At 41.0% G+C, this 69,797-nt stretch overlaps 6 protein-coding genes across 7 annotated transcripts in view; 4 read left to right on the top strand and 2 right to left on the bottom strand.

Annotated features, from left to right (window-relative positions):
- arhgef18a (rho/rac guanine nucleotide exchange factor (GEF) 18a) overlaps positions 1-7,617 on the top strand; it is a 13,441-nt gene extending 5,824 nt beyond the window's left edge. Inside the window, exons 3-20 of the mRNA XM_030773913.1 lie at positions 15-118; positions 339-479; positions 727-977; positions 1,726-1,851; positions 1,998-2,115; positions 2,472-2,726; positions 3,148-3,224; positions 3,329-3,504; positions 3,629-3,714; positions 4,143-4,328; positions 4,672-4,812; positions 4,942-5,045; positions 5,138-5,206; positions 5,359-5,406; positions 5,697-6,158; positions 6,370-6,694; positions 7,173-7,271; positions 7,375-7,617. Of these exons, the coding sequence (XP_030629773.1) occupies positions 31-118; positions 339-479; positions 727-977; positions 1,726-1,851; positions 1,998-2,115; positions 2,472-2,726; positions 3,148-3,224; positions 3,329-3,504; positions 3,629-3,714; positions 4,143-4,328; positions 4,672-4,812; positions 4,942-5,045; positions 5,138-5,206; positions 5,359-5,406; positions 5,697-6,158; positions 6,370-6,694; positions 7,173-7,271; positions 7,375-7,523 (2,901 nt within the window). The 5' untranslated portion in view covers positions 15-30 and the 3' untranslated portion in view covers positions 7,524-7,617. The remainder of the gene's footprint in view (positions 1-14; positions 119-338; positions 480-726; positions 978-1,725; positions 1,852-1,997; positions 2,116-2,471; positions 2,727-3,147; positions 3,225-3,328; positions 3,505-3,628; positions 3,715-4,142; positions 4,329-4,671; positions 4,813-4,941; positions 5,046-5,137; positions 5,207-5,358; positions 5,407-5,696; positions 6,159-6,369; positions 6,695-7,172; positions 7,272-7,374) is intronic.
- A 2,865-nt stretch (positions 7,618-10,482) lies between these two features.
- On the bottom strand, positions 10,483-17,501 carry sppl2 (signal peptide peptidase-like 2). Its single transcript, XM_030773923.1, has 15 exons — positions 17,432-17,501; positions 16,453-16,569; positions 15,832-16,014; positions 15,574-15,663; positions 15,319-15,458; positions 14,976-15,118; positions 14,707-14,803; positions 14,484-14,600; positions 14,203-14,284; positions 13,984-14,058; positions 13,818-13,880; positions 13,491-13,590; positions 13,252-13,329; positions 12,962-13,122; positions 10,483-12,177 (listed from the first exon to the last, which is right to left on the bottom strand). The coding sequence occupies exons 1-15, from the start codon at positions 17,477-17,479 to the stop codon at positions 11,992-11,994; spliced, it is 1,680 nt and encodes a 559-aa protein (XP_030629783.1). The 5' UTR covers positions 17,480-17,501; the 3' UTR covers positions 10,483-11,991.
- A 1,357-nt stretch (positions 17,502-18,858) lies between these two features.
- On the top strand, positions 18,859-24,312 carry dapk3 (death-associated protein kinase 3). Its single transcript, XM_030774024.1, has 9 exons — positions 18,859-18,937; positions 19,942-20,046; positions 20,956-21,316; positions 21,590-21,719; positions 21,813-21,861; positions 21,993-22,019; positions 22,369-22,521; positions 22,701-22,746; positions 22,869-24,312. The coding sequence occupies exons 2-9, from the start codon at positions 19,985-19,987 to the stop codon at positions 23,400-23,402; spliced, it is 1,362 nt and encodes a 453-aa protein (XP_030629884.1). The 5' UTR covers positions 18,859-18,937; positions 19,942-19,984; the 3' UTR covers positions 23,403-24,312.
- A 4,483-nt stretch (positions 24,313-28,795) lies between these two features.
- Positions 28,796-34,195, top strand: LOC115812129 (PWWP domain-containing DNA repair factor 3A). Its single transcript, XM_030774618.1, has 12 exons — positions 28,796-29,707; positions 30,004-30,250; positions 30,431-30,583; positions 31,481-31,551; positions 31,661-31,746; positions 31,903-31,963; positions 32,146-32,221; positions 32,600-32,650; positions 32,823-33,079; positions 33,265-33,474; positions 33,696-33,784; positions 33,879-34,195. Exons 1-12 carry the CDS (start codon positions 28,796-28,798, stop codon positions 33,952-33,954), a joined length of 2,289 nt encoding a protein of 762 aa, XP_030630478.1. The 3' UTR covers positions 33,955-34,195.
- A 1,686-nt stretch (positions 34,196-35,881) lies between these two features.
- Positions 35,882-43,167, bottom strand: LOC115812127 (polyhomeotic homolog 3 (Drosophila)). The gene is made up of 14 exons (XM_030774617.1): positions 43,021-43,167; positions 42,499-42,660; positions 42,343-42,417; positions 41,749-41,907; positions 41,180-41,277; positions 40,904-41,067; positions 39,967-40,628; positions 39,636-39,801; positions 39,282-39,526; positions 38,828-38,990; positions 38,407-38,521; positions 37,372-37,510; positions 36,942-37,206; positions 35,882-36,596 (listed from the first exon to the last, which is right to left on the bottom strand). The coding sequence occupies exons 1-14, from the start codon at positions 43,165-43,167 to the stop codon at positions 36,442-36,444; spliced, it is 2,715 nt and encodes a 904-aa protein (XP_030630477.1). The 3' UTR covers positions 35,882-36,441.
- A 4,140-nt stretch (positions 43,168-47,307) lies between these two features.
- prkci (protein kinase C, iota) lies at positions 47,308-63,013 on the top strand. 2 transcript variants are annotated; one of them, XM_030773423.1, is made up of 18 exons: positions 47,308-47,536; positions 52,043-52,164; positions 53,202-53,291; positions 54,600-54,650; positions 55,214-55,299; positions 55,753-55,890; positions 56,151-56,208; positions 57,066-57,121; positions 58,084-58,260; positions 58,724-58,821; positions 59,146-59,232; positions 59,521-59,656; positions 60,480-60,567; positions 60,675-60,800; positions 60,882-60,961; positions 61,146-61,235; positions 62,196-62,311; positions 62,711-63,013. In XM_030773423.1, the coding sequence occupies exons 1-18, from the start codon at positions 47,454-47,456 to the stop codon at positions 62,796-62,798; spliced, it is 1,770 nt and encodes a 589-aa protein (XP_030629283.1). In that variant the 5' UTR covers positions 47,308-47,453; the 3' UTR covers positions 62,799-63,013. The 2 variants fall into 2 exon arrangements, with proteins under 2 accessions (XP_030629283.1, XP_030629285.1); XM_030773425.1 differs by having other exon boundaries at positions 56,151-56,231; positions 57,080-57,121.
- Positions 63,014-69,797: the final 6,784 nt, after the last annotated feature.

The raw sequence follows: 69,797 nt of genomic DNA, 5'->3' as shown, positions 1-69,797 counted from the left end.
ATTTTGTATTTCAGCTCACTTCCGGCCAGGATGGAAGAAACTGATGGAAACAGATACAGGACTTTGACAGACGAAAATTTTCCCCCACCACCAAACGCTGATACCATCAACATTGACGGTTAGTATACCTAATCACTGAATGATTTCATCTGTTGAAGTGACTTGACAAACACTGCCTGACCGCTGACTCCCCTGCCATATCATCAGCTTTCACACTGGTAAAGTTACACAGTGGATTTGCTAAAGCATTGTATGGCATCCAGATGCTACTTTGGCCAGGCTCATGCCTTGCTGGTTGCTGTTATATGCATTGACAGTTTCTGTCATCTGAATTCTAGATGCCCGTTACAGTGCATTGAGGGAAGATTTAGAGAAAGACGTTCAGGATTTTGAGGCACAAACCTGGAGTTTAGCTGTTGACCAGCACTTTTTAAAACCATATTCCAAGGATGCCATCAAGAGACAAGATGTGATACATGGTAAGTGCGCTTATCTCTTCTCCAGCCAAGGAGAAGATACCTAACGTCTGCTGTTATACTGCATTCTGAATTAGCAGTTCTTAAGTAGGTACACCTAACATAGATGACTATTGTAAACGTACACTGCAGTTGCATTGATGAGGAAGAGTATTTTGTGGCTGATGAAGATGATGGTGGCGATGATGTCAGTGATGACAGAGATAATGCCGTTTTAATGTTGTTTACGTTGACTGTTTTTGTCCGACAGAACTGGTTCAGACGGAGATAAACCATGTGCGGGCCTTGAAGATAATGTTGAGAGTGTACATGCACGAGACGCGGGAATGTATGCAAATGGACGAGGCCAGACTGGAGCGTCTCTTCCCTCAGTTGGAAACACTGCTCCAGGTTCACCAGGACTTCCTCAACCAGCTCAAACAGCGGCGAATAGAATCCATGGAACCAGGCAGTGACCGCAACTACTACATCCAGAGGGTGGGAGACATCTTAATCTCACAGGTACATCCAGACTTCCCAAACTCAATCTCTGCCAGAAATATTTTAAGCTTTGTGTTCACTTGGTACATCCAGCCTCTTCAGCACATCTGACCAGACAAATGTGGTTAGTCAGGTTTGACGTCCATCTCCGCTGTAAATTGAAAACTTACAAAACAATTGAAACCTGGCTATTGGAGATGTTTTAGGTACACCCTCACTCCTGTGCACTTCTCAACCCACTTGGAACTTTCTCATCTCGGATATTTTTACCTGTTTCTAGTGTGTCCCAATCTTTTAGTTACTGCTTCACACCTCAGATAAACATTGACACTTTGGGTACATGCTAGCTTCTACGAGAGCGCCTTTACCTTATAGATGAACACTAACCTCTCAGTTAACCTGACAGATGCATCTTAACCACTCAGATACATGCAGCCCTTTCAGACAAACCTTAACCTGCCCCATTCTTCAGGGTCTTCGGATCTTGGCCTAATGCAGTAAACGCTGCAAGACGTCACGTTTTCTTGAGATTGCGATGCATCATAAAAAGGATTCGCTTATTTTCTCTTGTGTTACTAGCAAGATGGATGTTTAAGGTCAATGCAGTATCTATGAAACTGTTCGTTAGTTAATCAAATACGCTAAATTGTTAGTCACGGAGGTGTCCTTCAAAAAAATGTTTAATGTATCTCTGGTAAAAATGACTTTGTGCTCTCAGCTGTGACGGTCCTCTTAACAATTGTCTTATTGATTAGAATTATGTGTGTAGTTCTCAGGAGAGAAGAGAGACAAATTGCGAGACAGCTATGGAATTTTCTGCAGTCACCATGTTGAGGCAGTGAACCTCTACAAGGATCTGTTTCAGAACAACCGAAAGTTTCAAAATCTGATGAAGGTAAAACACATTGCCCTGTAAAACTTAAATATTTTTTGTTGTTGTTGTTGACTAAATGCTGTTTATGCAGACTTTTTTTTTTTTTAAATAAAAGGATTCAAAATGAAATCAGATATGTTACCGTTATACATGTTCTCTTCTCTCAGAAAATTGGGCAGTTGTCCGTCGTGAGAAGATTAGGGGTGTCAGAAGGTGTTCTCCTCATAACCCAACGTATAACGAAATATCCTGTCCTGGTGGAACGGATTCTTCGCAATTCCGAACGTAATCAAATGCTCAGGATTATCGGTTAATCCTGCAAACGACTATGCACACCTCACGCTATGCCTGAGAAATTTGCTTTGTAATTTAGTTTGTTTGTATGTTTGAAGACTTATCTTTGCTGAGTTTAATCAAACAGAGTGTGTGAAGTAGAAAGCCCAAGACTCTGCTGTACCAGCTATGTGTATGGAGGTTTTTGGGGGGTTTTTTGGATCACTGCCTAACATTTTTTTTTTGACTGAATTTAAAAAAAACTTAAAGCTGTTTAAGTCATTTTAAAGAAAGGTCTAGGGAGTTTTCATCCTCCTTCAGTTCTAGATAAAATGGTCTGAACAGCACATTCTTTTCTCTTCTTCCAGAAAACACAGAGGAGTATGAGGACCTAACCCGTGCCTTGGAGCTTATCAAAGAGACAATTACTCAGGTGGATAAACTGGTGGATGAGTATGAAAAGGCAGCCAGGCTGAGAGACATAAGTAATAAAATGGAGCCCAAGTCCCAGGCCAAGGTGACCAGTGGCCGAATATTACACCGAGAGGACATGATAAAGAAAGGCCGTAAGCTTATGTATGAGGGCACGCTCAACATTAAAATGCCCTCTGGAAAACTGAAAGGTAACTTCCCTGTCACAAACGGCTAAATGGACTCTCTCACAAACACCATAGAATCTCCTACGTTTGGGGGGGGGGAGGGGAGCATGATCCTCTTTGTGCCCTCACAGCACATTTTATTCACATCTATTTACTAGGGGAAAAAAATGCAAGTTGCTCCTGTCCAAATACAGTGAAAAGTTGAATTCAAGTTTTAGGGTCCACATGATTGCATGTTTTTGCCGAACACACCTTATCTAAGTGTAGGTCAGAAGATGAAGGTTCTCTGGCTTATCAGGCCTCGAGCTTTAATGTGCTTTCCTTACGTCTCCCTCAGCGGGAGAGGAGTCTGTAAATATTCACTTCAGTTGTTTTCTGTCATCGTGAAGCTCATGGTGATATTTATTTACATAAATATCTTTTACTTTTTTTTTTTTCCTCCCAGAAGTCCTTGTGCTGTTGTTGTCGGACGTGCTGGTATTTTTACAGGAGAAAGATCAAAAAGTTGCTTTTGCTTCGCTGGTGAGCCGTTGTAATTTTTTCCTATTTTCTCCTTTTTGATTAAGAATGAAAAATGATGAAGTGATTTTTGATCATTCCCGTGTGTGTCTTCTCTGCTGTCTCAGGAGGCCAAATCTCCAGTGATTTCTCTGCCAAAGCTGATAGTCAGGGAGGTGGCTCACGATGAGATGGCAATGTTTCTTATCTACGCCTCCACCAAAGCCCAGATGTACGAGCTCTACACCGGCTCCAAAGAGGAGCGCGACAGGTGGAGGGAGCGCATTTGGGAGGTCATGGAGAGGTTAGCCCACTCCCCAACTCCCCCCCAACCCCCACCCCCGCCTCATCCGCAGCTTCTTACCTTTTCTACTCTTCACTGTCCTCATGATCAGAACGGGGCTTTGTTATTCTTTTGTGCTCTTCAGTTGTCCAGCTGAGGAAGAGGAGGGCGACGATGAACAGGACGATGAGCCCGAAGATACTTTGTTAGAAAAGATCAGGAATTATCAAGGTATCCATTACAGAAGGAGACAGGAAATTACAGTAACAGTGTCTCTGCAGCCCTGATTTAGTTACTCTTGTTTACTGACTTACTCACACACAAAGATTAATCAACTACGGTGTATTTTACACGAATGTCTAATAATATGGATACTCCATACGTTTATAATGAGCTTATTGAGAGTTAGTAATGTATTAGTATCTATGCCCCCTTTTCTACTTTAAATGATACTGAATAATTGTATAATTCTGATACAAATGTTACAAAAATCTTTTTTATGTCGGCTTCTTTACCCCAGTAAGACAAAAGCTATTTGTGTCTGGAAATCGTTTCATTATCTGAATGTTCTTTTTCGTGCCTTGCTAATGTTGTGTCATATGAAACGGGTTGTCAGGTAGATTAAACTGCAGCCTCTCTCTGATTTGTTCTCGGGACAGAGCGACTGTACTTTCAGGATGCCCAGATTGTACAGCACCTTACAGAGAAGCTCGGCCTGTTCGCTGAGCTCATGAAGAATGTCACAGGCACAGAGATCACGCCACCTCAGGCTCGTCTGCTGTTGCACAACAGTTCCTCTGACCTCCAGCAGGGGGAGCAGCTGCTTAGTAGGGCCATATCTGATGGTGAGGTATTTTGTGGGGGGTTTTTTTTGGTTGGTTGGTTGGTTGGTTGTGCACTTTGTTTTGACTTACACAGGGCCTTTAGACCAACAAGAAGGCGATATCCTACTTTAAAAGACGTATTCTTAATTTAAAACTGGTATGTTGACATTTACCAGTCTGTACTTTGCTGAATGTTCATATGTATTCCATGTGTAGGGTACATGCCTTTAACCGCTGTTATTACTAACATGTTGAAACTTTGCCTTGAGGAGGACGTGCTTTATGAAAACACATGCCATGAACACAGGTTTATGAATCAGCTCACCTGCTTTGAATATGGTCTCTGTGTCTGTTTTCCTTGCAGTGGAGGGCTTACAGCACTCTCTGCTGGCACTTGGGATAAAGCCAAGTGACTCTTCAGTGGAAAGTGCTGGTCCAGGGGCCCAACCGAGAAGAGCTGACACGTTTGGCGGCTTTGACCGTAGCCCACTCCTCACCTCCAGAAGTAATGCTGAATATAATTGCGAACAAGTTGTAAAAAATTTCAACATTAGTGTAAAAATGTCTTCAAAAAAAAAAAATAATCGAAGTTGTTTGTGTTTTAAGTCTGATTTTGGTGTGATCCGGTTTGCAGACGGTGGCGTTCATTTGGAGGACCGGCTCAGAGACTTGAACCAGCGTCCCAGCTCAGAGCCCCAGTCAAAGGACCTGGATTTCACAGAGAGTATAGAGCTATCGGTGAGCAAAAAGCTATACCTGTGTATCTACCAGCAAATTCATGTTTGCGAAGTGAAATTTCTGTTTTACTCCCTCCTTTTCCTGCCCATTAGGCTGATGATGATGTAGCAGTGCCCCCTGACTGGAATCGTAATGACATAGAAGCCACCCTCAACACAAAGGTGAGACTTTTACCTTTTCTCCAGGTAACTTTTCTCAGTGGCGTAGGGACATGTCCAGGTTTGACGTTGTTGCACTGCATGATTATTGAATATAATTTTTGTAACTATGTTTAAATGTTAATATTTATCAAGTTTATGTGTTGTTTTCTCAGTTTTTTGACAGAGTTCTGAAACTGTCACAGACACTTTACAGCCTTCAGGTAACGCAATATCATTCGATATCAATCACAGTATCATTCGATATCGAGCAGTGTTTCAATTTGATCTGTATGCAACCTCGTCGAACATGTTTTATCCACATTCACACTTGTATTAGTATGACTCAGAAGTTGTGTCAATATGATTTTAAAACATGACCATCTGTTTACTTCTTGAAAAGGAGGACATCTGTTTGAACTCACGCCTATGAATCTGAATCAGGCTATACTTTCCTGTATATGCCTGGCCTTTGATGAGGTCCTGTATGTCTATGCGTGTGTTCTTTCTGTAGGCTATCATCTCACAGTACAACAGCTTCACTGGGATACAGAAAGCCAATCTGACCGAGCGACCCGGCCGGCAGCGGGCCAACATGTTACTGGAGCAAGAGAAACAGCGTAACCTGAAGAAGCAGCGTGAAGAGATCGCCCTGTTCCACCGTCAACGGAGCCAACACCAGCAGGAGCAGGCACGCTGGGAGCGGGAGAGGGAGCAGCACAGGCTGCAGACCCTAGACAAGGAGACGCAGCTGCAGGAGCGCGAGGAGGAGTGTCGCAGGCTGGAGGCACAGCTGGCCAAGGAGCGCGAGGAGCTGGCCCGTAACAGGGAGGACTACCAGCAGGACCTGGAACGGCTGCGGGAGTCCACGCGCGCTGTGGAGAAGGAGAAGGAGCGTCTGGAGCAGCAGCAGCAGAAATTCAAGAAGAACAAGACCATCGCCAATCCAGGGGTCTTCGCCCGAGAGAATGCAGAGGTACTAACTGGGAGACATGGTATCGTGGAAATTCCCAACGTGAAGGCCAGATACTGAAGCCGAATTCACTCTCTTGAGTTGCTGTTTTCCTGTACTTTTCCATAGACTTAATACTCCGTATTGTTTACCGTGAGGTGAAAAATTTGATTTGGTGAATATAAGTAAAGTTATTCAATGCACTCACCTGTGTTCTCGACATTTTGTCACTCAGGCACTGTCCCAGTACGCTCCTAATGACTGGGCTCTGATCAGCAGTTCAGGAGGAGACCTGCTCATCAACCCTAAGGTCCACGTTCGTCCCAGTCTGTCTCAAGCCACCGCTGGTTTTAAGGAGAAGCCCCCAGAGGTCCCGGTCCGGCGTGAGAGCATGATTGCTCCACCCAAAACTGAAGTTCCCATCCACCTCATCAGCACCACCAACCAGGCCAGCAAGCTTAGTGCCGTCCAACAGAAGATACCCACCAAACTGGCCGCCACCAAGGGCAAAGAAAAGAGCAGCAAGAGAAAGGGCTCCCACCAGCGCACCAATAGTGCAGGTGAGAAAGGAGCACATGCAAGTTAGGCCTAAGTTAGACTTCCTTGTTACTACAGTTTATTACTACAGACAATGTTACAGATAATGTTCTGATGAAACATACAGGTATAGAGCAATGATAGTGTTGTAGCAGTGTTGTTTGTAGAACACCGGAACTGTTTGTTACTTTGATATTCATTGCATGCTGACTGAATAAACAAGTTATTATTTACTGTTCTATCATATCCAAATCACATTGGGTTCATTTGTATTTTATGTCTAATAAATGTCATGTCTAATTGTTATGTGTTAATAAAAGTGACACAGTTGATTCATTTTTTTCTTTGTGACATACAGGATATTTCTCATAGCTGAGACGCAATGTTTTAAATTTAGTGGGCATGAGGAAAATCTTTTTTAAAAATACATGTTTAATTTTTTGAACATACTTTTTTTTTTTAACATCCGTAATGTATTTGTCGTCTTCCTCTCCCCCTCAGCGTCAATTGAGGTGTCACAACTGATACCCATCAAAGTCACAGGAAAAGAAGGTGGTAGTCTGAGGTCAGAGAGGTCGAGGGATAACCGACTCCATCCTGGTAACGCTCTCGTTTTTTACTCGCCAAAATATTGCCTGAAAATGCTGACTGACGATAAAATGAAAAGAAAATGCATTCGCTGAATGTTTTTACCTTTCTGCAGATTTATTTGCCCATCCAGAGAGGAGCTCTGTGAGGTCCTCTCACTCAGAAAACACTATTAGGAGGTCCAGTCAGGGATCGCCGCATTACATTCCAACACCCACTAAAGTGAAGGATAAGTCTTCCAAAGAAGACATTATATTCTTTTGATCTGCCAGGACCTGCCGTATCCTTGAATGTCCAAATAAGAACCTCAGTGACTGCTCCAAACTGGAATTTTCCTGACTGTCAAACACTGTCTTAACTTAGAAACTTAGACAGTTTTAATCCTTTTTTTTTTTTTTTTTACAATAAGTAGATTTTAGTTTGCTTGTTCTTTTATATTTTTAAAATATTTACATAGTTTTTGTTATTTTGGTAACACTTATTTAACATGTAAAGAATGATGCGCCAATGATGTCATTTACATGATGTAATGCTTCTTATAGGGAAGTACATCATAGTGCAATTAGCATGAAAGATCCCAGCTGTGTGTTACAACACAGATGACAGAACACCTTCCATGGCAACATTCAATTTGCTTTACACAGATCTCTTCATATGGTCATAGCATGGTGTTACTTTACTTCCATGTTCATAAATAGATATGATTCATCATATCAAACTATTTTAATACCATGCAGTTACATGTCATGCAAACCAAAACTGTAGAGTTGTTATGGGCACCTGTACTGTGCATTCACTTCAGTGGGAGATCTTACAAAAGATTGAAAATCCTTTCATGTGATGGTATGATGCGACATGTTGTTTTTATGATCAGGAAGTTTCATGGGTATTTACATCTTTATGACATTTTCACATCTTATCGCCACGCTGCTGCTGAACTGTAATCATGGAACTTATGTCAAAAAAATTCTTGATCCCATAAAATGCAAAAAAAAAAGAAAATCCTGGTAATGATTTGCAAGAATGAAGTGTCATATAATGGGTTTTTTTTTTAAATAGTCATTTAATTTTTTGTTTGCAAGTCTGTTTGCAAGTGGAGGGCTAGGGTCTATGCTGCTTTTGACCTGGCCACGTTTCTGCCTGCTAAGCAGGTGTGCACATGCCCTCAGCAACACGAGAGTCAGAGATATGTTGTAGAATAAGAACCCAGCTGAACTTCTACCCTCAGGGGCCTGAGATGTGCACCTCTTGCTTTAAGTGATCGCATTGTATAAAGCTTTTGTTTGGGCTTTATTTTGTCAGATTTACTGAACAGTCTTGATTGGTTCAGGGTTCCCATTTGTGGAGAATTTCTTGGAATACTGTGTATTTTTCCACCTTGGTATTTGATCATTTCTCCCTCACACTTGATTTAATATCTCCGTCGAATTTTTCCATATAAAGGAAGAATACACTTTGCGTTGGGTGCACATGCATGGGATTTGTGTATTAGGATCCTGGTTGGGTTTGGTCATTTCTTACTCGTTTGGTTTCTACATTGAGGCACTGGTTTGAGACTGCAAGCCGTTGTGTAGCCCTAAGCCAGCAAAAAGATAAGCAATAATGGGGTTTTTGGCCAAAATCTTTCTACTCTGATGAAATGACCATTGCTTGTACATAGCAGTTTCGTGTTGTATTGTTATTTATTGTCGGTTTTATTCAGGGATCCACAAGACAGTTGCCATGGTAATGCAGGTGGTGTTGCTGTTAGGTGTTCTTAAATGCTAAATCATGCAACTAAGCTGCTTCTAGACTGTGGCCTTTTAAGACTAGAAACAGTTTGCATAGCAGAATGTATTGGATTTTATCTAACACAGTATTTTTACGGACTGGTTTTGTCTTATGTGACATCCCCCCTCACTTTAATGAGTTAGCCGAGTCATATACTATAGATTTGATGAGGGGGGAACATTTGCCTTGTACCCATGTGTTTATAAAATGTACTCAACGAAAATCAGTGATAGTTGTTTTTTTTTTTTAGGTACACTTATTATGTCTTTAACCCTTACTGACATGTTGCTAAGCAGATATCCTTTGAGGATATATATATATATATATCCTTGACAGTCGCATATGCCTCGTCAAGATTTTATGTAGCCAATACAAGGCGTAATCCTGTAGTAGAATAATTATGTACATAGTGTTTTGAATTATGTCACTGTTGTTCATATGAATGCAGTCTTGTTAAAAAAAGAAAAAAAAAAGGGACAAACACAACCCTGTTAAATAGTGATGTCTGTTGGGTTCATTGAGCCTTCTTCCTAAACTGCCCTAGTGACTCATCTAATTTAATTTTTAATACAAAATCTAGTCTCCCAAAAGCCTTTGTTTTGTGTTTATAAAATAAAACAGGTTATGGTCATATTTTTCCGTGTGTTATTTTGGTGTTCAGTCCTTTTCTATATTTTGAACCAATCAAATTCATTTCACATGAGGTTTAATCATCGTGTCCTAAAAACGCAGACTCTACAAAACAAGACTGAAAGCGTGTCCTCAGCTTCACTGAACTCCCCTGTGTGACGTTCCGTTTGATTCTCATCTTCATTCATTAAATGAAGGCTCTGTTTTAAGGCAGGAAGTGCTGTCCCTTGAGCATTCATCCAAGTGACACCGTATAAAAACCTACGTCTGGCACCCAGAGCAGGAGTGTGGCTCGTGTGCCAGTTCACTGCACCCAACCCACTGATGATCAGAGACAGAGACAGTGGAGCTCATTGTCACAGCAATCCCTGTGGTTCTAATGTGACACAGCTTAAGTCTGTCCTGCTCCGCTCTCACACAGATAGGACCCATACATAGCAATTCAACACATCTCATGAGCTGTAGCTTTCAGACACTGTCCTTTAAGATTCTCCTGTTTCGCTAGCTTCAGCTGATTTTATATATATATATATATATATATATAATGTGAGTGTGTATGTATATATGTGTATATATACATGTGTGTGTGCGTGCACTCAGAGGCTTTATCTAAAGTTGGTTATTTCAAACCAGCCATCTTAAACAGAATTACTCCAGTACCTCCCCATAATTACCTGAGGTCTGCTCTTCCCTTCAGTTCACATTTTAAATCAGATTCTGATGCCATGTGAGAAAAACAATCAGCCTTTAAACAAGTATCCTTTAGAAAGTTACAAAATACACCAGAACACAACCGAGATTCTTAAATGCATATGTTCCTTTATTGTATGAAATCCTCAACAGATTTCAAAAACTGCTTTTTTAACAGTTCATCTAGAGTGATTTCTGTAGACATGGCTTTGAAAGGGCAACCCATTTAAAAAGTAGTAGCTAAAAAGAAAACATCCTGATTCCAGCCAAAGGTTTACATCTTTTGCTTTCACTGATCCACGTTTTTCAGTGTGATAAAAGTGCTGTATACCAAAAGAATGCTGGATGTCATGTTCCTAACGGTGAAATTCATTAAAACATCTCTTCCGTCCCTTACGACGCAAAGGCCATCAAGAGGACCTTCAGCTGCAGACAGTGATTAGTGACTAAGGTGATGTCTGTCTTAAATTGTATGGTAAACAAAAGGCAGAAAAGCCCTAAAAAAAAATATTTCAGATGCGTCCTGCCGCTTGTGCAATACAATATAAATGAATAACACTCCTAAGAATTGTACCACATTTTTACCAACTATCAAAACATCAAGTAGATGAAACATAATTTAAAATAAAAGTAAACAGAGATTAAAGTATCATTAGTAACTTGTTTCTTTTGTAAAAGTATGCACTTGCATTGACAATTTTGAGACTTATGGTATCAGATAAACCCTAAACAAACATACAGGCGATGGCTGTCAGCAGCACATCTGAAGATGGCACTCAGTTCCCACTGAGCCGTATCCACATCCAACCCAAACCCATACATAAGGCCAGAACAACATTTACACCATAACGTAAGGAGCTGATTGGCTAATTAAATTAGGGAGGAGCAATGTCCCTGTTATACAGTCAGTGTGTATCAAACTACAACCCATTTACTGTCTTCTCAATAGTTCCAATAGTTAATCCACGGCATGCAAAACGCAGAACCCAGAGGTAACCCAAATGAATGAAACAGAGACATGTCATTGTTATCATCATCATCATCATCATCATGAGTATCATCACTATCTGATACCTTTGGTTCATTCAGTCCTTGATAGCACCATATTTTTAAAGGGTGTGATACTTTAGCCATGTTATGAAAAGGTGGGAAGAATTGATCTAATGAATATAGTGTTCTAGTGTTATTCTGGTAGGAATAAAAAGTGGAGATAAATGTAGGACATACATAAAAATCATTTTGACTTTGAATGACTAGCTGCACTTGAGTTCCAACAAACAGATAGATTATGACCACTTTTAGGCCAAAAAGATCACTGTTGAGATGCAGGACTGTATGATTAATGAACCAAAGCCGTCCTCCCTTCTATTCCATCCGCTGTGTGACTGCAATGTGATAGTACATACAGAGGAGGCAAAAAAAAGCACCCTAGGCCTCACCGTAACCTTTAATCTCATCTCAGCGGTGCGACTGTTTAATCTGTTCCAACAAAGGTTAAAAATGTGTCCTTCTCTTGACAACAAAGCACACCATGATGCTCACTACGTTAGGTCCGTCATATAGTTTGTCATATTTATCTTTGATGTTTTATAAAAAAAAAAAAAAAAGAAGATGAATAAGGAATTAGTCTCCTCAGAGTCCTTTACTCAGACTTGTTGGCTTCATCTTTAAACTGAGCCACTTCTTCAGTTGGTGATGCAGGAGAAGGTCCCTCGAGCTGATTGGTGGTTTCAGAGGCCTGTGGCTCAGGATTGGTTAACGGCTCAGCGGTGGGAGGTCCTGAAGTCTGAGTGCAGTTGATAGGTGCCATGACAACGGGAGGCTGAGGCTAAATGTGAGACAAAATGTAAAACAGATTATTGGCTGAGGAAAAACAGACAAATTAGACCCCCCAAACAACTTCCATCCCTTGAAGAGTATAACAGAGCATGACCTCTATTGTAATAAAAGAGATTTATGCAGTAATACTTCTGAAACATTACATAAAAAAATATTGCTTGAATAAAGAGACTGGAGGTAGTTGCTTAAGTCACTGGAGGAGTCAATCATTAAAGACAGGATGAGATACCAGCCACATTAAATTGAGGGTTGTGTTTCACAACTGTCACTGTCATGTCTAAGAGTCATTCAATCTACAGAGGTATTACTGCATATAAAATTCAAACCCACTACCCAGTAAGCAGATGCGATATCAAGTGACAAAAAAAAGAAAGGAAAGCTCCCCTTGCACTACAGCTGACAGACTAAATCGAACATTTCCACACGAATCAGCGCAATTTAGATAAAGACAGGTACTCGATTTCAAACTAAGATGAAAGCGAAATCATGTCATTCTTACAGAAAATACTCATCAGGGGAAAAAAAAAATAGAAAATAAAAAATTAAGGCAAGCGAGAGTTATGATTTCCCAAAGGAGTTGAAGAATACAATGGGAATCGTAAGCACTCTTACAGCAGCGTAGGCACCCACATTAAGATGAAGTAACAGCAACAGGGACAGCAAACAAAGAGTAATTGAGTATGTGGGTGATCTTACTCAACTTTAATTCTAGTTACTGTAAACAACACTAGAAACTTTCCAACCGAAGGCACTCATATCAAACTGGTATTCACCACAAATCCACTTCCTGTCCAGAACAAAGGCAACTCCTTGCGCCACAGCGCCACCGCCAGGCTGGTGAGGAGAGTGCAAGGCACCAGATATAACAAAGCAGGCTGACCCATTTGCATCAGGGCCAAAGCCACGAACGTAATGAGGAGGCCGATGCCATAACCTACAAGCAGAGTAACAGACCAAGGTCAGGAATCAGTGACATGTGTCAAGCCATATGTACTCCATCTACTACATTTTAACCTCTACGTTTGGCCATATATGATTCATAAGACTACAGGACATCCCTTACCAATGGTGCAAGCCAGAAAATAGATCCGTGAAGACTGCATAAGAATATCAAATCTATGACAGTATGCCACAAGCAGACCTTTTAAAGAGCAGAAAGACAAAGGGTTACCTTAGCCATATAGCACAAACAACGTCCATGTGGCAAAATAATATTCAGTCATTTCTGCAATACTTGTTAGGGAATGAAACACTTAAAAGGGGGTTTTGTCTAAAGCTGGGCAGCAGTAGCGGTGGAATTACCTGGTACCATGATATCCCCGAAGCCTAGGAGTGAGAACGGCCGGTCACACAGTGACACTGGAGAGAAGTTTAGTCTGGGCACTTTCAGAACCATAGGAAGCTGTCAATCACACAAACAACATGTCTCAGTGTCAAACAAATATTGCAAACAATCAAAATGTGAATGAACAATAGAAGACGAGCTTCTAACAGTATGACTAAAATACGGGCAGAACACACACAAACACTAAACCACGAGAAAAGACTTGCGGTGGTGAGCTCTCAAACACTTTAATATGATTTCTTATAACGCATCTAGGTCAAAATACCAAATAGAGAGAACTGTACCTTCTCATGAGTGAAGGAATCAGAGGGACCAGCCGCTACCTCTACCATTATACTTTCCCCACTCTATTGGAACACAAGTGAAGTCATCAGTTTCTCACATTCAGACGAGCATAATGGTATATATTCAGTTCTGGTAGTAATAAGAGGTGCCAGTTAATCTACATACCTTGGTGAAGAATGGTGTTATAAACACAAAGAAAACATCATAAACAAACAGGACCACCAAAAGTAAAGTGCAGGCCTGCAAAGAGACAATGACAATACGTTTAATTCAACATGCTTCGACGATGCAATCTCTTACGTTCTTTGAGATGGTGACTTGTGCAGAAGTGTGAATAGTTTTCAGTTTTAAAAAAACCAAAAAACCAATACAAAATGAACTCGCCTTAAAAGTGGGCAGTCTGATTGTTTTCAGCATGTAGAGGCAGAATGCAATTCCAAGCGCATCCTGGAGCACCCACGCCCACCTGGAAGATATTAACTTATCACGTTCAGCTTGACCCAAATCTCATGCACGGATTAACTTGGAACGGCGCTTTCGAATCCCGTGACCTACCTGATCATTTTCGAGAGCACAATATTACTATTATCCCTATAAAAATGACTTTGCTGATAAGATAACACGCTTATTGTTCTGTCAAAACCAATACATAAATCTATACTTACTGGTCCTCATTTCGAAACACTCCCCACGTAACACTGACTGCTATGCAGAACGCTGAGAGCAGCAGTGAGCGTATCTGAGGCCTCTTGTGAAAATATAGCAGGTTATTCTCAGGTATCCTGTAACCAAAACATACACAGGTACACACACTCATTAATACACATTACGATGCACTGGAATGGATACAACAGGCTGGGTTTATGGTTTCCTCAGATAAAGCCTCACCTGCACTTCCCAAAGGGAATTCTACGAACAAAAGGCCAGAGACAACTGTACAGGCCCACAGAGGACGCCAGGCAGAATATCACAATAATCATGTACACTGTGAAGAAAAACAAAGCATGAAAACAACCAAAACATTAACGAAAACGACAATAACTCACAACAAGAACTGTGCACTCCTATGAGCAAAGCATCATGACGAATTTTCACTTGGTTTTATGGAAGAACACTGGATTTTGGGTGGGATAACGGGAACTGAGTGAAGCACTTACCTAAATAATCATAAAAGTAGTACAGAAGCACCAGCATGGAGCAACACATGACCACAAACACACAGATCATTATGGGCGTCACGTCCACTGTCTCTTCGTCCTGTTTCTCTGCGCTGTCATCTCTTTTGTGCTTCATGTAGCGCCTATAGACAAACACAACCATCTCTATCACTCTCCTGTCTCAAAAACCACACGATCACATACTTAATGACCACATTTCCCCCATCACTGAAGCTTATATGACATCCATTCAGAGAATTTGTTCAATCCAATCGCACGACCCTTTTTGGTTTAACACACGAGTTCACTGTTCAATCTCTCAAGTTCCCCTCAAAATACTCACTTTTTGATGTCTCTGCTGCCGGCCCAGTATCCTCCTATAGCCACGGTGCCTACTGCCATTAGGAAGATGATCACCATGTTATAGTCCACTACCGGCTCGTTGGGTGCATACATGGCCACCACTCTGCTTTCTCCAAAGGTCTGTGCACACACGCAGAGAGAGAGAGAGAGATAAAGACCAGAGGCAGCATGAAATCTCTTGAGGGGTGAACCGTGTGACATGCAAAGCCCGTGGTTTTGTTCAGTGAGTGCTCACCTTGCTGATGTCCAGCATATCTGCATAGCTGAGCAGGGCGACGGGAATGTCGATCTCCTCATACTGTGACTTGTTACCAACAGGTGGGGTCTGATGTGCGTTTTTTTTTAAACATTAAACAGAAGAAAAAAAATATCCATGAACAACTTTTACAAACAGCACAAAAAAAAAAAATTCTTAAACATATTAATGTTACTTCTACCTTGGCTTAAAATTTCAAAGAGGAATTGTACATAGCATATTTAACTGAAGTCTTACCAATCTGCTTCTGCTGACAATAAGAAGGCCTTTAGCACCATTGATCTGAGCTAGTCTCACTTTCTCATAGAACGTGCAGTTGCCTCTGAGCACCATGGGAATGCGGTTTAGGAAGCCTCCTTCAGGTACATCAGACGGGGAGCACAGCACAGAGGCGGTGAGATCATAGGTCTGTAGTCGAGACTGAAATTGATAACAAAAGTGAAATCGATCAAAATGAGAGTCCAAATACTACGCAAACATGAGTGATTTGTTGTTGTTTGGGTTTTTTTTGGACAGACATTATGCTGTGGCCTCATTTGAAAACTGCGATACTTAGAGACTTAAACCATTCAAAATCTGAATAATCCTCACTACGTGGGAGTCTGGTCTTACAAAGAGGAGGGCTGACTTCAGGCTTCCGCATTCATACATAAAACACTGCTTTTATGATTCACAGGATGTACGGATATGAAAACCTTCATCTCAGACAGGATTTAATCTAAGGCAGGCTCGTATAATTGAAGCATCCTGTTTTTGTCAGTACCACTGGCACCGTGACAACATTGTAGAAGAAGACGCTTATTCTTATGTCAACATCTGATGCTTATGCCGGTATAAACTTTAGGGGATGTCACTTACTGCTTTATTGAGATCCTGAGGTAGATGTGCCCACTGAGAGTTGAAGAATATGCAATAGTCCTTGCCTTTGCTCTTTCCTGGGTCACTGAAATGTGCCATTCCATATTCTCCGAGAACCTTTTGCCAAAAAAAAAAAATAATAATACTAATAATAATCGTATAAGGTCCTTGGATCTATTTACCAACTTAACAATACACCTCAAGGACAGGCTAAAACTCTTAGAAGATTTGAGACGAAAGTCAGTGAAACTTCAACCCATGTTTGTTAGAGATGAAGCACGCGCTTGACTACCCACAACACACAGATCAAGAGATTTGATACTTAGTATTGCAAACCGGAGAAACCTCAGTGACATACTGCATTACTACCATCGTTATAATTATCAACTGTCAAGCTATGACACGAAAATAAACGGATGTTGACCTGCACAAGTCCGTAATCTAATATGCCACTTCAGATCCACACTATTGTTACTCCTATAACCATCAATGATGCCGCGGATTTCGTTATGCCTGTATGTGTCAAGATCTCAACCAGCCGAAACACTAGCACAAAACTATTCAACGCTGCTCTGTATCGCCTGCATATTAAATGGCTTTTAAATAATAAGCTAACTAACATTTCATGGCACGATGTTGCAATATTCCTTCTTAACTCTCACCTTCACTTCGGACGTTTTCGCTGATATTATTCCCTAGCTGACTAGCTGTAAATAACGCGCGAAATTAGGATAAAACAATAGGCACAATGTTGATGTGTAAGGGGCAGTGCTCCACAAGGCCTGTAGAAATGCACGATCATGTCCTCATCTCTGCGCTCTCAATTGGCAACAGGGCTCTCCGCAAGCTAACAGACAGGTAGCACGTAAGCTAATCACAAACAAAACATAAAAGATGCGTGGATCATCCAGAGACGAAGTAAGTCTTCAAAGACTGATCGAACAAAAATGTGTGTTTTCCTCGAAAATGTAAAGCTCACCTTTTCGAGACAAAGTGCTGTCCAAAGAACGCTGAGAGAGACCCTCATTATGCTTCAATGTTGTTATTACCCCCATCCACCGTAGCTGTTAAAACCTTAGACACCAGCTGTTTTGTCATTTCCCGCCCACATTCTGCAGTATATCTCTGGTTGGTTCTTTCTGGTGCGTCACAAGAACAAGCGTATGATATGTGGCTTACAGATCCATCAATCAGAGACTATATTACCGCCCAAGTTTTAATGCCGTTAAAATTTCTCATTAGGAAAACGTCACAAATGTCTACATTGGCAGTTAACAGTATCCCAAAAAGTCAAACAAACAGAGCATGAGACATTACTGATTATGAACGTTATGGGGTCAAAGTTGGAAGGGGGAGGAGGTACTGTGCTCTTACGCCAAGCCATAGCCAAATATGGTTACATGTACTAAAGCCATATTTTCCTTCCCCCCCTCCCCCTTTTTCTTTGGAGGTACTTCCTTTCTATGAGTGACTGAACTGACTAGCCTGTGATATTAATTTATACATTTTTACGCCGTACTTCTCTTTTCCAAAGAAATCACATACTGCAATTTGCTTTGTAGACGATCATATATGGTGTCGCAATACAGGCTCAAAATACCTCTCATATTTGTCATAATCTTAACTGTCATAAGTTAATCACGAAGAAGTATCAATCACAGGAGATTTTAAAGCAGTGGCAAACTGTTTTTCCCAACAGGAAAATAACTGATACTTTCGTGGCTGAAAAATCTCTCCTGTGTTATGCTTAACAAGGCCATTTATGATGTGCCATGGAGAGTTAGTACTCTTCTACCCACTCTTTAGTTCACTTCTCGAAGGACTTGTTCCCCGCTTTTGGTTTCTTTACTGCACTATTCTTTGTAACTGGGTCATTTAGAGGTCTTTGTAAACAACATTGTCTCCCTCATAGAATGCACGTTCTTCTAACACGGACACGAGAGGGTGCTATATGTGCTCTTTCGGAGACTGACCACGAATTCCCCACCAGTTAATTGTGTGTTCGTCTTGCACACCTGGCTAAGAGGGGAGCTCAGGACGGCCTCTTCTGTGCGTGTTGGTCACGCAGTCGAAACGTTTGTCATACAATGGTGTGTACTGCGGGAATATCAAAAATCACTTACAAATGTAAACCATCAGCAGAGGACAATTAGTATTTGTTGAAATATTTAAGTAATTTAAAAAGTTATAGTACGAGTGAAACTTGTGATTTCACTCGTACTATAAACTGGTTGCAATCTGTGAAAATGTATGAATAGTTGCAGAGATAGATACAGTTTTTTCCCCCAGCAGAGATGAGTGAAACTGTAAAGAAATACGTGATGACAAATCAATTCTTTCTGAGATCTGACTGTCATTCAGGACACAAACCTGTTGGTATCATAATGCAGAATCGATGATGTCACTCTGAAGTCCAGCCTCCTGAAAGCGCCGCAACCGGAAAAAAGCTGGAATACTCACATAGGAATGCGGGGATCCTGGAAATGTAAGTAATGTTATACTCTGAAGTGTCTCATTAACCGGCAGAAAACTGGTTTGATAGTGGTCTGAGTTTGTCGAATTAGCATTTTGACAAATGTTGTGAAAGAAACCATTTGTAGTAATCAAACGTCGGCGCGCTTGATTATAGCTAACCTAGCTATTTCTTTAACCATCACCCTGAGGAACGGCTGGCTAGCTATGTTAGCTAGCTTAATAACTAGCTGTAACCAGAGAACGTGACCCATTGCTGGTATAAATGTTCCGGTGTTTAACAGGTCGCCAATTTATATATTTCGATTGAGAAGACATCAGTGAAAAGCGCTTATACAGGAGCTGCACTGCAGTTAAAAGTAATTAATAAAGTCGACCTCCCGTTCGAGTTTTTTAAACTGATTTGGTGCCAGCCATGTAAGGAAAGAGAGAGCGGGTATCTCTAAAGATAATATTTTGTTTATTACATAAATCGCGTTTAGATAAAGGAGGACCGAGGGTCCAAAATGTATGAGGTCGAGTTGTTGATAGTAAGAGATGACGCAAGTAGGAATGGTATGTCCACTTCGCATGTGAATGAGGCTCTCACGAAACCTCTCGAGCTCGTGTCAGCTGGTTATCCAGCTTCTAAGATACATACTACGAGGTATGTTTTTCCAGTTGCCAGGATAACATTTAGCCAACGTCAAAGCTGTGCAATGTTCCTTCTATTACGAAAGGTAGGAACGGGCAGTCTTGACTTAAAGCATACTCTTATACAGCAAACTGAGAAATCTTGTTTCATGTAGGTTATTTCCCTGGGTGATGTCAAATAAAGCTTTTATATGTAGACATGATTTCTATTGCCCAGGAGCGAGAGAATGAAATCAGGGATTCTTGATGGTTCTTTTTCAGACAATAATTTTAACTAATTTTAATACATCACACAGCTGATTGGCATGGATGATCAGAAAGGTGAATTCAAATGTTCTTGTCTCCTGTGAGGCAAATATCAATGTGTGTCTCCCTTTAAATTAGAAAACTTGGCTGAACCTTTGACTGACTTCTCGGGCAGTTCAACATGGCTGTCTTCAGACAAGAAGATGTTGAAGTCTATTATGAAATGGGAGAGGAGTTGGGAAGGTAAGATGTTTAATATCACACAAACATGTATTTCAGCTCTGTGAAAATTTAATAAACATTTCTCTTTGTTACACCAGACTGTCCACTTTATTAAACCAAATTCCTCCTCTCTAATTTAAAACCATATTGATGATGAGGCGCTGAGACAACTTGTTTTTCGTCCAGTAAACAAAATGTGCCGAAAAGTTCTACAATTCCAGTTCACATGCAATTGTTATGTGTTTTTTTTTATTGTTTGTTTGTTTGTCAGGTTTTTGTTGTTGTTGTTGTTTTTGTTGATACCCATGGTGATCCACCTCAGTTCCATTCTGTTTGTTGACGTGGGCTTGGAAACGATAGAAACATCCATTAATTACCCTTCTGTAAGAACTTTAAACAAGCCCTTAGAATTTAAATTGTGCAGACACAAAGAATGAGTCACTGTGTATCAAGACCAGTCTGCTTACCTATATAAGGCAGTGTTTTGTGCGCCATCTTACTGCTGGAATGACATCACTGCTTTACAATGCATGTGTTCTCTTGTTCAGGAGAGCCATAGAGAAAAAGAAGAGCACAGTTCTCTCTGAGAAGGAATGATGGTTTAAAACCCAGAACATTCCGTTCTTTTCTTAAACCTTGCCTGATAATATATCCATCCTTCAGTGTACAGCTTAAAAAAAACGCCTCTTATAAGCCTGCAAAGCGAATGCAGAATGCTTGTTCCTAAATTTTTGTTGTGTTTTGCTGTTCTATGAAAACAAGTAAATCAAGTCACCGCAGTGCTCATAATCAACAAACACTGTCATTGTGTGTTTTATTGTGGCCCCCAGTGAGAGAACACTTTATCTTTTACACTTTTTTTTTTTTTTTTACTGAAAGTTATCTATTCTCTTTGTCATGTTTTTATTTCTTGACATGACAACCTTCCAGTGGGCAGTTTGCCATTGTGCGAAAATGCAAAGAGAAAAGCACAGGCCATGAATACGCCGCCAAGTTCATCAAGAAGCGTCGTCTGTCCTCCAGTCGGCGGGGAGTGAGTCGTGAAGAGATTGAACGTGAGGTGAACATCCTGCGAGAGATCCAGCACAGTAACATCATCACGCTCCACGACATCTTTGAAAATAAGACCGACGTGATCCTGATCCTGGAGCTCGTCTCTGGAGGGGAGCTCTTTGACTTCTTGGCCGAGAAAGAGTCTCTTACAGAGGAGGAGGCCACGCAGTTCCTTAAGCAGATCCTGGATGGTGTGCATTACCTTCACTCCAAACAAATTGCACACTTTGACCTGAAGGTGAGAGTTGGGGATTGGAACGGTAATTACTTGTACCGTCTTAATTCGGTGTACTCATAGGCTCGTCTAGTTTTTGTTTGTTTGTTTGGATTAAATTCAGGAGCATCATGTCCACTTCTGTATTCTCGCAGACCACAATATTAGAGTCTTGTGAAATTGGAACTTTTGAGATAAGATTTGCCCCAATTTGAACTGCGTCAATAAACCTGCTTATATTCATGTGGATTCATTCAGTACAGAGTATCCAAAAGATGTACCAATTTTGTCTTGTAGCCAGAAAACATAATGCTGCTGGACAAGAATGTTCCAAACCCCAGAATCAAGCTGATTGATTTTGGGATTGCACATCAGATAAAGGCTGGAAATGAGTTTAAGAACATATTTGGAACCCCAGAGTTTGTTGGTATGAGCCCTTCTTTTTCATACAAAAACAGTGGTCACTTCAGAACACAGCTCAGTGTTGATTGAAATTGTCCTTGTTATCTTTCATTTGCAGCTCCAGAAATAGTGAATTATGAGCCTCTTGGTCTAGAAGCAGACATGTGGTAAGCCAACACATTCTTTCACCCATGTGAATATAAAAAGTATGTAAAAGTGTTTTTAATATCAGTGTTTTTTGACAATGGGCATATGTGCTTGGATCGCTATAATATATATTTTTTTTTTTATCTCTCAGGAGTATTGGTGTGATCACATATATACTGTAAGTATTGCTCCAGAGAACAACAAATATGTCCTTACTTGTTAAGAAATAGTTGGGACAGTTTAAACAGTCGTTTAACTGTGATCAGCCGCGAGTGTAAATTTATTGGTAGAATTTAATCACTGTTTGGCTAATTTTACCTGAAACATTGGCTTCTACAAAATTATTTCACTGTTATGTTCTAGAATTCGAAGTGATACTGTGTTAATAATGTTAATGTTGTGTTGTTAATAAGCAGATATTTAAATTAATATGGGTCAGAAATGTCCGTGTATTTTGAGGTTTTTAATTAAGTAACTAGTCAAAATCTCTCTGGTTTATGACTGGACACAATGTGAATATTCCACAGGCTAAGTGGAGCCTCTCCATTCCTTGGTGAGACCAAACAAGAAACGCTGACTAATATTTCAGCCGTCAATTATGACTTCGATGAAGAGTATTTCAGCAATACAAGTGAGCTTGCCAAAGACTTCATTCGCCGATTACTGGTGAAAGATCCCAAGTGAGTGTCATTTGTTGATCCATGAATGAGCTTCTCAGACTTCTTGTCATGCTAAAATTGTTATCAGTCAAGCATGTGGCCTGGCCTTATTCTTCCAGCTGTTGAACATTGCATAAACCCAGATTATGCAAAAATACCGTTGGTTTGCATTCCATTTGATTCCTCCGTGCCTTTTCTAGGAAGAGAATGACAATTCAGGACAGTTTGGAGCACCCTTGGATCAAGGTAAGAATATCAGTTATCTTTCCGGATCCTCCATGACGGCATTCATCCAACAGAATTACGCTGGCTCCTATTCTTGAGCGTATTCTAGCGTCCCACTCACTGTTTCCTCCGTCCACCCCCAGGTTATCAAAAGGCGAAACGTGCGGCAGGAGGACAGTGGCCGAAAGCCTGAGCGTCGGCGCCTGAAGACCACCCGTCTCAAGGAGTACACCATCAAGTCTCACTCGAGCATGCCGCCCAACAACACCTACATCAACTTTGAGCGATTCTCACGGGTGATGGAGGAGATCGCGGCGGCAGAGGAAGGACTTCGGGAGCTGGAGCGGAACCAGCGTTCCTGTCGCGAAGACGTGGCGGCCTTGCTCTCCATCTTCGAAGAGAAAGAGGGCTGGTACAAGGAGGAGAACGAGAGCATCGAGAACGAACTGGCCCACGTCCGACAGGAGCTTCAGCGCTCTCAGGCCCAGCGTCGGCAGAGCCAGGAAGAGGCCCGTTCCGCCACGCTGTCTGCCAACGCCCTCAAACGCAAGTTTGGCCGTCTGGAAAACCGCTACGACGTCCTGGCCGAGCAGGTGGCATCCGAGGTGCGCTGGGTGGAGGAGTTGATAAGGTCCATCTCCAGTGAGAAAGACACCCAGAGTATCAGCATACCTTGATTCGGTTCAGTTGTTTGACATTACCAAATACTATGTCAAATATCATACAAGACAGCTGATTAGCCATGTATACGGCGTTCCCTATGGCTATAACGTTTCACAGTGACTATGTTATGTTCTTATATGCATATCTATCTTAATAAGACAACCAGCAATGCAAAGAATATTTATCACTCGACCAGGGATTGAATGTTTAGCTTGCGCATTGAGTCACAGTCTTAAAGGTCTCTATGGTGCTTGTGTCAGCATTTCAGCTGGCTTCAGGAGCACCTTGAGTTCACTGGGGTCTGATGGTTGATTGGCTATCAGACAATTAACCTTTTTCTACTGCCTTAGCTTTGCTGAAAACATATTTATCAGAATGGCAATCAAGTGTAGCAGAAGATAATTTACAGGCCATGTTGAGATGTCCCCAGAAGCACTTCATCTTATAGAAAGCTTGTCCACTATATCTATATGGAATTTGAGGTATGGATTCAGGGGTAAACCAATAATGCAAACTGCTATGTGCTTGAAAGATGAAGCACCACTTTGCCTATGCAAGACTATAATTAATGTTGTAATGTTAAAGAGAAGGCCATAATTTGGCTACTTATTTACCCACGATAAACTAAGATTGTATGTCCATGTTACACAAATCAAAAATGTCAGCATGACAGTAATATTGTTAGTTAGTATTATATAAATACATGATTTTAGTTTTTTTTACACACCATCTCACACACTTCTCAGACATTCCATTTGATAGTCTTATTTTAATGCATGGCATTCCACATAAAAAAAAAACAAACAAAAAAGCAGATAGACAGTGCATACATTACTTATGCTTTAGTTGCACTTAGAGATTTAACGATTTTCTGACCTGTATAACATTCCATTGTTTTGCCTTAGTCTTATTTATGCTGTGTTCTGTTTTATTCATATGAAAAGCACCAGAGGCGTTTGTTTAAATAAACATTTGCCATCATGTACTGAGTTTCTAATCCGTCTTTTGGTTTCCGCTGCGGAAGGACAGTGACTTACGAGAGAAAATATGCGTCTCTAAATATGCATGGTCAAAATAGCAATGGGGAGGGAAAAAAAAAATCCCCATTTGCAGAACCTGTCTGAACATCAACAAGACACTTATTAAGTTTATATGAGGAGCATCTGCAGCTCATCTTAGACCAATTGTTTGGAAAGTAGTGAAGAGGAATAGGCTGCACTGAGTGTGGATGGCAGTGCTGTGTTCCTCCTTGACATCAGCATTAACATAAAGAGCCCAAGCATACCATGTTTCCCCTGAGTCTAATTAAAAAGAAAGAACAGCAGTGATGATTGTGATACCATGCACTTTTTTTTAATGTAACACCATACCCTCTGTGCTTGATGACAACAGAAAAAAGTATCTCTCTTTTTTTTCTTCTTTATAAATAAATCTCATGGTGCAACGGGACATAAGAGTCTTTGCCAACCAGTGCTGATTGTTAGCTAGAGTACAAATGTCTCTATGTTGCTCGTGTTTACCCAGCTGATATTACACTGGAGGCTCACTCTAGTGGTTCGACGGGGCAAGTTATCTCAAAGAGTGTTGGCCCCTCTTACCTCACCTGAAGTCGCCGCCCAGTTCCATTCTCTGCGCGAAAGAGGCTGTGCCAACAACATAACACATACAGCTGGATTCAGACGCCCTGAATACAGCGTCTGGAAATCCTCTCTGGCACACAGGCCATCACCAGCTCTCTCTCTTGCTCTTTTTTTTTTTTTAAACAAAGAGTCCATTTTGTGTTTTTTTTTTCTGAGCATGGCCAGGTCCAAGTCATCCCAGAACACATGCAACATTTTTATGGCAATTCTTACACTGTGGTCCATGATTTCCCTCATAGTCATAGTGGTATGGACAACCTGGCCACATGCAAAGAATCAAGCCCTCTGCACTGTAGAAAAGCAGGCCCTGGCTAAGGAGATGGAAGATGCCAAGGTGCTTTGGGAAAAGGATAAGGAATCCTTACTGGCTACGCTGAAGTTGAGCTACGACAACCAAACCAGACTAAAAGGAGAGGTGGATGTGACCATGGAGCTCTTGAAGGATGTTAACACATCTTTGAATGATAATTTGCGAGAGCAAGTGAGTAATATCCTTATCTTACACAATGTTTTCATATCAGAAAATCAGATGTATTTGTAAGCAAATTTGTTGGAATTTAATTTTGAGTTAAGAGATATTCACAGTATCTCCTCAGAAACCTGTGAAGTGATGGTGCTGATTTCAATTTCATTGGCTTCATAACAGAGTATTTTGAAGGAAAATCTCACGGCTTTGGAAAATGACATTGACTTCCATGAGAATGAGCAGGAAAGACTGTTCTCTGAGATAACACTACAAGCAGGTAACACTACTGGTTTATAATCATGTCATACTCATAGATAAAAAGGCAGGAAATTCTCTGGCTTTCCATGAGCTACTCAATGACCATGTTTTTAACATCATGAGTTGAAAACAATAGATTGCATTGCTAGAAAATAATAACATAATAATAGTATAATAACATAAAATAATAATATAACATAATAATAGTAATTTAGTCAAGCTTCCCAGATGTAATGACTGAGGGAAAAATGAATATGCAGGGACATAAGCCAGTGTGATTGCTCATGTCTCGTAAACAGGAGGAAATGGTGATGTGGGGTGCCTCTCTATAAGAGTGTTCTTTATCTTGCTAAATGGCCATCCTATATATCAAAATAGCCAATGAATGTCATATCAACATGCTTGGATGAGGTATAAAAGGATAATTGAATGGTACTCCATTGTAACAAAACCAGTACAGAGACAAAAAATATTTGTACTGATCACTTTGAAAATTCAGTGCTGAAAATAATTAAAACAGTGACGATATGCACATGTTAAATGAAAAGAAAAAAATATATATGTTTGTTTGGGTAGCTCACATTGATGCACTGCAGATTAACTGGACCAGTGCGCTTCATCAAGTCGATTCTTGCACAGCTCTAAGTAGTGCTGCAACAAGCCAAAAGATGGCAGCAAACAGTGAGCGAAAAGCCTGTGAATCAGACAAGCAATATCTGCAGAAACAACTGTGAGTAGTCATGTGGAATACAGCTATCTTTATTTGTATGTACTCACCCGCTATATTGGTTTGGTAAGCATAATGCATCTCTTCATTTTTCTTCCAGACACAGCTGTAGCACTGAAGGATAGCTGGGATACGTCTCACAATATCAAGAGGGCACGCCCCCGACAGGCATGTGGCGAACACCTGCAGCCTACACCCAGTTTAATCTGAATCTCTTTCTCTGTCGAGCAGTGTTTTAACAGACTTCAGCGAGTTTGGTGCATAATGTCCCGACGACAACCTATGCAACAGCACTCAATCATGTTTTCATACTCACTGCGATATTACGTGTTTACTTTCGATGCATGAAGTTTACTAGAAAAAATGTCGATGTGTCTATACAAAAGATTTTTCGTAGAATTTGGGATTACGTTTCTGTTGTTGTCCTTTTCATTATGTACTTAAGGTCCTTCGAAAATAAATTGTAAAATGTTCAGTCTTTCACAATCTACCCCATTTCACGGCTTTGTTGTAATTCAGTAACACAATCAAAAGCTGTTTTATTTATCTGAGATTAAATGTATTTACAACATTTTGCACTGTACTCTGACACTGAATTATGAGTGTATGTTAATTTGTCATTTTCCCATAACCTATCCTGATTGTGGGCACACGTTAGACAAAACTCACTGAGAAATTAACTAAACACTTTATGAATTTCCTATAGTCAGAGCGTAACCGGAAATAGAACTGAACTTCGTGTTGTTGAGACGAAAGGAGCAAACTTCCAAGTTGACCTAAATTTTAACAGCGTCTATCAATTTAATACGTTGATCATTTTCGTATTTGAATGAGTTACCCGAACGTTTAATGCAAACTGCAGAAAACCAAACTTAGTTGCCTTGGCAGATCATTTTGTAGTCGCTAAGCTTGCTTAATATTTGTCTCGACTAACACGAAGCTAATGCTAGTCAAGTGTCATTCAATACAAATAGCTATCTAGCTACAAGCTAGCCTACTTTCACTAATCGTCAACGTCGGGTAAGTGAAATGTAATGAAACGTTATAAATATATCAGCCTGCAGATTCACTCAACGCAGATTTGCCGCTGACTGACTAGTTTGCAAATATCCGTATGCACATTGCTTTCTCTTGCCTCCTTGACACAAACTTTAATAATGTCTGTGCAATCTTAGCTAGCTATTTAACGGACAACACTCAGCACTGACTCGATGACAGCTACATTTGCCTGATTTTCAGTGTTTCGTACCCTGCACGTTTTACAAACTCTTAAATCTGTCTTCGAATGCTTGCGATTAATAAGTGAGACAGCCGTTAGCTCCTGACCAAGTTTCTTTACTTCGTCAGTAGAATTCTCTCAGGGTGTTAACTGTTGATATGCTAGCAAACAAACCGTAAGAGCTCTTTCATTTATTTATCAGTTACTCAGCTGACTTACACAAACAATTTCTTTATATTAAAACTGCACTTCGTCAGTAAGCTAATGGACATTAGCTACATGATGGAAATTTCAGTGAACTGGAATTAAGTGATCTTTGCACTTGCACTTCCACAGAGAAATGGCTAACTTGCATATCATATTGCTATTTGACACAGACATTGCTGTCTTTTTCTAACGTTTCGGCATTCATCGTTTGAATGCTTTGCACTATCAACGAAATAAATATTTTAGATAACAGTTGGACCTTTCTATCGATGATGGTAACCAGATGCTACTCTATGAAAGCCATGTTTTGCACCCTGCATAGGTCGACTTAAGTGTTTACATCGAGTTTCAAGAGATTGCTTCCCTCCGTGTCAAATAGTCGTCCACGCCTCTATAGCAAATTGTATGTTGTGCTCTTCCCCAGAGGTGCACAACTGACCCCCTTGGATCGATAAATCCATGTGGATTTTGTTTATACCAGCAATTACAAGCCCCTGATTGGCTGGGAATATACACATATACATGTGTCCATTTGGCAGACGCTTTTTTGCCCCAAAGGCAGCAGAACTTCAGCCCTGACTACCACTGTATTAAACGCTGCACATCCATTTGCATGTGAGTTTGATCATGTAAATTGTGACAAACATTTTTAGTGTCATGTGGCCAATCCATCCATGAGTGTTGTGTCTGCATTTCACAGTTCATTCAGAAAATCAGACAGTGCTTCCATATGTGCAAGATATTTTACACAGCTCTGAATATTGCAGAGAATTTTGATTTAGTGTTGAATTCACACTCTCTGTCTTCTCTCAGTGATTCTACTACAGCTCAGCATACTACGGACAAAAATGTTCCCGCTGAAAAGCCGAGGAATCGGACAATGCTAGAATATGAGTTCGCCGGATGACTCCTCCCTATCTCCTGCACGGAAGAATCCTAGAAGAGCTTGCCAATCTTTTTATGCATCACTGGCAAATAAAGCAGTAAGAAACCCAAAAACCATCACTAAGCCAGAGGATTCCAGTCTTGCTGGTGAGCACTTCACTCAAGCACCACCCGAGCAGCAGAGGGAAGGGGATTTGCTGAAGAAACAGTCAGAAAAGAATCATGGACGAAAGGTAGCAAAACATTTTGAGCAACAACAAGAGCCTCACTCAGATGTACCTGCAGTCCCACTTGCCTCTACACGGAGATCTAAGGCTCAAGGCTTAACTGCTTCAAATGGACTCCTGCGTCCATTGGCACCTGAACCTAATTTATCAGTGCCTCAAAGGACTTCCTCAGCTCAGGAAAAGAATGGGTCTACACGACTTACGAGGGTATCAAAGGAACCTAGCAAAGGAAGAAAAAAGAAAGTAACTCTAACGTCCAGCATTTCAAAGAAAGTAGAAGATGCCAACCCGGATGTTGTTTCCAATGGGACACACTCTGAGAAACTGGACTGTGGGCTGGACAACACTGACCCCGCTAAGCCTCAAAAAGGTTTATATAAAAGGGCAAGTGTGAGGTCTAGCAAGAGAAATCAAAATCACCAGCCCTCCTCAGAACTATTCTCTGACCTTAAACCTACTCCTCCTCCTGAAAAGGACCCAACCTCAGCGGTTAGTGACTTTAATCTTACCTCTGCGCCAAGAACACCAAAGCGGAGCCAATCGCAGCTCCAACCGAATCCTTGTCTCAGCTCAACACCTACTGAAAAGCTCACCACTCAGTGCTTGTCTACACAAGGATCAGAGACTGCTGGTCCACAAAGCATCAAACCAAGAAGACAACAGTCCATACTTGACCTGAGTCCTGTAAAGGTATAAGCAATATTGTAACACGGGCCCTTAAGTCCATAAGACCTGTTGGATATTGTTTTTGCCAACCACTAGATACGTCTTGCCTAATGGATGTGCACACGTGTCGTGTCATAGGCGGTGCCACTGATTATGTGATGAGGTCGAAAAGCAAGGACTCAGCACCCAGATTTGATTCTAACACGCAGATGCAGATTTTTAGATATGTTTTTGTTGTAATGCAGATTGACCTTTTGTAAAGTATGCTAAGCTGGCATCATATACATTTTGAGGATTCTAGTGGGGTTTTCTCATGTCAGGCTCCCAAGACAGAGGTTGCGCTGAAAAGCAGGGGCCAGCTACCGAAGTCTCTTGCCGCATCAAAACCTGAGGTTCGCAGAAAGAGGAAGGGTCGGGAAGACCCAGGTGCACCCCCGACAGTCAAACGCAACCAGAAGAGGAAAGCGTTAACGCCTGAGTCTGTTCAGCAAAACCAAGCTGCACCTGATCGTCCCCAACGCTGTAGACCTCGGTTCGAACCCCAAGAGACAGAGATACAGGAACCAGGTAGTAGGCTGTCGTTTCCCTCAGCGGCGTTTTGGTTTAGGTCGAAAGAATGTTATAGCCTTAAGAAGATGAGTGTTGTATGGTGTTCACTTCAATTAGCAGTCATATTTTGTTGTATTGAAGTTGTTTGGTATCATATGTACAGAGAATAAAAGGCCGAGCTGTTGTGATTTTCCACAGCGGGAGAGAACTTGTCCTCTGACCTCTCCATTGAACTGAGTCCTCCTGAGGATCCACTCCCTCTCAACAGCACTTTTTGCTTGAGTGAGGAGGAGGAGGAGGATCAGGATGACGACGAAGAACTGCCCAGTTTCCTACTGCAGATGGAGAAAAGTGAGTTCAGTACCGAAGCGCAAACAGGACTGTTTTCGTGCTGTGCTGTGCTACATGTGTTCTGCAAATACTCTGTTGTCCTTTATACAGTTTATAATTTGTTCACTTTTGTTGGTCATTTTGTTTGGTATGACAAAGACTCTGTCTCTATGCATCTCAATGTTTGTTTTGAGAAATGTGAATCAGCTCTGTGTATATTCTAATTAAGGATGATGTTTAATTATTGTTTTATTGCATATTACTGAATACTACCATATAACAGTTCCCCTGATGCATTTACTGTTAAGAGCTTGGTGTCTGTTTTTGAAGCCTTTTATTACCTTACCCTCAGGCCTTACCTCACTCAGTATGCCACCTAACTCTTAGTACAGGCCATGGTAATCTCTCGGCTCGACTACTGTAATGCCCTTCTAGCGGGTCTCTCAGTTTGTACAGTGAAACCCCTACAGATGGTCCAGAACGCAGCAGCACGTCTGGTTTTCAATCAGCCTAAAAGGGCACATGTCACACCGCTACTCATTGACCTCCACTGGCTACCCATGGCCACCCGAATCAAATTCAAGTCACTGATGCTTGATTACAGAGTAACTTCTGGTCTGCACCAATTTACCTGAACTCACCAGAGCGCCTCCTCTCCTAACACCTAACACCTCTGACACCCTAACATGCCTTACTTGAACCAACTGTGTTCTTCTCTACCTACTCTCCTGCTCTTTGTCTTAAAGAAACTTGCATTTATTGCTTACAGTTGCCCTATTGAGTTGATGTAGTACTTAGTACTTACTAATAGGTCTCTTGAATTGTTTCCCTACTTGTAAGTCGCTTTGGATAAAAGCATCGGCTAATTAAATGCAATGTAAATCACAGAACTCTCCTTTTGTTTCTTGCTCTCTACAGAGCCCCTGTCCATCACTGAAGGACTATGTGTATGGTGCAAACTGAGAAAGTACCCATTCTGGCCAGCAATGGTATGTTCAGAAGAAAAATGCTTATACTATGTTTGATTTTGCATTGTATCGAAACGATCCATCAGTGGCCTGAGTTTGATCAGAATGATTACCCCTTTTTTCCCCACAGGTGAAGAGTGTGAACCATAAGAGCAAAAAAGCCAGCATCGTGTTCATCGATGGCCTTCTGTTCGACAAAAAGAGGATAAGGAAAGGGTAAGAACCCCCCCCCCCCAATTGATTTGGGAATTCTCAGCTGAAATATTCGATAACATTTACAGCTAAAGTTTTGCATGATGTTGCTTTTGAATTGAATTGACTCTTGGACATGTTCTGTTTTTGTCACTGAAGCCCTTTTTTCTTTTTCTGAAGTTTTTCAGTGTCACTCAGAACTCTGAAGCCTTTTGATTGCGAGGAAGCAGAGCAGTTGGTGGTAAGATTTATGTCTTTCATCTGTGTTTTCACTTTAGACAGTTTTTGCATAAGCATCTAACGCAGATTCTTAAGGCGTTGTTTTTACCATCTATGTCTATTTATAGTTGGCTTCCATGGTCTAGAAAGCATACCTTGTAGTACTCTGAGAAAGTGAAGGCCTGTTGTGTGTATGTTGTCAAGGGTAAAGCCAAAGAGAAGTACGGCACTGCTATCACATGGTGCCTGGAGCTCATATCTGACTACAGAATCCGTGTCGGTAAGGCCCCCCCCCCCGGGGTACTTTTCTTTAATTATGTGGTTAAATAACAACTGACAGATGACGTGGTCTGTCTTTTCTTTTCTCTCAACACATACATTCCAAACAGTTTCATGCACTTCCATCACTCCAAGGAATAAAGTGAATAAAGTGTTCTCTCTCTCTCCCCCCCTCCTCTGTCTCTCTCTCTTTCTCCCTCTCCTCTATCTCTCTCTCTCTCTCTCTCTATCCCTCTCCTCCGTGTCTCTCTCTCTCTCTCTCTCTCTCTCTCTCTCTCTCTCCCCCCCTCTCCCCTCCTTCTCTGTTTCTCTCTCTCTCTGTCCCTCTCCTCTGTCTCTCTCTCTGTCTCTCTCTCTGTCTGTCTCTCTCTCTCTCCAGGATGTGGCTCATTTGTTGGCTCATTCATTGAGTATTTTGCAGATGATATCAGTAAGTTCACTGATGTTTACCTTTTTTTTTTTTGCTATATTCAAAGTTGTCTAAATAAACCACCTATCAGTTTCATCAAACTAGGTATGTCGGCATCAAACCTTTTTAAAACAATCGTCTTTCTCTTTTGATGTGTTTAATATCTGTGCATAACACAACCGTGCCGTCCCAGGTTGCCCGGTGAGGATGAAATACCCTCAGGGCCATTCGGACCTTGCCTTCCCGAGCCAGCTCATCCTGAAGGAGCAGTGCCAAAACTCGGAATATCTGGAGGAGGAGGATGCCGAGGAGGAGACCACCAGCGACCAACTCGACGAGCAGTTATCCAAGAAAGTTTTGCCTGATCGCACCAAAGCTGCACGCAACCGTGCCAATAAGAAGCTCATTGACTTCATAGTAAAGAAGCGCGGCGTAGAGAAACGCCTGTTGGTAAGATGGAAGAACTGCTCTGGGAAACGTGTTGTGTCATGTCATACACTGTGTTCTATTACACGCCATAGACCAAAGCATTTCTGTCCATTACGAAGCTACTTTTACGTCAGAGAAGTAGAGATGTATCCTATAGGTAACTGTTATTGCTAGAATAACTCGCCTGTTGTTACACTCAACCCCAGGCTGTCCTCGGCGGTCAGGAGACATCTAAGTGGCTGCAGGCTCTGCTCAAGGCCAGCCGTTCTGTGGTGGACACCTACCTAGAGGATGAGGAGCAGGTGGACCAGTTGTACACCTACCTTAACAAGCTATATGACAATGCCTCAAAAGCCAGCTCTTTTCTGGCAAGCATGGACAGGATTCGCTTTATCCTAGACGTCCTACTGCCTGAGGTGATTTTTTTCTCTTTTCTTTTCTTTTACATTTCACCAACAGATATTTTTGCGAAGGTTGGAAGTCCTACCAGTGGATCTGGACATCCTTCTACCTGTGGGGTTTTTTTTGGGGGGTGGTGGGAGGGGGGGGGGGGGTTGTTGGTTTATTTGTTTGTTTGTTGACTAAAAACTTCATGTCCTCTCGTAAATGCCTCATTACCTGTGTCCTCTGTCCTCAGGCAATTATACACTCGATCGCAGTAGTAGAGAAGCTTCCTTTGGAAAAGGCTGAAGAGAAGTATCGTAAAGGGCCTTGCTTTAGTAACAGGTAAGGGAATGGGCTTTAACAGTAATTGCTGTTTATCTTCTTTGTAAACTGCGTTCCTCTTATTTATTTTCATTCCCCTCTCGTTCTTTTGCAGAGAAAGACAAGAGTTTGACATGATGATCGAACAACAGATGAGACTCAAGGCAGTCACCCAGTGTTCCTCACATTGACAAGACTCCCTCTATTATCTAATGCAGCTGAATTTCACTAATGAACTTGGACAGTCTTCTTACAACAGAAGGGAATGAATATGAACAAGAAGTGAACAGAATATTTCAAGAAAGCGTCTGATGGTTGGTAAATAAAGGGAACATGCAATTAAACTGCATCTTTACATGTTCAGAACCGTAATCAGAAAGCATCAACACAAAAACTCCAGGTCTTTCCCTGCAGCTCTGGCCTTACATGGCATTGTGGTTTTGCAAAATAATTCAAAATTTTTCTTTTGTCTCACTAAACTGGATCTCTCTCTCTCTCTAGATATATATACATATATTTATTTATATATCTCTCTCCGTGTGTGTGTGTGTGTGTGTGTGTGTGTATATATATATATATATATATATATATATATATATATATATATACACACACACATACATACATACATACATACATACAGACACACATACATACATGAACTCCGCAGCTGATCTCTAGGACTGAAGATTAAGCTGTAAGGATAAGAATGAGCATTAAGAGAGCTGTTTAATTGCTGTTTTACAATGAACTTGTGAATGTTTTCGTTTGAAATAAATATGTATACATGCATTATTATTTTTTGTTTTTTGGGGGGTTTTTTTCCCTCCAAGGAAGCATTTTGTATATTAGTTTGAAGGAGATCTCACTGGGTTAATCCCAGTTTTGTTGTTTATTTGTCTCTTACATTCTTGCATACTAAAAACTGTACTGAGTACACTTACTCATCTCTTTCAGCTGGCAGGGTGTCTAAGACCAGTTTTTGCAGGGTTTTTTTTTATTTCCTTTCTTTGTTTTTGTTTGTTTGTTTGTTTGTTTTTTCTTTCAAAAAGGACACTTATTAAAATTGCACTGTGCAGGGATGCAGCTCAGATATGCTGCAGCGGAATCTCCATTCCCTTTTGAAATGTGTATGGTATTAATATGTGTAAACAGTTACTATATTAACAAGATCATGACAAATCAAACAGAATTATTTGTTCACTGTTTACATACAAAGGTAAATCAAAATGGGTGCAGTGTCATTACACACAGTAATCGGTTTTGCAGTTTGTTTCCTGACTTCAAAACTGTCTCAGCCAAAGAGTATGATAGATTGACGTGCATGTCTGCCAACGTGTTCTTGTGAAATGCAAACAGAAATTTACCCCAGGATATTTTTTTATGATTTGAACCGTAGTCTCATAGCGTGTGGGGGACATTTTTTTTGTATGAAAAGAATAAGCACAAATGCATTTTATTTGAGATTTACAAGCTCCTTTGATTGCCCTGTAAACCGGTTTCCCTCTTCTCCGTAACAAATTAACATCCGTTGTAATATTCATATCTGCGGAGCTGTGGTTTGACACATGAAACGGATGCAAGATAAAAACTTTTATATCTGATAAATTGTAATGTTTACAGCTGTCCAAAAATAAACTAAAAAAAACACAATGTTTTTTTTTACATATTCTTATGCCATGTGACTAACCTGTGATAACTAATCCATTGTCTCCTCCATGGTATTGGAAAAAGATCATGATCAGTGTTGTTTTGAAAAACGTCTCTGCACACTCAAATGTAAATGTTTTAGTGTCATGTTGATAGCATATTTATTTCTCGGCAGAGTAATGTATTGTAAAACGCTCCATGGAAACACAGATAATATCACTTATATTTCTGCCATACCAAATACCATAGCAGTGCGGTATAAACTCTTATATCTCTTTTTGAAGTACTGTATATTGCACAACTGAATACAATTTGCATACATTCTTGCAACACATAATAATGTAATGCTTTGTACTGGAAAATATGAATTTACATTCATGAACCAGCTTAGCACTGGGAATGGTAATACATCATAAGTTGTCATAAGCTCAGTATAGACTTCTTGTGGTGTTTTATACTAAGCTGTGCAAGCAAACTTCTCTGTAATAACACGCAGTCATTGGAGCTACAGCTAAGACAAAATAAGTGGCTTATACTCACCATACTCATTAGAAAGCATTACAATGTGCTTTGAAATGCATTGTTACTGAAGACTACGATTTCGAATATTTTTGATACTCCCTTGTAGAGATGGCCCTGTTGATTTTTTTTTTTCTGTTGGCCTCAAGAACTGTATTATCCCCTTGTCCAAAACAGTTGAGACATATCATAGTTCTAGACTCGCGACAGTCACCTCCATTGCTTAACCACTGCAGTTTGTCCTTAGGCAAGCTTGGCTGACTTTAAATGAGATATTGTTAGACTCTGTTATAGTTTTTCTGGGTTATATTGTCTTCCATCACATGACCATATCAGAGTTGGTTCATGGAGTGGCACCCCATAAGGCCACTGCGAGTACTCCACAGGACTGTTAAAGCATGATTTTTGTTTTTTAATGCCAAGGAAATACGTAGCAAAGAAGGACAACATGTATGCAGTTTTTTTGGGGGGAGAAGTTGTTGTACAACCCCAGGAGAAGGGTCTTGTGTCTAAGGCTCTTTCAGAGAGTTGATCTGGGCACAGATTTTGAGAGCAGGGCCCAGTTTAATGTTCATAGCGCTCATCAGGTGATCCTCTGTCAGCAATAATAAGGCCTGGCCATCAATCTCCTGTGAGCGGAACTCGTTGGCAATATCTTGGCATCCTGGGAAAAAGAGCAGAAGCATATGTAAGATGCGTGAAGATGACGGTGTATGATGTAAGACTGATAAAGATACATAGGTCGCCTCTATGGTCACTGAATGGTTTGAGAAGTGTGAAGATTCTGTAAACAATATGCAGTAACCTTGTCGGTCACCGCATCTTACTTAAACTGAACTTTAATTGATTCCACCACCCACCATCAACAGAAACCAACTGAGGGCAAATCCCTTTAGCAGAGTCACAGACAAGGGGAGAATCCACTGATGCCGACGCACACACGGATGCCGTTCTGGTTGCTTACGGAGAACCAACGATTGCTCTCTCTCAAGAAAACGAATGCGCTTACCTGGTAAAGAGTTAATGTAGGACCACACTTGTTCCACTGTCCACTGTGAAGGATTAGAGTGAGAGTTTGACAGGCCGTCTGAGCTACTGAAACTCCCTCTCCTCCCCTGATCCCTCTCCTTCCCTCTCTCCAGCTCTCTCTCCCGCTCTGCCTGCACACGCAGCCTTGTCGTCATGGGACCAGGAGGACTATCCTCGTCCTCTTCCGCTTCTTCCCGTGAGCTAGAGATTTGTTGGATGTCCTCCGATCCACATGAGCCAGACAACTGCATTACAAAGGGGCAATAACGTACACTCAACAATATATGCTCACTGTCATCTCATGACAAAGGAGATACGTGATGGATTGAGTGAAAGACGAAAAAAAAAAAAAAAAAACCCAAACTTAATTATCTCTTTAAAGCAGATACCCATTGTGATGTCTGACAGACCTGTCGGAGGAAGTGCTCTCTGGACCCTCCGTTTACACAGCTTGGTGGTCTGCCTCGTCTGCCCACTGCTCTATGGGGCCAGCGGCTGACTTTGTCTGATTTTAGTAAAGCGAGGCGCTTCGTGCAACTGACATTGAACCTATTAAATGAGAGTTCATTAGACGCACACCAACCCATGTAAGTGTGTATTTGTTTGTGTAACCATATATTTACAGGCACAGAAACACACATACACACACACACACACACACACATATATATATATATATATATATATATACATAATCAACATATCGTCATATAGCATCTTGCCTACTTGCCCTCTCTTTTTATTTTTAATAAATGATACAGAAACTGAAAAGAAGATACCGCGGCTGCTTTCACTAAATACTTATTGTTCAGTTAATGAGGACAATCATCCAATTTGCTGTGAGTTTACGCTAGAGTTGCATTGTTTAAATTACAGTGATCTCTTGCTTTTGATGTGTGTCTCCAAGCCATTAGAGACACACCTGTAAGTGATTATGTGCCTTGCCCTTCTAAGTTCCTTAATGAGGAAATGACATTTTACCTAAATGGATTTCATATGCAAAACTGAATGTTTCTTTAGCAGGAAAGCAGTGGGACTTCCTTTATTTTGTTTGGTGGTTGTGCAGAATGGAGCTTTAAAAATGTCTGACCATCCAATCTTTGGTATATGCGCAATGTTAAGGCGGATAAAAAAAACACTTTATCTCATATTTAATGTTTAAAGAAAGCTTTAGCGACAATTCTCCACATAAATGTACTCAACTGGATTTTTGATATTGAAAGTGAGAATAATTCACTAAAACACTCAAGAGTGAAGCGTTTTTTTATTTGCTATCTGTTCTGTTCTTGAGGACAAAACAAAGGAGGACAAATTGTGGTAAATTCATCCTGAATTCACCTACATAATCCCTAGCCTTTTAAAAACTTGTGTAAGAAAATATGGTACATAAACTGGTTGACTGAGCTTTTCAGAACAAACTCTACATCAGATAGAAGTAAGCTTACCTTCTGACACAGGTCATGGAGCAGAAGCGCTTGGATCTGAGGAAAGTCTGGGCATATCCCTCCTTCCCACAGAACTCACACTGAAGCACATCACTAAGGCTCTCCACTGCTTGTTCTTTAAAAGGGTAGAGAAGCCATTAGACACACATTAAGAAGTCAAAACATCTGGGCTACTTTTGAGCAGCACTGCACATCTGATGAAAAATGCATTTGGATGGTTTTTTTAGTGTTTGTAGACTCTCATTGCATCTCTCAGTAAACAAAACTGAATGTGGGAGAAGTTTTCTCAGATAAACACCTTGATTAGTTCAATTAATTGGTATTGCTAAAACTGGGATGCATACTCCACTAGGAGAGTGGACACCCCCAATATAGACTCACAAAGACATGTGTGTAGAAGAAATACGTCTGTGAGCCCTACCATCATCAGCAGGTATATCATCCATGTCATCTGAGTCTGTGGAATTTTCCGGCTGTTCAGTGTCTATCAAGCAGTCATTGGGAGCTTGTTCTCCACTGGCTGACATCTCCATGTCCTCAGGCAATGTAGCCTGCTGGTCCGTTATCAGAGACGACCGGCCCACCTGAGGAACAAGACCAACACGTCAAAGCAGACCTCACACTTAACGGAGATGGAGATAGATGGAGACGATGGACTTTATACTCATTTGTTAATTGGAAAGAGTCCTGGTGATGGATCCCAAAAGGGAGTCCTCTAACAGCTTGTTATTTAGTGGTTGAATGTTGACCTTCACTCCTCCTCAACTTCACTCCTCCTCAGAGAATGTTGTGCCATTGTCGTACCACTCTGGGTTTCATTAGCACCCAGCAGCGGCTGTGACCCTCAATTACTACTAGTCATCTAGTGGACATACCGGGAACGGCTCCAGCCCCTCTCGGATGACGAAGCCCTCAATGAGGTGTGTGAGGATGTGGGGCCTAACGATCGGCTGTGAGGGCTGGCCCTCAGGACTCCCTGGGAGGCTGGCTGTGGGGGGCCTGCTGGTGCTTCTTACCACAGCAGAAAGGAAGGGAGGGGGGGAGCTGTTGGCATAGGTGGAGTCCTCAGGCGATCGGATCACTGATCTGGTCGACGATACGCAGGGAAGGTCCAAAACGGCTGGGAATCAAAAAAAGAGGGCAGAGGGGTTTTTTTTGTGTATGTGTGTGTTAGACGTCCCTCTCGTCCACTTTGTTGACATTTTTGTGAATGTGGTCGGATCCGTTACCTGTGCAACTGTCTGGTTGTACAGGTTCATCGTGTAAGTCTCTCTGGGGCTCTGGTGACGGAGATGATATTGGAGGAGTGGGAGTCCTGTTACTCTGAGGACATGAGCGTCCCTCCTCTCTTAACCCCTCTACATATGTCCCTTCCACCTTCGATTGCTGAGCTTTCTGCCAAAAACATTGAGTAAATACCAATATGCGTGAAATAAACTCCAAATTACCACTAATTATTGATGGATTAGACACAAATATCTCATTTGCAACTCATGTACATCTCTATGATTTGCTTCAATACCCAGAATAATTGTTAAGATGTTGCGCATAACCGGGTACCTCAGCCGCATCAGATGTGAGGTTTACCGAAGGCGCTTCTGTCTGAATAGCTGGTTGCACCTTCAGGTCTACAGCCATTGTCTGCGGTGGTGGAAGATTCTGGAAAGGCAGCTGGACCAGAGCCTCAGCAACAGGGAGTTCATCCTCTGCCACCAGCATCTGGTCAGACTGCACAGCAAGGGCCTGCACAGAGCGCAGGGACAGCCTCTGCAGTGAGGCAGGTGGTGGCTGGGCAAGTCTGGGCAGAGCCATGGTGAGAGGCGGAGGGCAGGTTAGGGATGGAGGTTGAGGGAGGGGCTCCACCGCAGGGCCCAGGTGCAGGGGAGGAGGATCGGGCAGCGTAGTACAGGAATGAGGCAAGACAGAAGAGGAAACCACCACTGCCTGCTGTAGACTAGTTGGTTGTTCAGTCGTGGAAGGGACTGAAAGGACATCGCTGTGCTGTGACAATACAGTTGCTGATGTCGGAGTGGTACGAGTCAGGAGAGAGAGCGGAGGAGTGGGATTGTCTTGAGTTGATACCCGGAGGGCAATGGGCTGGACCTGTCTGTGAGTGGTGGTGCTCTGCTGGATAATGAGCTGATGCGGTGCCCCCTTCTGACTGTGAGTACAGTGAAGCTGGTGTCTGATCAGGGCATGAGACTGGATTGGTGTGCATGTGGCTAGAGTAACACAAGGGTGGTCCCACAATATTCAAACAGTACATGAGTCAAAAACAGCTGCAATGAAAAGCGATTCAGTTACGATTCAAAAAGTACTTGTACCCTGGTGTCAATATCAGAATCTGATTTTTCATGAAAAATAGAAGGAACTAAATCATCATACATATATGGATGCAATACTTTCCAGCTAAAAAATCCTTAGGTTGGTGACTTAAAAGAGGTTATGAGCAGGCAAGCAGAGGGTAGAAGGGTAATGTCAGCCAGGTGTGACTCACCTCTAGAAGTTTCCGCAGAAGTTCGAGTCACCTGCGCAGGTCTGAGTGGACCAAGGGACATTTTGGGGAGTGAGGGCACCACAGTCTGACTCTGTGAAGAAGGCTTCAGCTGGACACTATGAGTAGTTGCCAAGGCTCCAGGCAGATGTGTGCACAGAGCTAAGCTCTGAAAACAGAAAGGAACAAAATCAGTCATCTGCAGTGAGTGACTCTGATCAGCCACTGAACAAAACACCGTTTAATGAACGCTGTACTATGACTCGGTCCACTTTTAACTGTCTCACCTGTGTTGAGGTCGACTGGGAGGATACAGAGCTTATGGCTGGCAGCTCAGATTGAACCGCAGCCACTGTGGCAGCAGGGGTAAGAATCAGCTGATAGATTGGAGAGAGGAAAAGGAAAGGGAGGCAAGAGAAGGCAGGGTGCTGGAAACCGTCAGTGTGAAGTGTTAGGATGAATGTAATAGGTGAAATTTAGCTGGGTGTTTTGATGTGAGAGCAAAATTTAAGTTCTTGATAATGCAAGGATTTTGCTCTTAGGGGCCTTATGCAGGGATTCTGAGTGAGTAAGCATGAAAAAAAAAGACTAAAGCATCTGCATTCAGCTGAAGAGTCGCCATGCAACGTACATCTCAGGAAAAAAAAAATCTCTGAGAAATGAATGGTTAGTTACTGTTTAAATCTGACCTATACTGTGATGGTTTGGCTGAAGGTTTGACAACCTGATGGTTATTCGTAAAACATTATTAATAGAACTCAAGAAATTAACATGCTCTTAAACCATTGCACATTTAATTTATTATTATCTTTCTGTTGACTACCTTAAAAAGGTGGTAAATTCCTTACCATTTGAGTGCGCAAGTACATCTGGGCCTGACTGCCTGTGGGAGAGCCATTACCCAAGAGCATGGCCTGCTGGGATATAGCACCCCCGGTGGCAGTGGAGCTGACGCCTTGGATGCGGCCAGTTGGCTGGGCCGTCAACGGAGACGTTGGGAGTGTAACCTTATAGAGGTTTGGAGGACATGTGGAATGAGGTGCTGATAGAACAGCATCAGTCCTTTTCTTGGCTCAAAATGGTAAAGGTTACAACAACACTTTGAGAGCTGGTCCCACTCTTGTTAAAATGACCTGAGTGCTTTAAGAAAGCACACAGATAAGTGACAGAGAAGAATGAATGAACTGAAATAGAATAATTAGAGAAGTAGATATAGAGGGTGATTAAAACAAGGAGACTTTGAACGTAGAGAAGGATGAACAATACAATGTGGTCCAATATTTCTTAAAACAAATGTAATGGTGTTTGTGAATGATGGAGTAGTTGTCCTCCATATTTCCTGAGCACAAAATGCCGTGCAGGGAAGCTTAAGGAAACCATGTTCTCATACTTAATGTATGATGTCTTAACCAGACAAGAGCACTTACTGTTGTCTGAGAAACACTGGCTGACTGAACTACATTCCCATTGGTTGATGGAGGTGAAGAGGAGGTCTGCCTGCTTCCAGTTTGTGAAGCCTTGGCAACAGATAAGGAAATTTCAGTGACCAAACACACACACACACGCTCAAAGTCGGCATTACGCAAATACATACATACCTGCTGTGTAGTAGTAAGGCTTTGTGTGACGGTCAGATTTTGCTGATGTTGTTGCTGGATAGCAGCTGTTTGTAGCATGATGTGATGTTGTTGGGCTGTATACATCTGCTGCAGATACTGTGCTGCCATTCCCTGTGGCCTCTGTATGGCCTGTTGGATCACCTGACACAAAGGTAGAGAGAGAGAGAAAGAGTGAGAGAGAGAGAGCACTGTGATTGGTATCCATTCACTGCAAGATATACATTCCTTCCTCAGACTACTGAAGATGAAATAACAAATCATAAACACCCTTACTGCATGTCCACTAGGCATACACTTATATAAAAAAAAAAAATCACACAATTCGCTGTTTAGGACTTCAGTGCTGAGTGAGCGATGAGAGAACACTGTTTACAGTAAAACACACACAAAACTGTCATTTCCCATCACTATACACTCCATCTCCCCTAGTTTATCAACTACATCTCATTACTTTCTCCCTCTCATTACTCTGTTTCCATGATCTGATGAGAGACACCTTACCTGGACAGCCTGTCTGTCCACAGAGGCACTGCTCAGGGGAGTGGAATTTGCTTGAGTGTGTGCTGGGCTAGTGGATCTGGATATGTTGGTGGATGTTGATATGTTAGTGTTGCTGGTAACTGCCGTAGTGCTGGTCAAAGCAGTCATGCTTTTTTCATTGTTCATCTCTCCAGGGTTAGGGTTAGGTTTTTCTGTCTCGGCCATCACTGCTGTCAGATGGACAGCTGGAACATGAGATACATAATTTGTGTTCATTTATTATCTTTATTTATATACACTATATGCTTGGACTGCATTGTGCAGTGTGGCTGTACAATTTAATCAGAGGGAATGCCATAGGAAAAAATATCCCAAAGAAATGAATCCTTTTGACTATAGGAAAATGGGATTTCTATGCTTCAAATTGATTATTTTCAACAACTGTGCACAAACTGATTTAGAATTTTAAATCTACAATTAAAATAACTGTAAATGCAGCGTTCACACAAAAACAAGTCAAGCAAAAATGAATATACAATCACAGGGAGTGGGTAGTGATTCTGCAACCCACAAGAGCGACGTTTTGCCTGCTTCATCTCTCCTCAGCGCCCCCCCCCCCCCCAAAAAAATGCGAATTTATCAGTTTATTGTACCTCTCTGATCGCAATGACGATATGACGATGTCAAACTAGAATAAATGCACAGTAACCTATTAAAATAATAAATCTTAACCCCTTCCAGGAGCTTACAGACTAGCTCCGAAACCAGCACATTTTGCATTACATTCCAAAAAAAATTGCAAGCTTTCACAAAACCCTACTTTGTCGCGAACGCGCGATCGAAATGCATATGTGTTGAAATTCAGTTTTAATTTATTTTGATATATCTGGCGACATCAATATTACATTGGATAAATGTTGGTTATCTCTAATCTTCAAAAAGGTTATATATATTTAAACGATTATCCGTTCATGCATTTTTGTGGTCTGTATGCGCAAACTTGTCATTGGGCAACAAAGCCCAAAAATTATATATACATATGTGTGTGTATATATATATATATATATATATAAATGAAAAAATGACTGAGCCAGTCTTGCAAATTAATGGAACATACTATTTTCATGTGGGGATTAAAAAAAAGATTTTGAATTAATCTACTAAACAGCTGTTTCAAGATTTTGTAGGCCAGTCCAACATGATTTTCTGCCAGCATATTCCCAGATATTAAATTTTATCAACCAAACCCACTTAAGTGTTTGGCCGTCACTCATGACACATATGCTATGTTCAGACACAAATGGAACACAGTTTGCCAATGATGCTATGGAAAAACAGCCTAAACGAATTGTTTTCGTGTGTGAACCAAATTGCAAAATCCTCTGGTGAGTGAAGACGTTTTTAAACTTGTTCAATTAACTTCACTGTAGTAAACGCGCGCTGTACTCCAGTCTGTTAACATTTCTGATATTTCCCTGATATATTAACATTACAGAAAAATACATTACATTGAATTTCATTTCTCAGTTTCACAGATCAATTCAATATCGAGAACTGCATTTACATACTCTCCAAATTATTCCTGGGGACGCAATAGGATGAATTCCAAATGTAATTTAAAATTAAATGAATTCTATACATTTAAAATTCATCGCTGAAGTAACCATGATGAGGAAATTTGACGGTTGTGAAGAGGACAAGAAGTATCAAGGCAGAATAAATATATATTACAAAGTTGAAAAATACTTTCAATTGGAACTCATTAATCCATTGCAAATCAGCGAACAGTTAGTCAATCAGCGAAACCCAAATAAGTGACTACTGCTTTTGATTACGATGTTTTAAACGCTCAATAGTTAAGCTATCCAGTGTGCGTGCTTGCTTGACTTAGTGTAACGCCCGTTCATGACGGGCAAGTCATGAACACTGGCTACACTACGCAGAATTTTATGCGACTTACGTTTTCGTTGGTGGTTTTCCTCTCATTTAACATATAAATGTAGAATACCAGTAAAATCGTATTGGCAATACACGAAAAAGATAGTTTATGAGGTATACCTTTAATCCCAGTTTAAATAAAATCTTCCACTAAAATATGATCATTTGCTGCCATTGTACTCATGCTCTTTGGTTAATAGTTCTTAATTTCGCCCTATGAACCGTTCTTAAATGAAGTGCGTTGCGACTATAGTGATTTCAATACATTTTGTCGTCTGTCTTTTTTGACAGTCTTAGCGGAAATAGAGGAATGGCCACCCGCAGTTTAGTCTGCAAATAAATAATTCCAACTTGTCTGTCAGATTTGTAGGGTCAACACTCGCCCTAGTCGTCAGCTATTGTATTTCACAATATACATTTTATCCAAGAATCGTCTCCTCCATCTTTGATAAATCGTGCACACATAAGTAGGCCACTGATTCCCATGCACTAGTTTACGTGCATCAGTCATCACTGTTACCTGCGTGGTATTGATGTCAGACACGACCCATAGCCAAACAATTGCACCGCTGTTTTGGACTGTCACGATCCCTGACATGTTCCAATGCGTCAATGCTTTCTGAAATGGAGATAAACATAAAACGGCACGGACGGGGGAAAATGCAGACACGGCAGCACCACTCGCAGTGTAGGAGGACCTTGTGCAACAGAGACGGCCTCTGCTTTTCACAATCCTACAATTTCACTTTATGTCTTTGGGATAAGAGTTTATGAGGGCATGAGCAAGTCTGGTCATTGAACACAAAAATCAATATTTCTTAGTGCTGTGAGGCATAATAGCCCAATCTAGAAAATTTTAACACAAATGCACGTATATTAATTGTTAATGGAACTTGATAGCCTAATATTAAACCTCTTAGTCGAGCACAGCAGGGGAAATATTTTTAACAGAAATTAGGCTTTGAAAAATTGTCTTTATTGCTCCAGTTATCCAACCGACCTTTAATGTTCCCTCATATCCACGAAGAGTTTATTTTATTTCGTACCGTCTGGTTCATTTATTTTATAATAAGGGAAAAACGAGACAGTTATCCAACTGACATTGTTATGGCATCGTATATCTCAAAACGACATATGGTATTTCTGATTAGATTTATATGAATGAATGTAAGAGCAAAATTATCCTGCATGTCATTTCAAAGTCAGACTACGTCCGTCACTCACTTGAATATTTTCTTTTTGCTTTTGGGACGGAGGATGCGGTACGTCGCAAACAAGGTTCTCGTCATCCTTGAGGTATTTATTATACTGAAGTCCGATTTCGTTTAAGAACTGTACATCAGAGATAAATCGGGGGTGTTATACTTAATGTGGAGCGCAAAAATGAAACATTAAGAGACTTTGGTTAAATTATCTATGCCTTAGATTTCAGGTAGGCTAATAGGCCTGGCTTTTAACTTGTTTAATCCTTTCGTGTTTGGGTAGGCTATCCATTAAGCACAAAACTGATAAATGAGGTGAACTGGGTTTTCTGTGAAAGCCTGTTCCCCATACACCCCATGTATCCTTCGCAACCGTTATATCGTCTTCCTTGGCTCTTTTAGTATGATTTTATGAATGTCATTAATCACTGCATGTCGCCGTCATTCACTGACAACAGATTAAAGGATACTTAATTGAAAAACACAGTTTAATTACCAACAAAACATTCACGCAACAATTATGCCACACACTTATTAAAAAAAACTTTTTACGGACTTCACTCAAGTTAGAACTTGGCTGATGGGTTTACGAAATTAAGTTTAAACTGTAAAGATTCGAGGAATTTTTTAGTGCTATTTCATATCCCAAAAGAAGTAAGCACCCGACTGTCACTGAGAGTAGTGAGTGTATAGAATGCTTATTGAGTGTAACTTCATTATCTAAAATATTATAGAAGTGTTCAATTTATTTTCCCCACATTTTAGGATGATTTCGTATCAAGATCTTTTCAGTTTAGTTTCATAGAAACCCCCCGCCCCCTCTCCCCACGCGCATTTCGTTTGGTACAATCGGAATGCAGGCAATTGAATCCATGTTACTTTGCAGAGAAATTCATAGTCAACCATTTCGTGTTTGAACAAAGCATTGTAAACTTGTTTTATGGTGTTGTTATATTCATGTTGCCATTATTATAACAGCGATGTAATAAACCTATGCAAATCTTGGATTAAAATATTGCTCCCCCCTACACATTCCAGCGTTGGATTCGTCCGTTGTGAGGCCTCTACACTGTAGGGAGTGTTTCTCATCTGATACTGAACTTTTCCTCAGTCGACAGGGAACACTTTCGGTGTTTTCCGAAATAAATTAACAAAGTGATCCTGTCTAATATTATTTTCGAATGAGTTAGAGGAATATTTTACTTATCGAAACACTCACACTAAAAGGCACAGAGGTTGCCAGACATAGTTGTTCGGTTAGCTAGCTAACGTTAGCTTTACTAACGTTAGTGGAGACTGAATCACAGAGGGCTTATGATGCCTACGTTGCGGGACAGTACCATGTCCCACCCCGGCGATAACCCTCACCAGGTCCGGGTGAAAGCTTACTACAGAGGGTAAGGCCGTTGTTTATGTAGATTTGGTTGGTATATTAGACTCTATTAGTAACTAGACTTATACAAAGACAACATGGAAATGAGTCAAGTTAGCTAACCTAGCTAAGTAATGTTTAGCCAATAGTCTCTTAACAAGTTCGCATCCTGGAGGAAACCGAACTTGTCGATATGTGCAGATACAGCTAAATAACGAATTAGCTGTCCTTAAAACAGTTTGTTCTGTTCAGGATAATTGTCATTTAGTCACGATAATTGTTTTAAGATTGTTGTATGTGCTTGCTGTTTTTTAGCCGGCTAATAAGAAAGCTTATCTTGTGTTGATGTAGTGTCGTTAGCTAGACAGCTAGGTTGCTTGTAAAGATTGTTTGGATGTCTTCCGTAGTTTGGTTTAGGCAACCCATACAGTTGTTGATTATGGTGCTTTAACACTTTCTACCGGCTATGACAATAATAATTTATGTGTTTTATGTCCAAAATTTGTCCTGAGTTTGGGGTGAATACAGTTGAAAATATATGGGAGTTACCCTGATGGACAACTTCCGAGGCTAAGCTGTCAACATTTAGCAAACTATCAGTCCGAAACTACAGAGATGTAGATCTTTACCCTATGCTTTAGCTTGTGTTGCGTCATATACTGGAAAGATAAACTTTTGATTGTAGCAGGATTGGCACTTAGTGATTGAATGAAATTTCTCTATAATGATAAATCCGAACACCAAGCAACTTTTAAACTCTTCTGTGTTGTTATTTCAATGATTGAATGTTAAGATATTGTCTGTTTCACCAAAATGTTAAGACATCCAACACTTAAATATCTTCAGTGCAAACCTGCTCCTTCATAGCGTTTTGTTGTTATGCTCTCAGGTTTCATATGGTGTGGCATTATAGTTTAGAATGATTTCATTTTAAGTCACCTCTTGTTTAAAGTATCTGAAGCATGCCTGATTGAATAGTTGTGAAATAGTGGTCTGCTTTTAGGCCATGTGGGTGTAGTTTGTCACAGTCATATATATATATATATATATATATATATATATATATATATATATAGTCAGTGTGGAAGTGAAGTCCTCCAACAAAACTGTGCACTGGTTTAGTGGACTAATGTGACTAAGACTGAGTCATCGTGCCCGTGTGATGACGTCTGATTGTCATACACCTCTGACCAGAAAAGCCAGTAATACAAGTATCTTGTGCCAGACCTGTTGTATTTCCCTCTCATGCCTCATTCTGTTTGAATGACTTTAGACTTCATTTGGTTTCTTTCTATACCATGCATCCCAGCTATGTGTGTGATTACTACAAAGGAATCCTCGCAATGTCTAAAATGGAAGGTAATTGAACTGTTGGGGAGGTTCAGGGGTTGACATGTAAACCATGGCTCCATTTCATCATGACTCGTTCCCAAATGATCGCATATGAAATGAGTTGTTTGGGATATAATGGGCTTTCCCAGACCCTTTTTGTCTCTAAATTCAGATCTCTTGGGAGTGGTATGGTGGCGCATGAAATGTAGCCCTGACATTAAGAGCCAACCACAGGTGGACTGTGCAGGAGACAGCTTTGACTGGGACTGTCGTCAGAATGTTCTGTTATCAATCATAAGTTGGTTCCTCTTTGTCTTTAGGAGCAGGAACCAGATGCTCGGAATGCTGATGCATGTCAGCAGAGGTTGTTGACACACAATGCTAAATATACTCTGACCAAAACCCTGAATGTAGGCTGGATTGAAACCCACTGTCTGGTTCTGTTCAACACTTCACAACGAATGCAGCGCAGCTTATTTCTTTAACAAGCAAATGATTTTCTGGAGAGGATGCAGCAGCTGCAATGTTTGTTCTTAGAAACTATGTAGCCTTAGTCCTCATGGCTTATCCAGAGCTGTCCTGCAGACTGTAAATCTAAGGGAGTCTGAATTGAATCTGTAATTCTCTCTCCACTTTACTTCTTTGATGGCAGCTCTTTACAGGAATGCACAAAGGGTCGGTTTTGTGACAAGGGAGGGACTTGTCTCTGCTTTTTTCCCCATTGAAAAGGCTCTGAGTGCACCAGTGATGAAACCGTACAGTATATGGACCTCTTTTGAGCTCTTGTGAACCATGGATAGTAAGGCACTCTATTTATGGTTAATACGGCCGCCAGACATGTATATAGGCTTGTCACTTCCACAGGGAGAGAGTATCTGTTTTTTATGTCGGTTTGTGTTGATGTCTTTCAGTTTTGCTTGCACGAGGCAGTCCTTGGCTCTTTATTGCTTTTGAGTTCAGTGTGTGAGTGTCCAGAGGCGTATTTGAGCGTGGATATAAGGAAATATATCAGGAAATTAGACGAGATTGATTACTCTTACACCACAGAGCCAATGAGAGTGAGAAGACATGTTCTTTGCCTTGTAGTAATAAGAAAATGTGTCTCAAAGTCTGCAGCTGTACGTGCAGGCCAACAAACTTGTTTTCCTCTGTGTGCATGTGGACTGTCAGTGTCCCACGTAAGCAGATGCTTCAAGATTCAAGAGCCTTTATTTCCATGTGTAACAACTACAATGGAATGCTCACTCCCCACTCACTCCCACAGTATCACTCCTAAATACAAATTCTAAACAATTTACAGTTGGCATTTTGCAGATGCTTTTAAACCAAAGTGACTGACAATTAGTGCATCAATCAGTTTTAACTACCTCATAAGCAATGATCACAGTAGGAATGCAAATGAATTATTATTTTCAGTACCATGCTCTTGTATATCCTGCAGCATAGAGACAAGGTTAGTACAAGGTTTTTTTTTTTTGTTTGTTTGTTTTTTAAATATAACATAAGAGAGAGGTTACACACTGGGGGACAGGTGGATTCTGAAAAGGTTGGTTTTCAGTCTCCTGCGGAAGATGACGAGAGATTCCGCAAACACTAAACACTGAGCAAGTACATAATAAGTACACAAATAGAGTAAGTAGGTACATAATAAGTACAATAAAATAAATAAAATACAATGAAAGTACAATAAAAAGTGACTAAGAAGAGTTATGTGGCTAAGTAAGCGTTATAACACTGTGACAGATGGTGCAAAAACACGTAGTAAAGTGACCAAGTGCAGTACAGTTATAATAATAGCATAGTGAACAGTAACAATAAAGTGGTAATGGCAGAAACTGTTATACTGAAGCACAATTGCATGAAAAGGTATAACGATAATGGTAAAGTGACCATGATAATGATAAAGTGGAATCCTGATCAGTTTCTGCAGTAAGAGGAGTCTTGGTAGAGGAGTTTTAATAAGCTGCTGCACAGTCATGAAAATATCATTTGGTTGAGTCTGGCCTCTCAAATACTCGCTCCAGTTAGATGTACCTGTTAAGTGCAGCAAATCCCCTCATTTTGTTCTTGTGAATGAATAAAGTTAAAAACTAGGGGTGATTCTGTGAGGGTAGAAATAGACCCATTCGGTGCTGAGCTTGCTGAACGGAGCTTATTCAACGTCACACATTTCCTCAGGTGAAGACGTGGGATTGTGTTTAATGTAGACAAGCCAGAGATAACAGTAACAAAGCTGTCTCTATGCTTTATCCTGAGCTTGGGAATTGTCAGAAGGGTTCGTTCAGATTGCTGTGGATATAACAGACATACAGGTTGAGATTATCGTGGTGGCTTGGTGGCTTTCTCATTCCTGCTCAACATGACTGACTTCGGTGAGACTACAGTAAATATTTGTCTCTGAGTATATGATGGACAGGTGACCTCCACTCCCATCAGTTAGGAGGAAGTGAAGGGCCGGCATGAAGGCAGTGTGACTGTTTCTGTAATTAGCCTACCAGGGCTCCCATACTGGCAATAATTAACAAAAGCCGTGTGCTAGAGGACGGGGTAGGGTGTGGGGGCTGAGAATTTCTGTGGTCTGCCTCCCACCGTGGGAATTTCATAATCATCTGAGTAACTTCCCTGCCTGAAGCCACACTGTACACTTTCCTGTAAGACTGAAGATGTGGTTGAATTCACTTACTGACCTCATTTGCTGTTTGTTGGAGAATATCGGAGAATATCTTGTCTACGTTTTGTTCCTTTTTTTCTTCCATTATTTACTTTTTTTTTTTTTTTATTGAAGAAGCACCGTTGCCAGTGTTGTGTGTAATGTGTTGCCCTCATCCTTGTACAGTGGTCATTTTAAGAGCTCCTGTTTCTAATGAAATATCGTCAGCTCTGTTGTAACTCACTCATTCTAATCACAACAGATACACACAAACACGTCTCGTTTTTTCAAACTTGCTGGGAGCGATGTGGTGATAGTGAAAGGTCTCGGCTAATCTCTTTGAGAAAAGGTGTAAATATACCCTGAGAGTCTGTGTAGCCTTTTGTCTGTCTTATACCTCCCTTATGCTTTATATTATGAGTGTTAAAAAAAACCCAACAACAATATATGTCTATGCTGGACACAGAATGGTCTGTGATTCATGTTAGAAAGAAACAAAAGACTGTCTGTGTGGCTGTCTCACTCTCATATTGTCTATTGTTTGTGCAGGGACATCATGATCACACACTTTGAGCCATCCATCTCTTATGAGGGACTCTACAGTGAGGTCCGAGACATGTGCTCCATGGACAACGATCAGCTCTTCACCATGAAGTGGATCGACGAAGAAGGTCTGTCAGTCTTCCTCACTGACGCTGTGTTCTTTTGGGAGGAGTGGATCCCATGTAGCGACCATTTAGAAATGATCAGCGATTATTGACCTCTGCATTTCCCTTGATAAATTGCCAGGATTGTTAAAATGGCATTATGATAAAAAAAAAGGATAGTACTCAACACCCACACATGAAAATACCTGCAATATCAGGTCTGGTTTGCATCTCTGCAATCACACATGCACAGTTAGTCCTCAGATAATCCGGGTCTGTCCATTATCCAGTCTGAGAGATGCTAGAAGCTGGTTTCATTGTTTATTGTTCATAAAATCATTTCGACACTGTTATACCTCGTGATTGTAGATCTGTTTAAAGACACCGCTCTATCTCTCTGAGACAGCCGTGCATTAATTCGACTGAATACGGAGCAGGTCCGTGGTGAAGTGCTCAGACGGCTCGGTCAGCGTGGTTTCCCCTCAGAGTAAAGAGTTAATCCTGTACCCTGTCAGAGCCTTGACTCTGCAGCAGAGCGTCAGTCGGTCGTTTGGCTGGCAGCTGTCATCTCTAACCGAGCGCTGCTTCCTTTGTGCTGCTGACTCCTGCTCTCCCCCAGCCTCAGGTCCGTCATTAGGGAACCTGAGGCGGTGGGGGGGGTTGCGCGGGCCGCGTGACGTCGGTCGTCACGAACGCCAGAGGCGCTCTGCGGTGACAAGCAGCTGCTCTCCGCGATGTTTTCTGTTTCTCATACATATACATATTTGTGAGAAAATTGGATGTGGTTTTTTTTTTTTTCCATGCTCTGCTGTCGCTATGTATCGTGACAGCCGCCGTCACTGTACAGTCTGACAGCACAAAGCCCCATCACTCATTTTTTTCCCCCCCTGTTTTTTCATTTTATACTTGCCTCTCTCTTTTCTGTCTTTCTTTCACTCTCTCTCTCTCTCTCTCTCTCTCTCCCTCCTACTCCTCTCTTTTGAAGTGTCAGCCTAATATCTGGCTGTTTTGATTTGCTAGGGTGTTATGCTGCCTGCTCATTGTGCTGTCTTTCTTTTCAGGAGATCCATGCACAGTGTCCTCTCAGATGGAACTGGAGGAAGCTTTGCGCCTCTATGAACTCAACAAAGACTCAGAGCTCATTATTCATGGTATGCCGGACTCCTATCCTGGTTTTTGGTTTTGACAGTTTAAGGGTTTGGGATAGAATCTCTGTGATGAATAAGTTATCGTATATTCACTCCCTAATCACCACATTGTCTCTTTGTTTGTGTCCTAACGGTATTCTGTTCTTTTTTTCCGTTCCTTAAAAATTCTGTCCCTTACAATTCTTTTCCTCAGCTCTAGATTTTAACGGAGCTTGAGAACTAGTCATGAGGAAAAGAGGGGTGTGTGTTGATTATGTACATGTGAATGAGAACAGTAAGAATCCTGTGTTGATATTTCATGAGTTAATGATTATGCACATGTGAATGAGAACAGTAAACATCCTGTGTTGATATTTCATGAGTTTAAATTTTTTTTGAAATATCCGCACACATTGTTCATAGGTTTTCAGGCTTTGAAGACAGACAAGCACATAGCTTTTGATGCAGTGGTTGTGTGTGTTGTAATACACCCTGTCCAACATGTGTGTCGTGAGTGCATTAGTGAACATTGGGAGGTATCCTTAAAAGTTGACAGGCATGTATAGTAAACAACACTAGGACATGACTGGTTATTTAATTGCCACTAGTCTGAGCGACTGAGCCACTAGAGGTTGCCCCTCGACTGACTGACTTTCGTTGGCTTGTCTTCTTCACAAGCAGCCTGAAAGACCAGGGAAGGGAGAGTGACAGGGCAGACATGACCCCCAGGAATTAGTGTCACAGCTTCACTCTACTGCTCTCAGCTGTACGCCTCATGTGAGCAGAAACAGGAGAGACACAAAGTTATTTTTTTTAAAAACCGATCAAAAATGAACCGTTCTGATTTCAGAGTTCTGTGTCCAGAGTGACAGTTCCTCATACTTCACTTTGCTTTTCAAGACAACCTTCTGTGCCCATTAGTTTTACCAATTGTTTGGGAGAATGCACGGGGACGTGACAGATACAAGTGTGTGTGGAGATGATGACAGGTGGATGTGATCTGTCCTAACGCGCCGAAATGAAGAGGCATTTCCTCTGTCTCTTTTATCTTAGCAGCCGTCCGTCTGGCACGATGATATTAACACTGTCTGCACATGTTCTCAGTGCGACATGTGTGCAGTTAACACATTACCATACTAAATGTGGGATGTTCACACATCCATTACGAGACTCAGGGCTCTGATGAAAGACGAGAGACCAAAACGTCAGCAGCACAGATTGAATTCATGATGCCAGTGCAAGACAGTAGCGTGTGAATAAAATCGGTTCACAAGGTGGATTTAATTTAGCCTGTGATATTTATCCTTTCCTTGGTCTGTGTTTACTCTGCAGTGTTTCCCTGTGTTCCTGAGAAACCAGGCATGCCTTGTCCTGGAGAAGACAGTAAGTGCTTTTTTCTTTCACCTCAGCTCCTCACCACTCTTTCATTTTGGTATGGGGGTTTGGAACTTGTTTTGGGACATGGTGTTATCAAGGAGGTACCCTGAAAGCAAGTTTTCATTGGTGGGCTAACTGCGATCTCTGTTGTTAGAAGAGTGTGTTTAGGAAAATATGAAAATCTAGTGTCTTTACTTCAACTTGATCACCAGTTAACATTTACAGTGAGAACTTCATAGACTGACAGAAATGTTCACTTAATGGCTTTCTTATGAATACGTTCTTTAGCAGAACTAGACTACCTCTTTAAACCTATTCACTCTGAACGAGAAATTGACCTTCTGTTTTGAAGAATATTTTGTACTCTGCAAATAATATCTCTACATGTTTTGCTTTGCCTTGTTGGACCCTCTGGTCTCTTGCCTGTCTAGTGGTCTCTGTCAGCTTTCCTAGTAAAGTGAACGCTTTTAAACCAGATATACAGGTCGATTGGTTTTAGGTTTTTCAGCATGCCCATAGACACTAGATATGGACATGATGTAATCCCTTTTGGTGCTCCCCACCTGCAGAGTCCATATACCGACGTGGAGCTCGGCGCTGGAGGAAGCTTTACTATGCAAACGGACACGCTTTCCAGGCAAAGCGCTTCAACAGGGTAAAACCTCAGCACTTTATACAAATCTTATACAAGACTATTAATGCTGCAGTAATACTGCTGGAATGGTGACGTCTGGCAGATCTTTTCTGGCCTGTCCTAGTGTACATTATAGTTTGTTTTTTTTCCTCCCTGTAAAATCGTATCTAATCGGCATTAAGCTTAACTTTCGCTTTTGTTTTGAACAGTATCTAATTATACCAGTAAATCTTATAGAGCATGTCAGCAGCCATTTTGAGAATCTTCATAGTGGAATGTAATATCTTTACTTATTAACCTTTAATTACAGAACATAATTTAGTTAGATGATTGTTTTGTGTTTGTTTGTTTGTTTGTTTTACCTTGTTCTTTGGTTTGGCTGAATGTTTTGGTCTGGACGATTTGATTTCATTGTTTTTCATTGGCTGTTAATCATTTTTATTGATTTGTGTATTAAATGTATTTTCTACACAGCGTGCTCATTGTGCCATCTGCACTGACCGAATCTGGGGCCTCGGTCGTCAGGGCTACAAATGCATCAACTGCAAACTGCTGGTTCACAAAAGATGCCACAAACTGGTTACAGTGGAGTGTGGCAGGCAGATGATACAGGTGAAAAAAAGCACTTTGATCTGAAAAATAAATGACCTTTAGACAAAAAGTAACAATTTGTTTGGTAGAGATGTAATGTAATAGGACATACTCAAAACTAGGATTAGGATTTCCAAACTAATGAACGGATTAGGATTTCCCAAATGACTAACAATTTCCAAAGTAACTCACAACCAACTGCCTGATCATTGTACTAATCAGATGTAGCTACATTGGTGATTATGTCAGGCAAACACTCACACTGTGACCTTCATGTGTAGGAGCCAATCATGCCACGACTCGACCAGGTACCCACTCCATCAGATCACCCTGAGCCAGGTACTGTACACAGCTTTCCCCAAGTCTTAATATAGCTAAACTTCATGCACTTGATATAGCTGAACTTCATGTTACTAAATGGACACCATGGAGGAAAGTCGATGCTGGATGAATGTGTAGAAATGAAAGGCTTGAGTTCACCCTGGAGTCTTGTTTGCAGCCTGGAATGAAAAATGTCTCTCTTTCTTGTGGTGTGGGATTCCCATATAGGGACTAGTACTTAATCTAAATGCCACGGTGCTCTTTCACATGAGGAGGTTGCATAGTGTTATTTTACCGATACGAAACTCTTCAGATATACTCGGCAAAGACTTCAAATACTATTTGTCTTCTCTGCGGCCATTTATGATCTCTGCTGCTTGCCAGTATGATCCATCTGGGCTATCATTTGCCATTAACTTTAAACATGTCGAGATGTTCATCATTTTTCATGTAGCCCATTGCGGCTTTTGAGAGCGTTACACCATGGAGCGATTAGTGTCATATTGATTCTCATTGATTCCTGCTGGAGAGTGATTTTGCATGAGGTGTTCAGCTGTAAGCTGATATGTTGTGTCAGTCGTAATAAAATGTGTTCGCTGATAGGGAATGAGTGCTCAGCATGTCTGTGGCATTGATGTGAGATGCCCTGAGTGTCTGGTGTGGTACTATTCATTGATCTCTACAGAGCTGCGAGGAAAGCGGGGAGATCTTAAAAAGGAAAAGGGGATACATATTGTTTCATATCTGTAATTGTTTTATATTTGTAATATATCTGGAATGTTCTCAAGTGATATTCTTCCCGAGGGAACTGCATGAAGTGTAAAAGATGAGGCAAGCATAGAAGACCAAAATAACAATCTCTTTCTTTATTCCAGCCACATCACACAAGAACTCCATCGAGAGTCTCAATCATGAGGGAGATGAGAAAGAGGTAAGAATGACTACCCCGGTACTCATCGTGCTTACCTTTTGTCTCTCTGTGTTTTTCATTTTGTTTGATCTTCATTATACCACAAGGACGTCTTTGATTGCAGCAATATTTAATTGACCCTCTGGCACAAGACAAGTTTTGATTCCCCCAAAGTCTATAACAAAGCCCAGACCTCTTGTGTTTGTCATGTTCCATTTATGTAGTCCTTGATCTCACTTTAGGTAGAAGATTTAACGCATGCTGAATGTTCAGTCCCTGTTTTGTGTTTTGATATGTTTTGGACCATCCTCCCACTGTCTAGGCATGCGTAGCCAACATCACATGGCTAAATTAGGTCGTTAATCTCAGTCAGTAAGCACCAGAGCTTAAAGCTGGTGCTGTTTTTTGTTATGTCCTGTCTGTTTGCATTTACCGTGCGCATTCGAATGCCTCTCATTAGTACCTGCGATTATGATGAGTGTTCAACCACTGACAGTGGCTAAGCGGTCGTCACTCAGCAGTTGGCCTGTGTTGTGCTGCAGGAGAGGCACTGACAGGCGCATCCAGGCCCTATTGATTTCCTTTAGTGGAGCTAATAAAGTACACTCTTATCAGGGCCCTGAACACTGACTACTGATTAACAACCTTCAAATCAGGAGCACTGCAGCACAGCAGTACACACAGACAACCACAACTTCACACAGAGGTCATAAGGGGAGCAGGGACATGAAAAGGGCACCAAAACTAGACAGAAAACAAGGAGACTGCAGGATGTATTGTCTCAAGGTCATGAGTAGAAATAGAGGAGAGGAAAAAAAAAAAGAAAATGTGTGTTTGGATGAAGGAGTGGCAGAAACGCTTTGGTGAATGAATGTGGGCGAAGGGACACGATCCAGCGGAGACATGGGAAAATGTTGTAGGGGCCTGGGTTAAGTGTTCACCTGTTTGGCTTGTTTCATTTGACTCTCATCTTTGTCGTTCAGGCTATGAGCAGCAGAGAGTCTGGGAAGGTGGCTTCCAGTCTTGGCCTTAAGGACTTTGACCTACTGAGGGTCATCGGCAGGGGAAGCTACGCCAAAGTTCTGCTGGTCCGGCTCAAGAAGACGGATCGCATCTACGCCATGAAGGTGGTGAAGAAGGAGCTGGTCAATGACGATGAGGTAAATAGGCGTCAACAAATTGTCATGTCTGCCACATATATAAGTCAAAGCCTATAACAACAAAAACAAGAACAGCAAAGAAATAAACCTGAAAGAACTCTGAAAGCAGACCTTAATAGCTTCAAAGCAACACTGAGCTTTCATCAGAATTAACACAGACATCCACACATTGAGCTGGCTACTTGAGTGATTAAGTGAGCAGTTAGCCTTGATTGGACGCGTTTAGGCTGAGTGATGAATTGACAGAAGTCATTCTCGATCAATACTGTCTGAGCCGCCAGCCCCGCCGTACATGGCCCAGCCAATCATTATGGCCAAAGGTTTTTTTTCTCCACCGACCGTCTCTGTGCTCTGTGCTCTTGTGACTCATCTCTCGTCAATGCCGTATCCTGTTGACAACAATCACGTACGTTCTTATTCTGATTTTTCTCTGTTGTGTCCGTTCCCATCTCCTGTACTGTAGGATATCGACTGGGTCCAAACAGAAAAACATGTTTTTGAGCAGGCTTCTAATCATCCGTTCCTGGTGGGGCTTCACTCCTGCTTCCAGACGGAGAGCAGGTTAGCAGGACTCTTCTCAAAAAACACAAGTTTCATGAAGAATGAATGAGTACTGCCGGGGCGTCGAAATGGGTCTCTCCTCCTCTTCCCCTATTTCACTGGCAAATGCACACTTAGCCTAAGCCATCTGCTTATCCATCCACGTGGAAGTTGCAGCCCTTGAAAATGCACAAAATAATACATGAAGCTGATACTTTTGAAAGTCGAGAGACTTGATTTGTTTAAGATATTCTCTCTCTCTCTCCCCCTCTCTTTCTCTCTCTCTCTCTCTCTCTCTCTCTCTCTCTCTTTCTCTCTCACTCTCTCTCTCACTCTCCCCCTCAGGCTTTTCTTTGTAATTGAATATGTGAATGGGGGAGACCTGATGTTCCACATGCAAAGGCAGAGGAAACTTCCAGAAGAACATGCAAGGTAAAAGCGTTGACGTGTCTTGATGAGTCAAAGAGCGATGCCTCCTGAGAGAAATGACTTATTCTGCGGTGCAAAGAATCTTGAACATGAAAACCTGTAGCCATAGCAACAGATAGCAGTTTGACGAGATCTGTTCACTCCCTCATCTGTGACAGATCACCACTGCTAGTGACTGTAAATAGAACAACATAGACAACATTCAGTAAGCCACTGCATTGCTATGGGAGGAGTGTGGAATGTCTTTTTTTTTTGTAAATGAATCCAGTGTGACCAGTTGTCTTCTCTCAGATTTTACTCAGCTGAAATCAGCCTGGCCTTAAATTACCTCCACGAACGAGGCATCATCTACAGAGACCTGAAACTGGACAACGTGCTGCTTGATTCAGAGGGCCACATCAAACTCACAGATTATGGCATGTGCAAGGTGTGTGCCTAGTGGTAAAGATGCATGCATCTTTGGCTGACGATTAAAGCATACATGGTGAATGGTTTATGTTTAGAGAATAGAGGTGTGAATCTTCACGGCTCTCACGATTTGATTCGATTACGAAACGATTCTCGATGCATCACGATGCATCTTGTCCTCCCATGTTTTGTTTTTGTTTTAATTAACACAAGAATACAAGCTCTCAGGTTTGTATGGTTGGCTGATTACTAGCTACATGCTTGGGGTTTGCTAAGTTTAGTTCCGGGGGCAGCGGGTGATGTGATTCTTCATATTTGAAGTATTAAGGTCTACTAAATGTGCTCAAACATCTGTTTTTAAGATACTGGGTGCGTTTTTAATCTCTGACTGCTGGAGATGTTGCTCCCCCTCCGCCATGTTTCCAGTCACACCAGGCACAAGTGATAAACATAGTATCTGGGAAGGGGGAGAGGGGAGGTTCACCTTTTAGTTACTTAGCTTACTTTATTTACAATAAAAACCGTACACTGGCATGTATGTTATTTCATTACAGATTTTAAAAAATCCATTATTTTCTTTTTCTTCATGGATACAGAATCTTTCACTTTCACGCTGTGATGCGTCGTAAAAACGATCAGCTTCCCCAGCTCTATTAGGGAATGTGGCTTAGAATAAATTTTTTACTCAAAGATAATATATACTAACTAATCGTGTAGTACCTTTATTCTGCTTCTGTGGGCCAGTGTGTGTGCGTGTGCGTGCGTGTGTGTGTGTGTGTGTGTGTGTGTGTGTGTGTGTGTGTGTAGGAACACACTAATTGATATATTTGTCTTCACCACAGGAGGGACTGAGACCAGGAGACACAACCAGTACTTTCTGTGGAACACCCAATTACATTGCTCCTGAGATTCTAAGAGGAGAGGACTACGGTAAACATTCTCTCCTGAAATATAACACTCGTAAACTTGGTTACTTGCTAGTTATGTGTGCCTTGTATGTGTTTGTAATTGTATTCGTATTTGTACTTGCTGTCCAGGCTTCAGTGTCGATTGGTGGGCACTGGGTGTCCTCATGTTTGAGATGATGGCAGGAAGGTCTCCGTTTGACATAGTTGGCAGCTCTGATAACCCTGATCAGAACACAGAGGACTACCTCTTCCAAGGTAAAACCCACAAATCATTCCCCTTTTGCCCTACTGAGTTCTGTCTGTGTATCCTAACTGTCTTTTATTTTCTTTCATCAGTAATATTGGAAAAGCAAATCAGAATTCCCAGATCACTTTCAGTGAAAGCTGCTAGCGTCCTGAAAGGATTCTTAAACAAGGTAAAGAGGAATCAAACTGTCACATCAGTGCAAACAAGGCCATATCTGGCAACCATGTAAGGCCAGTGAAATGAACCTTCACACTCTGTTTAACACCCCGCCCCAACTCTGATTCTCTCACTCTCTGTCTCCATCTTCCCCCTGCTCCCTTCTCCCACACACTGTATCTGTCTTGCTCCGTCAGGACCCAAAGGAACGTCTGGGTTGTCATCCGCAGACAGGCTTTGCTGACATCATGGGCCATCCATTCTTCCGAAATGTCGACTGGGACCTTGTAAGTCGTCGTTTTCCCCCATCTGTCTTATCAGACGTTTTGTCTGGGAAATGTTGATGAAATGGGTTTTGCTGACGTCTTATTTCATCTTCATGCTTGAAAAGAGTGATGTTAATAGTGCACCGAACAATTGCGTACAAAATAATGCCCTAAACAATTTAAAGCGTTTTAGGGTGTAATGTTATGGAGACATTTTACCCAAAACGCTGCTTTTCCTATTTGGTCACGTTAGGGAAAAACAAACGCAGTTCACTAAACAGAGTAGCTTCTAAACAAGGAGTTTCGATCAAATGCTCTCGTTTGTGATGTCCAGTCTCCACTTTTAAAAGAGCGCGACTTGATCGCTGGGTCAGATTCTGTGCTCCTTTTGCTATGTTTGCAAAGCTCTGTGTCGTGGCCCGCTCTGTGACGTCAGAATCAGAAGTTTGCGGTCTCCGTCACAAAACCGATTACTCCGCGACGCTAATCTGTTCTAAACGATGTCACTGAGAGGGCCTGCAGGGAGACGAGCCGAGGAGCGGCGTGACCTCTTATCCGTGTTTGGTCTGGGTGAGCTCATAGGGAGGGAAGAGATAAACACACACTCTCTGGAAGAATCGGGTTACACTTTCCCTTCTGACAGACCGCAGTTCCCCAGTCAGCCTGCAGGGGGAGGAGGTTCTATTCTGACGCTAGATCCAGCACCGCGGCTTTAGTTTGGATTTGATATTTATATTCATTTGTGTTTGGGCTAGGTGATTTCTTTGCTGACGTTGTTTATTATTGCTTTGTTTTAACTGATAATATGCCATTAACATTTTTACCTTGACATGTTAAGGCCAGTAGACGTAGTATGTTTTGGAAAAGAGCATTCTAACGCATGCTTTTTCCAGCTCCATTTAACGTTCATTTTTAGCGCTGCGTTACGATAAGTAGAATTGCAGTCATGTTTTTTTTTGTTTGTTTGTTTGTTTTTTACAGATGGAGCAGAAGCAGGTGGTTCCACCATTCAAGCCCAATATTTCTGGCGAGTTTGGACTAGATAACTTTGATGCCCAATTCACCAGTGAACCCATCCAGCTGACTCCAGACGATGAGTGAGTGTCGAGGCTTCTAAAAGCCTCTGAGTCGGTCGCACCCATTCATTAAGCTCCGTTTTTGGCAAAGTGTAATTTTTCCAGTCTCTTATCACAAGCGACATTAGGTCGTGCGTCAGCAAGTACTGCTGTGATTAGGGTGATGTCAGTACGACACATTACAGATGTTTTGATTGAGAGAAACCTTTTTAAGTACAAGTGCTCCGCGCTTCCACGTATGCCAAACCAGTTGTTAGGCATTTGCTCAAGCCACACCTGGAAAATTTCTCCATGTGTCATTTATAGCTCTGAACAACTTTGCATCACATCTATGATGCTGATTTTGCCTCGCCTTGTTTTACCGTCTTTGTCATGTATGTATGTGCACAGCTAACTCTCTTACTTTTTTTTTCTTCCCAGTGATGCCGTAAAGAAGATTGACCAATCAGAGTTTGAAGGATTTGAGTACATCAACCCTCTCCTGATGTCTGCAGAGGAATGTGTGTAGACGCTTCGCTTGCCTCCATCGTCACTACCATCTCAGAATTGCCTTTTGTTCAGCAGTGCATGGTCACAAGCACACAAACAAACAAACAAACAAAGAGAAACACCCAGGAGAGATCCTTGTTCTTTTCAGGAGGTTGCTGTGCTCCAAGATTCTGAGTTGCCAAACTGTTCTTACACTCTGCCATTCATGACCACTAGTCCTTAATGCTATTTGTTTTTTGTTGTTGTTTTTTTTTTTTTTTTTTATTATTTTTGTATCAGATAAAGCCGCACTGATATCAGTATGTTTATCAGTGTCTTTTTACCGTAACCCATGGGGTTTAAGGTCATTATTAGGTTTTTAGATGTAAGTTGGAAAGGAATGACTGTTGCTATACAGGACTTTTTCCCCCTCACTTCCCCAACCGGTTATAGTTTGATAAATGCTTTATTTGTACATATATCAAATAAGGAACAACAAAAACATGTTGAATTCAAATAATAAGTCAGCCCATTTTAATTCTCTCCCTATTCATAAGGAACGTATTGGAAAACCTCTTCAGCGTCTCCTTAACCTGTAGACTAAGAAAGAAAAGAAAGACAAGACTAGCCTCTAATGTTAAACCTTATCGTGTATTCTCTGTTTATTTAATGAATGAGTAGTCTGTTATATGATGTGCTCAGATTTTGATTTGAATCTGAATGGTAAAACTTGCTCTGAATTGTTAGAAGGTGTCATATACGATTCTGGACAGTGGGATGAGTTGTTGGTATGGACAAAACCAGCTGATAGGAGTGAAGGCTGGTGACCAGGAGCACTAATCAACACTAATGTAAATACTGACAGAGAATGAGTAGAGCAAGAGGAAGGAGGAGTTAGGACTGTAGGTCAACAGCAGAACCACCCACGAAATGTACTTTGATACAGGACCAAAAAAAAAAAAAAAACCCCAACAACACAGGAAACAAACGCTTCTTGTGTGCTCGCCACAGTAACTAAGTAGAAAGACGATATGTTGTCCCAAAACGACAGTTACTTTTTACTGTAAGAAAAAAAACACTTTTTTTCACCCCTTTTTCCTTCTGTTGTTTGTTGAAATACATGGAAAAAATGTTAACATGTAACTGCCTTGCTGTAAATTTACGGTATTCTGTTCATTTTTTTTATATTTGTAAGGGTACTGATGGATAGTGTAACGAACAGTGGATGTGTATTCATTGTCACTCTAACCACAGACAGTTTTTTTTTTCTTTCTTTCTTTCTTTTGTTTTTTTTTTAAACATTTTCACTCCCTTGGGCCCAGTCCCAGATCAGATAAGTGGTCTATGCGTGGGGGCCCTTGTTTGCATTCACCCCTTAAGGAACCCTTCAGTGTCGTGTCATACTGATTTTCAGTTGTATCGGAGAGGGATGGAGATGGAGTTTGGTCCACTGTTACTATGTGGAAAGGACGCCGGTGACCAAATAAAAACACATTCACTTTGGGATAAAGGGTTTATGCAGACGGTACCATTCCTTATTCCTCAGCAGGTTTTAACACTAATATTCACATTAACATGGGCAGCCATAATGTCACGAGTTTGTAAAGAGCTGTTTTTCTAAAAATGGACTTTGACGAGGCAGAGTACCCCTGAAAACCTCAGAAATGCTGTTTTTACTCTGTCCATGGCTAAGAGCTCTATACAACATTATTTACTAACTGGATTTGTTCTCCCTTCTCAGTATTTAATTAAATGTTTCACTACAAAAATGTGAGAGCATTTTGTGGCCACTGTGTAACTGAAGATTTAACTACACCTCAGAATTTGTCCTTTGCTGACCCTGGCAGTCTTTGTTGTTTTTATAAACTTGTCTGTAAACCATTTGACTTGACGAACACTACATTTATTTGTATTTTAATATTTGATAGCACATCTATGGAATCAAGAATACAGTTAACAATAAAGAAGTTTCACTGATGCCTTGTATTATTTTTATTCTGTTGATCTGTTTGAATGTTGCTTTCGCCCATGTCTCCTGTTTGAATGGTATGGTATATTTTCTGTAGCTTTCCGAGAACTGTCATTTCTGCATTTAGTTTCAGGTAAAGAACACAGGTTGTTCCTTTTACAGAATGTGGATGTATTTACACCAGCCTTGAATAACTGATTGAGTCTGAGCCTTGTTCCTGTTGTACTTGGCCTACAAAGAACAGTGAAAGACCAGACAAACTGAAGAACCCATTGCTGTCTCTTAGTAGCGCTGGATCTTGAGTTTTAGCATCTGTATATAGAAAGCCTGCCTAAGTCACCTGGTCAGACAGACCATTTAAAACACTGCTCCATGGGCATTCAGGGACAAAAGGGTGCGACTCCTGTTGTCAACATACATAACAAAAGACAAATAAAGAAACTGCATCATATGATTCATTAAAACTCATTGAGGTTGAGCTACATATGAAATAATATACGTTTTTAACTGTCAATTTACATGTTCAAACAGTAGAACACAAGCAGTGATGCAAAAGCCTTCAGATCTTACATTTAGAAAAAAAAAAAAAAAAAATACAGGTTTCCCACTGCATACGCTTAACGCATTGATTGTGAATAAACTTAAGAGAGTGATTCCTGAAAACCACCTCTTGCGCCAGATGGTTACGGACTCTTGTGGGTTGTACTATGATCCACCGTTTCCACAAGCCATTGCTTGGCAGTCTGTGATATGCCTCACCTTGAATGACTTTGTCCATTACTATAAATTCAGCATGTTAAATGAGGGGCTAGAGGTAGATGTTTCACTGCACCAGGCTGTGTGACATTGTGTCAGTGTCCTCTGTCTCTGGGGACTAGGGATCTCAATTCCCAGCTGTAGCAGTACTAAGTCGCCCTCCAAAAAAGGATGGGTAACCTTGTTTAATTAATGATGTGGAACAACAAGAAAAAGGCCTTTTGACTTTTAATTTCCCTTAATTTGCTTTTGTGAATCTTTTTTGCCCTTGAGGGGATATTCAAAACAGTCAATTTTCTTCCCAGTAGATATGATGAGTCTTAAAATATTGATCAGCCATGTTATTTGCTCAGCATCTCCAATGTTTGTTTTTTTTTAAACATGCTGTGTTTTCAGGTTTCTTTTAATTGGCAGTGTTTTTTTTTTTATCAGTCTCAGTAATTCAAAGAGAATGAGGGTAGTTTGTAGAAGTAAGCTTCCCTTTTCTGCTTAGGTTTGGTCACAAAAGCACCACTAAACCAGAATAGCTTTACATTGAGACAAAATAGTATCAGCCATTGGACATCCATGCCATTATCCAAGTGTTACAGTTGTGAGGACATTATAAAACATTGCCTTTACTGATTGAAAACCATCTTCCATCTCTCAGTGACAGTGTTTTTGCGACTGGATGTTAAAAAAACCAAAAAAACCCCGAAAAAACTTGCATCCCTGTAAACATTAATTAATGTTATATTTGGCAAACAGATATGTTAGTTCATTACATAATGAGTTCCCATCAAACATAGTCAGCGTGCAATTTTAAATTCAGCTTATCATTTTCCCTACAAAGTACATACTCTTGTTTTTGCTGTGTTCACTGTGTTGATGAATCATACACACACAGGACAGAAAAAAATTCATTATGTCTATGAGGAGAGAGATTTTATGGTCTTATTGAGCTGGCTTTATTAGAAAACCAACCTGAGACATTGCTTTTATTAACCCACCACATCACAGGCTGTCAATGCCACAACACTACAGCTGAAACAAGTGTAGATGATTTGTCTTGATATCTTGTCACATATTTTCTCATAGAGTTTTTTGAAGCCTTTCTCTCTAGAGGGTGTTTAGAGCTTTAGTCTGAGAGAAAGTAATGGAGACGGGAGCCAGCATGACCGGGTGGCCTACTGATGCTCCATTTCCCCAGATACCTGTTATTCTAATTACATACTATAAATCTATTTCATTCAAATATCTCTATATGAAGCTCTAAATGAACAGCTTTAGCAGAGTTATCATACATGTTCAGGGTAATTTTTTACACCATTCATCACAACAGAGAGAGAGAGAGAGAGAAAATCAATGTACTCTTGTTTGGTGTTCAGCCTTTGAACAGTGTGTGTCTGTATCTGTTTTCATAATACAACTGCTGACCTTGCTATCTACAGTGAACAGTGGAAGCAGTAGCAAAATGGGGCTGATTATCAAAGAACTATCAAACCTTTCTCATCGACTGTCTTTTATAGAAAACACTTTAGCTTCCTGTGAAACAATTTGTTTTTAATGCCCATAAAATTATTGATTTCATTTTAGGTAACTGTAGAGGCCTCATGGGTTTGATTTTATAACACGATTTAATTTCTTCAGATTTAACATTCAAACAAACTCTGTCTTGCCACAAATTCTCACTAATCCTTACCTTCCCCTTATCTCCATTGTCTGCATTAATGGTCAAAAACCCTTTGATTTAGACTTTAAGAAATATGGAGCCTTGTTTTATTTTAAATTGCTCATACTAACACTTAGGAAGCTGGTGCTACTTGATGTGTAATGTCAAGCTACACATAGAATAATTTACCTACTCATAATTTGTACAGTATTTCTTGGTTTTAAAATGGAGCCTAGTTTTGCACTGAAGAAGATTGTGAAACCAATGTGAGAATTTCTCCAAAACAGCTGCTTTCAAAAGTAAATGAATAGGAATGAATACCAAATATGGGAAATGCACACATTATCACGTGAGGAACATTTGTGTGGAAACTCTGTTCCACCCTGTTTTGAAAATCTGTGTTTTTATAATGAAATAATATATACAATGATTTAATATAAAAAATGTTTAGCCAGTTTAAATGACTCCGAACTACTTTTCATTTATTTACAGCGCTTCAGTATAAGATTTTTTTGTTTTTATTTGAACACTGTATTTGGATAGTTACTGCTGACCATTCGTAGCGAATAAAATACACTATAAAAGAACACCCATGAATATGGTCATAGCTAAAAGGTTTGGTTTAATTATTTGAGGTATTTTTATTAAGAAGATTCTATTTTAAAAGTGGGAGTGTACCTCTGTTTCCAGGTCATCGTTCACAATAGGTTTGAAACTGATCTCCCTTAAGGCCTTTAAATAAACTTTAAACAAACACACAACACTTAAAACCACACTGAAACTGCTCTGACTCTTTCTTTTGGGGACAACGCTTGGGTTACTGTGGGGGAGGAGACTTTAAAAATGTTAATTAGTCCATGCTAGTCAATGGGTTGAGTTGAATCAGGGCCGCATGACTCTTTTCCCATTTAACATTTAAAAAACACCAGACCAATGGCTCATCCACAAAGAAGTAGAACTAAAGAGATACCAGCACACCGTAATGGATTCAATCAAAAGTGACCACAGCATGGACACTCTCTTGTCCCCAACACCTGGCTGAACACCAGGCAATGAATCACACAAGTTGAGAATGTTCTGGCAAGATCGCTGTGTCCACAACGGAAACAGTTTCTAAATGCTTGCACAAGCTGGATGATTCACTCTAACTTTAGGCTCTGAGTGTTCCCTGAATCCTGATTAAAAGAAAGTGAAAAAAGGAAATATAATCAATTTTAGGTCTATTTTATTTATAATGGACTGAGCTGCTTTTGTAAATATGGAAATACTGTGTGTGTAACTATGTGAAATATAAAGCCTATCAAGACTGTGAAATGTTTTAAACTTACTCAGTGTACACATGCTCTCATGCCTCTGTGAAAACAATGTCTCTTTTTCTAGAATGTGCCCATGGAGACAGCTGAAGGATAGCTAATGGTATCACTAATGGACGCACAACGTTTAAAATATGACCGACATACCCCTCGTGAGGTATTGTACTCACATCAAGTAATCTAATTCTACATTTATTCTGTACAGCAAGCATTCGTGGATCAAAATCAGATGACCCACTTTAATTAAAGCAACACAGGAAAATCCAACTCCTCCGTCCGAGGCTAATGTAATGTTCGAGGGAAAACCGACTGGAGGCGTTTTAAATAATAAAGTAAAATACTTAATTAAACTGTGTTTCAATTTCACAACACAGGGCACCACTCCCAACACAGAGATCTATAATACAGTTGAAATCTGGTTACTCTCAAGTCAAGTGAAACACTCTTATCACACAAAATAATCTATAACATTTCAAGTAACCGCTGAATGCGACAAGAGTGATGTACTTCAGATAAAAGAAATGAGATTAAACGAGAGTCTGTGCTCCACATTTTAGAGGCATGAGATTGATTACTTTCTGACCAAACGATTTTGAAAGCGACGCCATTTGTTAATGTATAACTTAGTTTACTGTTACACACGCCGTCCGGCATAATTGCCGCAGTCCAACCAATAGATGGTTACACATGACTAGAGACGCCGTTTAGTTGTTTATTTTTCCTCCATATTGCAGGTATACACAACCCAGACTGCGAGACAGACAGACACCCCCGCACAGTTTCCGAGGCATACCCAATTGGAGAGTGGTGACGTTTCCGCTGAGGTTGTGCTGTGACGCTATGGGTGTCTATAGTGGTGTTTCTGCCTGTGTTGACGGTCAGACAGAGAGAGGAGAAACGGCGAGGTAGAGGACCTGGAACGTCAATTTCGAGGCAAGTCTCTTAATATTTATTTACATATGTACATTTCAAATCTATGGGTAAACGACACCAGTCACCGTGGCTTTTGCGCTTGTCTGTTCGGTCTAAATAGATAAAATGTTCGCCTTACATCGAAAAGGACACGCTTGAAGGATTTTAGTTAGCTTGTTAGCGCAGGGAGCTGATATGCACTCTTTAGACTAGGGGGTGTGTAGCAAGTGCGCTAGTTAGCTGTGAGGCTAGCATGATACCGCTGTGTGCTAACTAGCCACAGGGACATTACAGTGAGCTAACGCTCGGCTAACCAACGACCTAACGCTGCCTTCAGTGGAAGGACTGTACCCGGAGCTTCGTAATTAAATAACCCATCTTTATCTGACATTTTTTGACGTGATCGATTAGGTATTGTGTGAAGTTTTGTCATTTTCA

This window comes from Chanos chanos, chromosome 5 (assembly GCF_902362185.1).
Source record: "Chanos chanos chromosome 5, fChaCha1.1, whole genome shotgun sequence".
Taxonomy (NCBI): Eukaryota; Metazoa; Chordata; class Actinopteri; order Gonorynchiformes; family Chanidae; genus Chanos; species Chanos chanos.
The sequence above is the reverse complement of the archived record's forward strand: the minus strand, read 5'-3'. Positions and strand labels throughout refer to the sequence as shown.

Bases quoted from the DNA above. Each gene is read 5' to 3' on its own strand.
- LOC115812129 (XM_030774618.1), top strand. From the start codon at position 28,796: ATGAGTTCGCCGGATGACTCCTCCCTATCTCCTGCACGGAAGAATCCT. The intron at 29,708-30,003 runs GTATAAGCAATA...TTCTCATGTCAG, and splicing joins TTGACCTGAGTCCTGTAAAG to GCTCCCAAGACAGAGGTTGC. The intron at 33,785-33,878 runs GTAAGGGAATGG...GTTCTTTTGCAG, and splicing joins GGGCCTTGCTTTAGTAACAG to AGAAAGACAAGAGTTTGACA.
- LOC115812127 (XM_030774617.1), bottom strand. From the start codon at position 43,167: ATGACTGCTTTGACCAGCACTACGGCAGTTACCAGCAACACTAACATA. The intron at 41,068-41,179 runs GTTAAAAGTGGA...CTGTTTTCAGAG, and splicing joins ACCTCAACACAGGTGAGACA to CTTAGCTCTGTGCACACATC. The intron at 38,522-38,827 runs GTAGGGCTCACA...ACCCTTTTAAAG, and splicing joins TGATATACCTGCTGATGATG to AACAAGCAGTGGAGAGCCTT.
- dapk3 (XM_030774024.1), top strand. From the start codon at position 19,985: ATGGCTGTCTTCAGACAAGAAGATGTTGAAGTCTATTATGAAATGGGA. The intron at 21,862-21,992 runs GTAAGCCAACAC...TTTATCTCTCAG, and splicing joins GGTCTAGAAGCAGACATGTG to GAGTATTGGTGTGATCACAT. The intron at 22,747-22,868 runs GTAAGAATATCA...GTCCACCCCCAG, and splicing joins TGGAGCACCCTTGGATCAAG to GTTATCAAAAGGCGAAACGT.
- sppl2 (XM_030773923.1), bottom strand. From the start codon at position 17,479: ATGAGGGTCTCTCTCAGCGTTCTTTGGACAGCACTTTGTCTCGAAAAG. The intron at 15,664-15,831 runs GTAAGACTTCAG...AACGCACATCAG, and splicing joins TTGTCAGCAGAAGCAGATTG to ACCCCACCTGTTGGTAACAA. The intron at 13,591-13,817 runs GTACAGTTCTCT...TGTGATTGACAG, and splicing joins ATTCCTTCACTCATGAGAAG to CTTCCTATGGTTCTGAAAGT.
- prkci (XM_030773425.1), top strand. From the start codon at position 47,454: ATGATGCCTACGTTGCGGGACAGTACCATGTCCCACCCCGGCGATAAC. The intron at 55,891-56,150 runs GTGAAAAAAAGC...CTTCATGTGTAG, and splicing joins GTGGCAGGCAGATGATACAG to GAGCCAATCATGCCACGACT. The intron at 56,232-57,079 runs GTCTTAATATAG...ACATCACACAAG, and splicing joins CTGTACACAGCTTTCCCCAA to AACTCCATCGAGAGTCTCAA.